Source organism: Caloenas nicobarica, chromosome 10, assembly GCF_036013445.1.
Source record: "Caloenas nicobarica isolate bCalNic1 chromosome 10, bCalNic1.hap1, whole genome shotgun sequence".
NCBI lineage: Eukaryota > Metazoa > Chordata > Aves > Columbiformes > Columbidae > Caloenas > Caloenas nicobarica.
This window is the reverse complement of record NC_088254.1, coordinates 15,585,278-15,654,613: the sequence shown is the minus strand read 5'-3', so window position 1 is coordinate 15,654,613 and position 69,336 is coordinate 15,585,278. Positions and strand designations below refer to the sequence as shown.

The window sequence follows — 69,336 nt, the reverse complement described above, 5'->3', positions numbered from 1 at the left end:
TTCATTGCCTTCCCATGCTGACTTACACCCAGCAGGGATGTGGGCTGGTGGAGGGTCAGCTGGTTCCATCTTATAAATCAGCAGGACCTTTCTTAGCTGCCTGAGACATCTTTTCCACAGCCACCCTCCTCTGTCTCCTCGCTTCCCCCTTTTCCTTGCCAGTGGTGAGACAGCTGCTCTACCACAAGACAGCCTTCCCCAAGCCACCCTCTTCTTCCTCCTCCTACTTCTCCTCCTTTTCTCGCCCCCCCCAAAACTCGCCACAACCTCCATGTGTGAAACAAGCCAGGCTGTGTGTGCCGCTCTCAGGCAGCTTCCCAGAAGCAGCAACAAAAGCCGTGTTCATAGCAAGTCTGGACCACATACGGAGCCAGCGCACAACGGCTGCCGAGCTGCCCAGAGCAGCCGGGGCTGTTTAAAGAGTGAAAGAGAGAGAGACGGCAAAGAGAGGGAGCTGTTATATATTTAAAAAAAAAAAAAATACTTGAGCTCAGTACAACAACGGAAACCTTACAGTTTACTTTTAAAAACTCAGTGCTTCCTTGTGAGAGGGCAGAACAGCTCGGCCTGTGTGCGCAGAGCGGGGCTGCGGGCTCTGCCTGTGTGCACAAGGGCGGGTGTGTGAGCGCTGCCTCCCCTCTCCTCTCAATGGACTCACAGTATAAATCTAAAGAAGCTTTTTGTTGGCCTGATGAATAGGCAGGGGGTTTTGTCGTGCTACCCGCTCAGCCTTTTTTGAGATGCTTCAGACTGAGATTTTTTTTTTCCTCCTCCGTGTGCTTTTCATTGGGCTCTTCCTTTTTAATAAAAATTTCCATTTCTCCCTTGCTTGATATTTGCTCTCCTCAGCGATTGCTCCATACAGATCAGAGAGCAGAGGGGTGGGGGAAATGATGAGAAGTACCAGAATCATTCGACTTGGGTTGAATGAGCCTCCATGTGCTTCAGCTGTTGAAATGCCTGGAGGTGTTAAGTAGCGGCCCTATGGACCACCTCGCTCCAATTTCCTTCCCCTGCTTTACAAGCCCAACCATGGTGCAATCGGCTTTAGTGATCTAACGCTCCTGACGGCTTCAGCCCATTGACTGAGGTGGCCCCACAACTGAGTGAGGATGAGGGAGATGATGTGACTAGGGCACGTTGGCCACATCCTGAAGCCCAAAAGCAACCAGGTCTCCATCCCTGCAGTGTAAGCCACGTGGAAGCAGCCTGGGAGTCAGCTTTGCCTGTGGGTTTCCATGGCTCTGCCTTTTCCTGGGGCTGGCTGAGGAGAAGACCTTGTTGGGCTTGGGAGCTAGAGGGGAGGATGGAGCAGAGGCACAGAAACGGCTCTGCTGAGAGAAGGGAGCAAGAGATGAAAGCAAGGGAATGGGATACCCCGACAAGCATAATCATCTAGGGTTCCACCTTTTGTAGTTGCTTCTTATGTCAAGCAAGGCATGACAATTCATGGCTTTTCTCCAAACCCCAGTGCAAGCCAGAGGACACCTGCATCAGTTGAAGTAGGGGGAACCTTGGGAGAGACCCAAAATTGAGTCAGGTGAGGACTTCTGCATCACTGCTCAGTTCCTCCCAGGTTGTCACCATGTCCTGAGAGTGTGGAGGCTTATGACAGAAAGAAGGAGCAGTGATTGCTGTGAAGAACTTGGGTGATGGGATGTCCTGGGAAAGGCAGGTCGGTGCTGTTTTACCTGGCAGCTGCACTCACCGTTACAGTTAGTGATGTACCACGTGAACCTTGAACATGGGGATAGTCCTGGTTGCCACCGTGTTACCAGGGGACTATATGGGAGCCAGGGATCTTCTGAAGGACCTCGGTGCTGCAGAGGGGTGGAAGGCGCTGAACCCAGCCTTGTTCTGTGCTCCAGAGCACATCCTGGAGGAAAGTCACTCACTTCAACAGGGACCACATCAGGCAACGTGAGACAAAAGGGTGTCTGTAAGAGCAACCACGTTGTATCGTAGGGACAAAGTGATCAGGACAGGAAACTTCTTCCAGCAGGATAGTGCTCACAGGTTAGGCCTGAGAGGAGTAAAACTGTCTATTAAGCCATGCCCAATAAACCTAGCTTACACTACCTGGAGAATATGGAATGTAAATTCTCATGCTTCAAGGCATAAGGTAACCACTAAATGCCTGGTGTAAAAAAGAAACTTCCTCCTCAGAAATTTATTCCTTATTTTTCAATGATGGGAACTTTGTTCTGAAGCTGTCATCTTGCCCAAGACAGGATACTGGCCTGGACACGCCATTGGTTTCATCTGGTCTGGCAATTTCCATGTGCCTTTGAATTCTCAAATGCCCTTGGTTAGCACTGGGCAGAGGACTTGGACACTTTATTAGCGCTAGTGTAGAAAAACACTGAAGGACAGAAGGAGTTGTCTATGATGGCTGTAGAAGATACAGATTTGACTTAATAGGTGAGGAATTTAAATAGGAATAATTTGTCAGGAAAAAAGATCGGTAGGGGAAACTATCAAGAAACAACCAAGGAAAGTCTCCTGGTGGAGGTCAGATCACAGGCTGGAGGGAAAAGGTGTGTAAAGAAAACACAGAGGCCAGCAGCTGATAAACAGGTGAAAATTATGATGCTGATCACTTCCAGCTGGAGCTCCCATCCCTCGTTCACACCTTCACCAGGAGAGCAGCCGCTGGGCTGGCAACTGAATAACCTGCAATCCACAGCAAAACCTGCTGCTCCTGCTGGGATCCTGCACAGGGTTGGGGATAAATACCCCACCACAAACCTGGAAATCCCCGGGCACCGCAGGCTTTGCACAGGGCAGGGGCAGATTCAGTAGTTTTGCTGCCACAAATCTGTTGACTTCAGAAGATTACTCCAGCTTAGCAGTTCTGCGGTACAGCAGCTGTAGATCTAAGTGTAATTAACATTACATCATCTGTACCACAGTTTCCAGGTTGAAATAATCACGTAGTCCACATATTGGAAATTACAGGATGACTTTCGTATAAATGATTAACTGTCACTATTACTTACCCCAGAAAAACAGTTTCTATGGTGTTCGGTGTATAAATAATACCCCATACCTCTATAGCACTGGGCTTCAAAGTGCTGTACCATAAAGAGTACCCTCCCATTCTGTAATAATCAGTCTGTAAATGATGTCTTTTCCTCTGTTGTAAATTATACCATGCAGTTACTGCCACTGCTGCTATTGCATTCAGTCTGGTTAGTAAATAATACTCTTTCCCTACCATTGTATCTGGGGTTTAAATAATACCCTGTCCTCATACAGTAGTTGGCATGTGAGTGTCACCCTAATCCTGCTTGGTGCTTTGGAGTGCACAGAGCAGACTGCTGCTGCAGAACAAATTGCAGCCTTCCTCTCTGTAGTATTTGCCCTCTAAATATTACCCTGCTGTTTATATAGCACTTATTGTATAAATAATACCCTGCTGCCTCGTAGTAATTGGTATGTATGTGATACTGTCAGACTGAAGGGTACTTAGTCTGCTAATACTGCCTGTTACACTGGCAATAGATGACACAGTAGGGCTGTGCAGGGGAGGATGCTGGGCTCCCACCTCAGCCCTTCGTCACTGTTACTTGGGCCTTCTCTCCAAAACCAGGGTGTTCAGCAGCGGCAGAACTGGAGCTATCCTGCAGCCATCACTGCGTGTCAGCAGAGAAAGGGGGTCACCCCTTGGCTTGGCCAGCTAGCCCATGCGATCTTCACCCTTCCTGCTGTCCTTCAAGATTACGAGATGCTTTGCCAGACACAGGTCAAAATCCTTGTCCCTTCACAATTCCCAGATCCCTGCAGTTTTCCTGCTGACAGCAGAGATCACCTTCCAAACTCAATGTATAGTTTGCTGCCTGTTATAGGACAAGCGTGAAATGACTCAGCGGCACCGACAATGTTGAGTTGTGTTTAGCAGAGGACAGAAGGGTCTTCATTGCTCTTATTTTTCAGCTATGAATTGCTCCAGACCAACCCTAGAGTGTCCCTCAGACTACAGAACTCTGTAGTGTTGTACCTATTTCATCTGTGTAATTATTCTCATATGAGTACAATGATGGGCACATGTACCTTTTTTTACACCTTTTTGAAGTATGTGGATACTGGTTTGGACCATTCTTTCACTTCTGCTCTGGTTTTGTCCAGTTTCATGCAATTGTGACTGGCCTTCTGCTTTGAATAAGTGCATCAGACAAACATAAACCCAGGTACTTTGTGAATATTATGCTCAGCCCTTTCTTTCCTAGGTGCTAAGGCCCCCTGCTCCCTCTGCATCTTCCATGGCAGCTCAGTTGTTCGTGTGTTGTTGGAGTGAGGGCATTTTGGCAGCTTCAGAATCAGTCTAGTGTCAAAGAAAATTTGGTTTGCTTAGGCTTAAAATACAAACATTTCTCTCATACTGCAGTATCAGAATTGTGCCTCCATTATACGTGTTGGTGAAAGTGAACACAATTAAATATGTTGATTGGCACCTTCTCTTCAATCCTGGAACAGTTTGCTTCCAATTTATTTTATTCTTAACTGGAATGCAGCTGAGTGGTTTTGTGTAGATCTGTGGTGCCTCATCCATCAGAGATGTCTCTCTCATCTGTGCTGTTCGTGTAATTAAACAATAATATTTCAAAACTGATTGGGTATCATCAGGGTCATTAGACGCTCAGATAGCTGATTGGATTTATCTCCCTTATAAAAATTATGTCCTTCTCCAGAAGATGCTTTAGGGACTGAAGACCATGTTTTGCAGAAGCAGCAGAGTGCCTGAAGACACAGATAAGCACTTCTGCAAATTCCATTAGGTGCGTTGCTCAGCCATTTGCATCTTTAAATTCCGAAACGCCATGGACAATTTGGCAGGTTATTAGAGTTTTACTAAACAATTTTGACACTCCCAGAAACCTCACAGTGTCCATGTGAGAGTGCACTACCTATTGCTGTTGTGCCAAAAGTTGTAATCGAGATCTTTCAGAGCTCAGTTTAGAAACCATCTGCTAATTTTGTTAAGGACCGGCAGCCCTTGTTTCTCTTGCTCTCCAAAACACTTGCTTATACTTCTTATTCTCCTGTATGACACCTATATGGTAGGAAGGAGATCACATTGAGCCTTTCAGAGAGGAAGCACAGAGCAGACAGCCCAAGGGGACAGGAGGTCCAACATGACTTTTGAACATCCTCGGTGTTGCACGGGGTGCTCAAGAGGCTGGACAAGCCTGGGGCTGGGGACCAGTCTTTGAGGGCCAGAATGAATATCAGCTGTAGCCCCTCAGCTCTCCAGTATACTTCCATTAAAAATCATGAACTTAGGAGTATGACTCAGTCAACTATGTTCGCAGGAATGCTCTCTAAATGTTAGATAATATTTTTGTTTTGAACACTTAGCTGTCAACTAGCTTTACTGAACATCGCTCCCATTGTGTGGTTTATTTAAATGGTGTGGATCAATGTGTGCTGATGGCTTTTCAGTTGCAGCTATGGAATTACCATGATCTGCAGACTGCTCTGCAACAAATATGATATATGATTAGATCCAGTTTTTATATTGTGTGTAAAAGCCAAACAGGATTTTTTTTGCTATATTGTCTTATGGAATTAATTCTTCTGTCTGAAAGCAGAATGCTCGGTACAAACTTGTGGAGATTTCGACTTCCTTTTCAGAGCTCTCCCTGCTGTTCGTTTGAGATTTGCAAGCAGTTACTTGTCTAGACTAGATTTTAATACCAGAACTCATGCTTAATGTTCCTAACCTCAGAGGTAAATTGCATCTTTTCTACTGATTCCAGTGGTATCTGGATCTGGCCACCAGATAATTTACCTGCCCATCTTATTGAAAGAATTACAAGACAGTTTGGTTAAAATAGATCATAATTATTAGTTGCCTTTGGATTGGTCTCTTATGCTGACAGTATAAAACAAATTTTACTTTTATACAGTTTCTCTTTGTGAGTTTCTCTTGTGTCTGAGTTGAAATACCAGTATAGCACGCTCCAGTATTCTTTTTAAAGCCCACATCTCCTCCATCAATGCTGGAGAGTATTTGCTGGTTTGAAACACTTTGCAAAGCAGTAATTTCACCTACAAGGGGATCTGTGTTGGTGCCTTTCTGTTCTCCAAAATGAGGGCTCTGTTGGTTTTAAGCTGTTCCACGTATCTCTGGAAAAACATGGAGGGCTTCTCCAAAGTCTGGGCAACGTTTTGGCTCTCTCCCTCAACCACGTCTCATACATAGGAATTTATTTGCCTCTCAGAAAACTCTGTATTCTCATCTAATTACTGTTTTGGTTTCCTCCATACCTCACTTTCTCTTTTGAAGATATGACAAATGCATTTTGCTTATCAAACTGTAGATTTGGGCTTAGCAGCTGTGGCTCTCCAAACGTCTGTTGTTTATGTTAAGGTTAAACTTCTTTCCCTTCACAGTCTACACCTCACAGAATGATTTTATATTTCATGTAGGAGCCTTGCCTTTATTTAGGGTTCCCGTGATCTCCTCAAATTCACATTTGTGCTCTCTAGGCTTGGTCAGCAGCATGCTTTTGAGATTGCAAGATCTTTAAGGCAGGAACTGTTGTCTGCCTGTGCTGGGGTAATTCAGTGGAGCCCTGAGATCTGAGCTGTAATGAAAAGGTTATTGATATGCATCCATTGGCCGTAGAATGAAACTAATTTTGGAAAGGCTAATTGTCTCCATCTTGCTCTTTCTTTCAATGTCACATCAGTACAGTTGCTTCCTAAGTAATATCGTACCTAACCCTGTTTATAAATTCATGCATATGTACATAGAAAGCTATATATACACATAACATATATAACAGGTCAAAGAGTTTGACTGTTTTTAAAGTGCAATGTTTCTGTTCTTCAGGCTGGTTTCACCATGTGTTTGAAGGGACCAGAGCTTTTGGTGTGGGCAGAGTTTTGTGAAGACACTGGGACATCCTTTAGAAAAAAGCAAAAGGCTGTGATTCAGTTTTGGGTTGAACAATAGTTCTCATGTGATTAAAAATTATTGGTTTGCATTTGTTGCTAGTTTCACAAAGTGTTTGTTTGAAAAGTTTTCTTGGCAAAGTTTTGGACTGACCCAAAATGGAAATCTCAGCCAGGGAACTGAAACTCTTCTACCAATTATTCCCTCTGCCATGCTGAGGGGTCCTGTTATCTTTTCTACTGGGTGGATGAATACAGCGCCCAGAGACAGACATCCATGTTCATGGAGGGGCCAGTGGCTATAAGAGGAAAATTCATTAGACATGTTTTCTATCACATTGCTCTTCTCCTTCCAACTCGCCACCAGTCTCATAAAATAGGGCTTAAAGCTGTTGAGGTCTCTGATGGATGGTCTTCTCTGTGGCAAACCCAAAACAAGCTTGTTTGACTGTGAACTATTTTGTCGTTATCTTATTTCTTGTCTTGTTTTGTCTTCTGCTATACAACTTGGCTTGGTTCAAAAACATCACTATAGTAGAAAAAAACAAGAGGAAGATTTATTTTGTTCCTGGAGTCCCTGTTGGTTTCTTCCCAAGAAGAAAAGAACAGGCTGAACCAAAGGCAGGAATTACTGTTTGGATAAAGTGACTTGACAAGTGAATAGAAGCAGTGGCTGATTATCCATGCCCAAAGAGTCTGCCCCAAGCAAGGAGAGTTGAGCATCTCTCAGTGTTCCCAACATGACGAAAACCCCACAGAACTGGTGCAGGACGGGGCAGATGGCTGCACTTTGAGGTACCTCCATCCCCCAAAAGGGATGGAGCAATATTAAAATAATCAGGGACCTTATTGATTGAGCCAATTAAATTGAGTTAAATACACAGTGTATGTCTTGGCTAAGAGGGAAGAGGGCACTGCATGCCAGAACAGTCTGCTGGTACATAAACGGTTTGAGCACACAGAAAAGGAAGGAATTGCACAGGGATGCAGGGCTACCAGGCGCCATGAGAGGGCATCGGTTGGGGGAGCGACTGAGGATGAATATAAAGGAAAAACCTGAAAAGAAGAGGTAGTCTGGTGAGATTTACAGGAAAGCCCCCAGTTTGTACAGCCAGATAGTAGCCACGGACACTGTCCTTGCTCAGCACCCAGCTGCTGTGACTCAGTCCCTGCAAGGGAGGTGAGGGGCAGCGGGTTGTCATGGTCCACACAATCTTCCACCACTGCTAAAACTGCCAAGGGGGGACAAAATGTGCTGGGAGAGATGGTCTAGGAGGAAATGAGAAGAGGCAGCAATCCATTTTCCTGCAGTCATGCATGAGTTGGTTCAGGGGGTGCAATGCCCAGCCATTGATTGAGCTTTCCTAGAACCAGAGATGAGAGTGAAAAGCTGTTTCTCTTTCTTAATCCTTCCTGTACCATTCAATCTTCAAGCTGGCATGGCTGTTTCATGCTCAGTCTCGTTGTCAGGGGTTTGTTGGCAGTGGAAACTGAGAAGTGTGAGAGTCTTCCTCCACACAGCCAAGGCAGCAAAACCCTCCTTATAGTCTGAATGTGGTCTGTGGTGTCTGTGCTGTAAACTGGAGGGGAAAGCCAGCCCAGCACCTCCAGAAATGGAGTTCATCATATCAGTCCCAGACAGCAGAAAACTTTGCTGAAAACCTGCTTCGACATCTTGGTAATGACCCTTTTTCAGGCTCAGAGATGTGTGAGAGCCTTCGTCAGAGGCAGCAAAACCAACACTTGCATTCTGTTTGGGAGTTCACTTTGCTGCCAGAAAAAAGAAAAAAGTCCTAGTAACTAAAGGCTTGTCAATCAAAAAGGAAAAGCTCTTTCACTCCTAGGAGAGTCTCTCTGTTTGCCTGCACAAGCAGGGCACATGAACGTTTGATATGCATATGCCTTTCTAAGGACTAACAAATAGTTTGAGCATCTGGAAACAAGAGAAAATAGTAATACATTGCTTCTCCGCTGAAAATGCCAGTGATTTGCTCAGTAGGAAAAACTGTTTCTCTATCTTGTGGGGTTATGGAGGAAAAAAAATGCCAAGAAATTGGTAGATTTCAAATCTTGCAGGTTATTTGTGGCAAGTAGTAACACTCGCTTGGACCACTGGCACTACATCCTCAATAGCACATCTACCCCCTTTCCAGCCAGTAACCAGAAAGCCCCAGGCCCTCTTCCATGCCATCTGCCCTTTTGTCTTCCAGGTCATCCCAAAAGAAGGATCAAGTCAAGATTCCACCTTCCCAGCAAAACTAAACTGTGCACGTCTTGAATTTATGAGACAGGAAATCTACTTGGGAGGAAAGCTGGGGCTGAAACAGCCTCGTTTAAGTAAATCTAAGCACAGTGTTTACACAATGTCTGGAATTAATGCAGAGAAAACTTTCAGGTGCCAACTTTGGAAAGAGAAAATGGGGAGCAAAAAGAGACAGATACTGAGACTGTGATGAAGCTGGAAGCTCTTCCTCCAGGTTGGATGGAAGGTTACTTTTACTGCTGTGAACCACCAGCAGCATGCTATACTCGGTAATGCAAAAGCCAGATAGAATGTGATTGCTCACCTATTTCTTTTGTGTCCAAGCTGTGACAGTGTGAGGATGTTTAGTATTACCAGCACTGCATCTTCCCAGCATGTGCAGCCTCACCAAATATCATGGTGCAGCACGATGCACGTAGTACATCAGTAGAAGGTATAATTAGCAAGCAGTTGTTGCAGCCTGTGTATCTTGAAGAGGTGCCAGTTCACATGAAGAGACACTAATGCAAGCTGGAGCTATGTACAATATTACACATGACTGCACCAATCAGAAACATGGTCACACTACATGTCATTAGCATGACCCAAATGTGCAGTTATTACAGAAGCCCTACAGCTGTGCGCATGGTCTTGTGGTTCTCACTTCGAATTTCCTGAGTTTGTTGACTTTCCAAGCCAGCATGATGTTTTCTCTCTATCTGGAGCATGGCAAGAAGAAAAATCTTTACCATTGTGAAGCTTACAGGGACCATTTGTGATGTTTCTTCCAGTCCTGCCAGTGGCCTTGTTAGGTGAACTTTTATATTGCATTTTTTAGGAGCATTTATGTTGCATCCAAGGCAATGTTGGGTAGCAAAGTATTAACAGATATCAGATTTGGGCAGTAGTTAACAAAGTAAAAGAAGACTTAGGTGTCCATGCCTATGAATTCTGTATTAAAACACTTCAAAGGTGTTACAAATTTCTCGAAAAACAACCTTCTGAAGGGTTGAGCTGGGTCAGAGCAGAAGCAAAACAAGGCAGAAGATGACCACAAAACTTCTCCCAGAGTAGAAGGGCTTCAGAGATTTGCTTCTCTGCAGTCACATTTGCATCTTGTTCTGTAGCCAGGGAGGGACATTTTCTCATTTTTAAGGCTGCTGCTTTGCACAAGTAAGGTTCGACCTGCTCATGAAACAAGTGAAAATTCAATTTCTGCACAAGTGAAAACCCCCAACGCAGCCTGAACATTATTCACATGCTCCAATAGAGTCACGGGCCATCCCCCAACTGGGACAAGCAGCTCCTGTCAGTCAGCTGAGCTTTACCTGTCCCACAACAGCTCTCTCGGCATCTGCAGGGGACCTACCTGCCTGTTGATATATTAGTTATGTGGTGATTTAGAGAGGCCTTACCAGGTTAATGGAAGGAGGGTTTTCCAGGTCCCTCAGTCTTCTCTGAGCTGGCAATGGCAAAGTTGAGAGCCTCTGGGGGACAACTACAGAGATACTGTTTGCCATTGTAGGGAGGAAATGCACGCTGCCAGAGCTCCATTAGAATTGAAGCTGGCCAGTACTGTGAAGGACAATAAAAAAGGCTTTTTAAAATCTAGTAACGGCAAAAGGCAAACTAGAAATAACGTTGTCCCATTGCTTGATGAGCATGGTCACCTTGTTAATAGGGACATAGACAAAGCCAAGATGTTTAATGCTTTCTTTGCCTCAGTCTTCAACATCGATGGTGGACTTAGGCTAGAAAACCATGGCTGCGAGAACGATAAATTCCCGATTAATCCAGAACTTGTATGGGATTTGCTACTCCAGCTAGATCCCTTCAAGTCAACGGGGCCTGATGGGATTCATCCAAGGGTGCTTAAAGAACTGGCTGATGTTGTAGCGAGACATCTTTCTATTATTTTTCAATGCTCTTGGGAATCTGGAGAGGTCCCAGAAGACTGAAACTGGCAAACATTGTCCCAATCTACAAGAAGGGCAACAGGGATGACCCTGGCAACTACAGGTCTGTCAGCCTCACTTCTGTGCCTGGCAAAATCATGGAGAAGATTGTTCTGGAAGTTATTGAAAAACATCTGAACGATAACGCAGTCATTGTTCCCAGCCAGCATGGGTTCATGAGGGGAAAGTCTTGTTTAACAAACTTAATTTCATTCTTTGACAAGGTTCTACATGTTCCTCACAAGGGGAGGAGGAAGGGTAGGTGCTGAACTCTTCTCTTTAGTGACTAATGACAGAACCCAAGGGAATGGCAGGAAGATGTGCCAGGGGAGGTTTAGGTTGGACATCAGGAAAAGGTTCTTCACCCAGAGGATGCTGGACACTGGAACAGTCTCCCCAGGGAGGTGTCACGGCCCCAAGCCTGACAGTGTTCAAGAAGAGACTGAACAATGCCCTCAGACACATGGTATGAACTGTGAGGTTGTCACATGCAGGAACAGGAGTTGGACTCAATGATCCTTGTGGGTCCCTTCCAACTCAGGACATTCCATGATTCTCTTTCTCCTGCTCTGTACTGGGCTTTGGTAGCTCAGGTCCATGGTCCACAGAAACAACAGCTTTCATATTTCTCCATGGATTTTGTAGTGAGAAAGTGCATCTGAATGGAAAAAGTTGTGTACTTGAAGGGCTTGTTCTTGATTTCCTTGAATCATGGCCCAAGCTGCCATCTTCACACCAGACATCCAGGGAGGATCTGTTTTCTCTTCTTTTGTGTTTTGGTGGGTTTCCTTCCTGTGTCTAGAGGAGCTTTGCTCAAGGCTGACAGCAGCTCCAGAAAACAAGTGTAGACTTTGTCTTTCTTTCCCTGGGATGTAATTGTTTAACTGCCTCTTGCTACAAAAGAAGAAGGGTGACGGGTGATTGTCATTCCCAGAGACAGCATTTCCAAGTTCCATTGCTTCTTTGTAGATTAAATTGTTCTTTTCAAGCAAAGGGATACATCCCAATTACATCCGACTGTTGTGCTTAAAAAATAGGGTATAAGGATGCTTTATGAAGTACACAATCACCCTCCCACCTCTAAAAGTGTAATGTCTGACAGTGCTGCACACTCCCTTACTGACCAACAGAGAAATGGCTGAACGACTCTTCAAAGGTTCTCAACTGAGAGACCTATTTCATAAGGAGATGCATAGCTCTTTAGAAGTTTCTTTTTCTTCCCTTGGAGTAGAGAGGACTTTGAGTGCGAGCTTCAGCTGGTCTCAAAGGCTCATTGTTCCCTTGAATTTAGAGGTTCCAGGGGCTGTTTGAATGTGGCTCTTGCTTTCCATATTGAGCAGACACTCACAGCCATGGCAGCTCAGGACTTGCTGTTGATCCCACACCTTGCATGAAAGGTTCCAGCTGTCATCTCCTTGCCATAATGGACATTTTGCAACTTCTATGTCCTTGAAGGATAGGAAAATTGCTGGTGTGTGTTGCTAGTGACAGCCAGTTCTGATTTTCCTGCAAAACAGCTAGTTTTGGGGTGACCAGTGGTATGGGTTTCTGCTGTTCTGGAGCCTGTGTGTTTATGTCACTTCTGATCAATCAGGGTCAAAAAAAAAAGCGGGGGGCGGGCAGCAGAGGCTGCTGGAAGGAGGTCTAATGTATAATCAGATAAATGCTTATAAAGCTTTTTGTGTTCAGTAGGACATTTGTTCCAGACCGTACATCTGAGTTTAGATCACTAACTGAACCTAACATATGACTGCCCAGGTTTTGCTAAAATTTCCTGTGGCTTCTTGCTTATTGAAAGCATGTCCATACATCTTTGGGTATTTTGGCTTTTCCTGTAGTGTATGTGCAATTTAATGAGATAAACAGACAAATGATAACAGACTGCAACTCTTTTATTGAAAGAAAAGTCATAGAGACACTGAAAATTGAATAGCATAAAACCAAAATCACAGGTCCAGGCAGGTTTCATTCTTTCTGGAGAGGGATGGAGAGGAGCTCTGGACTACACTTGATAGCTGATACTAGCTGATACTATCACCAGGGTGTATTTACAGAGCTGTGCCTGTGCTTATGCCTGCAGTAGCAAGGGGTGCTTGAGGACAGGAGCCAGCTGAGGCTCAAGGTGAAACCTGACATTATTCCTAGTCTTCAACAAACATTCTCTGTTTCGTGCCTTATGCACTAAGAACGACTCAGTGCCATCAGTTTGCCATCTCCTGTAGGAGTCCAAGTAGCCAACGCTGCAAGACTGTCAGTGTGTGGAGAACTGTATCGCTCAGTGACAAAATATCTGAGTAGTTACTGCTGTGTGGCTTTCTGATTGGGAAAAAAAAGGACTTTATTGTTCCAGGGATAGTTTCAGAAATGGAGCAGGCAGGAGCAGCATCCAAGCTGCTCTGTACATAAAGACCTTACTCTCAGAATGGTTTGGAAGCCAGACAGAATGGAATATTTCTCCTATTTTCTTTACAGCTGAAAAAACATGAAAAATCACAGGAGCGCATTTATTGCCATATTTCAGTTCCAAAGTTTGCCTTATTTAAAAAAAGAAGAAGAAATAAAACCGGTTTTGCCCACCCCCCTCACTTTTCTTCCCCCCCGCTTCCTTCCCTCCCATTTCCTGGACCAGGCTGAGGTTTTTAACAGAAAAGCGCTCAGTCCTGCGCAGAGGCTGGGAACATGAAGAGGGATAATAAAGTGTTTGTTCATAGAGATCGTAAAGAAACAGTCTGTAGTTTTACATGGTGGAGAAACCACCGTTTGACACTGAAGCCTACAAGAATGTGGGACATGACATCTAAATATACATGAGAACTCTCCCAGTGTCTTGCCAGGTGACAGTGTCTCCTCAGACCTCATCAAACCTTTAGTCCCCAGTGCTGGTGCCTAAAAATAATAGTGCAGAAATAAGGCTGGATGGAGGTGACCATGTGTCCTAATGAAACTAAGGTCTGTTCCCTGATGAGGAATAAACAGAAGATGGAAAAGCAGCTGAGGAGAGAGAATCCAAGGCTAAATGAGTAGTGGTGGTTTTGACTCTTGTTCAGGAGCCTCTTTATGTCCACAATTTTAAAGGAAATATTGTCTTTGGAAATACCTTTATGCTCAGGAATATCTTCTAGGTAATAAGTGGCATTTCATTAGCTGCCAGAAACAATACGTAAGTATATTAAAGGTCTTCCAAAATTAGAGAAACAAAGAAGCTTAAAATGACGCATCCACCTTGATCAAAAAAAAAAAAAAACCACAAACACAACAGCAGGATTAAGGGTGACAAAAATAAATGTAATTGCAACAAGGGTGATTAACATGGTGTGGAACAAGCAAATGCCACAAGAGAAACTGCAGATGGAACTCAGTTAAAATAGACTAGAACAGAAAATGCTTTCCAGCAAGCAAACAAGTTAGACTGTGCTGCAAATGGGCCATCTGGCTATTTTCCACTATACAGTCTTACTGTGTAGGCACTTTGTTGGACTTTCACTGTAGTGACTTTTCCTTTTCTTGCTCTCTCCAGATTCTTCAGTCCTTTGAAAACCTGGGGACAGGGTTGGAAGAGCAAGGGATTAAACCTGTCTGCACATATGTACACACTTCCCTCCACGCACACTTAGATTCTCAAATAAACACATTTATATGCAGCCAATTTAGGACAGTCTGCACACAACCTGATACAGAAGCACAGCCTTCAACATAAAATAAAGTGGCAATAAACTTCAGTGAAAGAGACAGTTGTTCTCTGCTGTGAAGTGCTCCTGAGCCTACCAGTATTTCCCGACTCTGTCTGTTTTGGAAAGGCAAGAGTTGAGTTGGAGAGTGCCTTGTTTCTGCCTTGGTCACTGGTTAGAGAAGGTAGGATGGTTGGGATTTTTGTGGCAGTTTTGTTGGATTCATCTTCCTCCAGACTGCTTGGTACTCTGCACATGGAGAGATACTCTAATGCAGAGGCACAGCCCTGACCTTGCGTAGCGTGTCCTCCCTCCTCCTCTCTTCTTGCCCCAAAAGCTGCCTGCTCCCACTGTTCTCCCGGCAAGCACAAATGGAGTTTTGCAAGAAAATAATCTGCAGGGCTGGAAGGTAGTTTTGTAGCATGGACCTTGCAGAAAGAACAGCGTTATCACTGCTGTTTTTGTGTAGGGCTCTGTGCTGCAAGAATTAGTCTGTTCCAGTGCTCCTTGTTAGAGATTTGACCATCCTCTCTTAGTTGTCACCCCAGGAAGAGCTCCACCGAAGTGTTGGCAGAACTCTTCAGGGTGACTTTTTCTACTAGAAGATAAGGGCTCTGCAACCAAATTGGGGCTTATCAGCAGTGACCTGGTACCTCCTATGGGTTCAGTAGCTCATGAAATAGCTCATCTTTTTCTAGTAGCCAGGCTAACTTGGTCATTTTCAAAACAGTAGTCAAATGAAGTTACTTCCAGAGGTGTGTGTTATTTATGACATATGTGGTGGAGGCATTGGCTGTATTTCCAACATGTTGCTCAGGTCCACCTCCCTCCTTAGCCATTCAGCTACAGTTGGGGGCCAACCAGTAAGATGCTGAGCAGGGAACGTTCTTGCCACTGCTTAGCTTGGTCCAGGCTTTACTCAGTCATACAGGTCAAGCACCTTCTTATCCCTGAAAATTTTTCCTCTGCACCAGATCCCTTCTCAGTGAGTACGCACCGGTCCAGATCGGTTCTCCCATGAAATGTACCTTCATGGTCCTTGGGCCCAGCTCATCTAATCTGAACTCACACCCCTGTAGAGACAATATCCACCCTTGAGCTAATCACTCTGCTCTGACAGTCAGTAGAGAGGGATCATCCATTTTGAGGTATGCACTATATAATCTGGTTTAGATGTTGCTTTAGAATGAGAGGAACAACTTCCTCAGTTCCCTTGGCTAGATAGACCAGGTGTCCATCATCTGTGCTATCCATGTCTGCTCAGAAAGACCTCTGTATTTACTTCCAGAACGGGTCCTTCAAGCAGCTGTTTGCTCCTTACTATGTGCTTAGACATCCCACTAGAGATGACATGGAGTAGAATATTGCAGCATGGAATGACTGCTGCAACACAGGACATTAATCAAAAGCATTCCCAGCATAGCAAATCCCAACCAGAGCAGTGGGTAGACTCAGGTCTGGATCTCTTTGGTGCACTTAAGTGAAATGAAAAATGGAGATCAACATTGCAAACAGCACCCTGAGGAGTAGGTTGGGTTTCTTACTGGCAGGGAGTCAACACTTTCACAGAATACACCCAAAACATTGTTACTGTGATTTGTTTAACCACTGCTCACAAGGAAAATCCATTGCCTCCGGGCTTCTGTGGGATAAGAGGAGGGTGGTTTTTTCTCCATAGCTAAACCAAACTGCAAAGATACTGCTGGTCCCAGCTGTTTTCACATGAGGCTATTTTTCCTTGTGAAAGATCAGCATAAAGATTAAATAAGACTAGGAGTACATGAGCTTGTCTTAGCTTTTGGGACAAAGTGAATTTCCTCTATTTAGGGCATTTTGTTCTGTGATGTCAGACTGATGCACACATGAACATGGAAATAACAACTGTGTGGGACTTGGAACAGTACCAATGTTTGCTGTAGGCACAGACCCTATACATCTTTTCAGCCAGCCAGCTCCCATTATATTTAAACACCTCTGTTTCCACGCTCCTGGATTTTTCTGTTCTTTAGTGGCTAATCTGAGTCTAAAGCTGCCTGCCTCTCTCGGCTGAGTTTATTGCACAACACTCAAGACTGTTCAGCTCACTTGGATTCTGGCAAAATGCAGAGCCTGCTGAAAGGTAACTGATTTAAGGAGCCTGGAGAAGTAAGAACTTTTATTTAACACCTGGACATGTATCATGACTAAAGGCTTAGTAATGGCTAGGAGACTGTCCTATACCTGCATCCCCTCCTAGTGTCTTCTGCCCTGGAGAGTCCACCCCTGCTCCCAGGACTCCCATGATCTTTGCTGTCCTATTTCTCCTTTTATCCAGAGGATGAGAATGCAGGTTATCCATTGGAATGGCAGGTTTGAGGTAGTACAAGTAGAAAAAATCTGAGCCTACCCCACAACCTCAGTTCATTCCAGGGAGACAGTCCTCAATCAATGTCGGGCTGATCCATAGTGAAAGCAGGGACCTACTCCAGGAGGGCTCTGGATGCACAGCTCCACAGTTATTTGTTCTTGTAGGGAGCATTCCTCTAATTAAACAAGAGTATGCTTCAGAGCGTGGACTTTCGTTTCCACTCCAAGGCTCAAAGATACACCAAAATGCAGAAACTGTGTCTGCCTTAAGTTTTCTGCAGTGCCTCATGTGTTAGCAGTGACTGGTCTGTAACCTGGAGATGTTCCCCAAAATACAGGTTAACCCCTTTTTTTCCTCCACTGGCAGCTCACCCCCAAATCCCTTTCTCGCTGCCTGACACAGAGCCGGGGGATGCCTCATCTCTGCAGAATTCTGGCATGGCTGGCTGAGACTGAGCAGGGAAGAGGAGTGATGTTACAGGTTGTCTTTTTTTGCCTTAGATTTTACAAGGCAGGTAAAAAATGTGTGTGATATTCATAAACATGATTCTTTGTACTGCCTAGAGCCAGGCAAGATGAATAATGCAAGAGCAGAGATTGAAACAGTGATATGTTTGTCTTCATGAATTTTAATGTCAGAAGGGACCATTCTGGGCTGATCTCCTGTGAACGTAGGTCCCTTAAACTTCACTCTGCTACCTTTGTATTGAGCCCACTAACTTGGGTTTGCCTAAGCCATGTGTTCCAAAGAAGATGTCAAGTCTGGATTCTAAGTTACCAAGGGATAGAAACTCTATAGCTCCCTTTGGTACCAGTTCCGATGACCCATCACCCTTGTTTAAACTGTGGGTTTGTTTTCCATTTGTGTTTGCTTAGCGTATGGCTCTCAGCTGTTGGTTCTGGTGATGACTTTCTGTTGCATCAAAGAGCCCTTTAGCATCAGCAGCTTCTGCTTGAAACTGTATTTGTGCACTGTTGTGAGCTTCTCAGTATTTTTTTTCTGTGGTGGTGTTACAATAATTAGATTCAGACTTCCCAGTCTCCCCCCACAAGACATTTCCTCCAGCCATCAGATCCTTGCCAGTGGATATATTCTGCACCATCTTTTTCTGATATCCTTATGCCAACCCAGACATGTGCAGAGTATTCCCGATGCTCACCACCAATGCACAGAGAGTTATTCCCATTTGTTTTTATGTCAGAAAATGGCAGTAGCTCTCCTGAGTGACCCTAGGACACAATATCCCATTGTCAGGCATGTTCTGCATCCCTTGTATAATTTTATATTTGGTTCTATTAAAATATAGTATATTTGAAAATATATTGGATCTCATACTGACCCCTGTAGAGGCCCATTAGAAATACATCCTGCAATATCAGTGTCTCTCAGATGGCTCTGTTTAGAGACCCGCTAGTGAGTCTTCTGTCAAGCCATCTTAACGTATGTACTACTGACATTACATACCCTCTTAACATGGAACCTTATGAAATCCAAGCCTTATCAAAATCTGATTACATTATATTGCAAGCATGCAGGCAGCTTTATCAGACAAACTCAGAATCAGGCCAACTAACAAAATCAAGTTTGGAAGCACCTGTTTTGTATACAAGTGCCTCAGCTAAGATTAATATTGCGTGTATTCTTCAGTGCTTAATTACTTGAAGTCTGTATCAGATTTTCCATTATTTTCCCTGGAATTTATGTTAATCAAACTAGCATGTATTTAAGAGGCTCAGCGTTGTATATCTTGTCTGACGATTGGCACAGTGCTTAGATATTTGAGACCTGCGCCAGTGCTCCAGCCCAGGTTATAAATGAACATCAGCAGGCCAGCAATATATTCAGCCAGCTCTTTGAAGACTCTTGGGTACGGCTGTTTAGCCAAGATGATTTCAGACTGTTTATCTGTAGCAGATGGTGTTTCCAATTCTCCTTGCTTCCCGGTGAGCTGAAGGCATTTCATTGCACCCCCACAGCCCACCCTATGGTCATGTCCCCTGCCATCATCCAGGTATGGACTGTCAAACCCTCTGGCGTCTTCTGCAGCATGGCAGTTGACTTGGTACTGGCCATCAGTGGAGGGAAATTGTGAAGTCATCTGTCATGCTGCAGAAGAGGTTCATCATAGCTTATTTATGCAGACATCATTCCTAACAGGAGAGATACCCAGAGATACCACTCCATGGTTTCTCCCTGAGGTTGGCACTTACCTGATATTACATTCCCAGGTGCAGCAGAAATTGAGGTATGTGCATTTGATCTTGTTCAGCCCCACAGCTGCAAACTCAAGCCTCCATGCTTCTCTGCAGATGTGTTCCAGCCCTGTTCTGTCCTATTTTCTACAGTGTAGTTGCCTTTATTAACTAAAGATTTCACAAAGATAAGATTTTGTAATGTGTCAGGTTGAAATGAATGAGTGCATGAAGGTCAATTTTTTCATAAGTGAAAGGCTAATCCTGGACTGTACAGGATGAGGTTTATTTTTTGGCCTTTTCTTGTGCCAATGAGGACATTTATTGGACTTTTCTGCAAGGCTGATAAGCATATACTTACAATGTTCCCTGTCAGCTGAGGTCAGCTGGGATCTTTCTAGATCACAGGAGTTAAACAGACAATATTTGGACGGGTGACCTCAAAGGAAACACCGGTGATTCAGTAGGTGTGGTCTTTCCTCTGAGTCAGTGCTGAAGTGTGATGCCAAATGATGCCCTGTTGCTGGAGGACATGGTTTTTATTTGAAATATTACAACCAACTTGAGCATTTGTGGCTATTTAAAATCCCGTGATATTATACTCGGGGATAATACAGTTAGGATTAATTTAGTTAGCCTCCCTATATTGCTTCTGCCATTCAATGTCAGAAGGATGCTCTTTTCCTTTCCTAAAGGTTTCAGAAGTAGCAGGTTGATCTGAATAATTGAGAGATCACAAAAGGATATTTTTAGGGTGCAGTTAAGATGCCCAGACTTGTATCCTGTGGATTTCTTTTATCAGTTCAGGATCCATTTGCAGTTAAGGCTGCACATGCTGTCAATGCAAGAGTATTGGACTAATACATTGTAACCTTTGGCTTTTCCATCACATAGAAGGCAGATTTGCCTTCAGAGCGTTTTAAGGTACACAAAATGCATCCAACCTTCTGGCTGGAGAACCAGCGCTGGCTTGGATGGAGGATGCTGGTGAGGGGCAGCTCCTGTTCTGAGGCGAAGGCTCAGTGGACATGGTGGTCCCTCTTGAGTAAATACACAACCAGCACGAAGATCTGTTGGAAAATTGTCTTTCTGCTCCACAGCGAAGATTGAATCACAAGAGAGAGAATGGAACAGCAATATAATAAGTGATCTATAATAACACTTCAGTCTGTTGTACATAGCAGAGCACCTTGTATTTGTCTCACGGACGCATTTCCTGAAGCAAGAGGCACTTGGAGGCAGCGTCCTTCCCCAAGGACCGGGTCTCACTGCCAGCCACATGTAGGAGGCTTAAGGGGCAGCTGAAAGCATCGCGCTGACCCGCAGCTGTACCCACAGCACTCAGCTCCCTGTGAACACACAGCTGTCATAAACCCTGTCTCCCTGTCTTGTTTCTTGCAGGTAAACTATGACCACTTTACTATTAGTGTTTGTGTGTTTGCGAGTCATCACAGCAGCCGTCACCACGGAGCTCTCAGGTACATGCCCTGGGGTGCGGGACATTGGGACTGAGCCGTGTGCTGCACTCTGGTCCCAGCCCTGAGCACAGGCAGCTGCCAGAAATAAGTGTCCCCAAGATCTGCCCTGTGTACGCACAGGGCTCCTCTATTTGGATGGCTGCTGTGCCTCTCGCTGATCTTGTGCTTGGGGAACCCGGGAGACAGCTCCAGACAAAGGCAGATTTATGGGGAAACCAAGGGAATTTCAGCATTCCCCTTTTTAGACCCTATCAGGTGTGATCTCATAGCAGCTACACGGCAGTAGACCCCTTCATTCCCTTCATTCCCTTCATTCCCTTCATTCCCACATCCAGCACTGGTCCAAATCCCAAAAGCAACAATGACACAAGGGTCATGTTTGTAACTTCCCTTTCTGCAAGTTCTTTTCAGCAGACTAGACCAAAAATAGTGTGTCTGAGCAAACATAGGCATTGGAGCATATGGAAGCACTAGAAATTTTGGATTAAATGCATTATTGATGTAACCATTTCTTTGTTTGGGAACTGGCAGACAGTAGTGATGGCCTGGAAGTGAAGATACCCGAGCAGTCTCCCCTACGTGTTGTCCTGGGAAGCTCATTGAACATCCCCTGTTACTTCAACATCCCAGAGGAAGAAGACACCAGTGCCCTGCTGACCCCACGGATCAAATGGAGCAAACTCTCAAATGGAACCGAAGTTGTCTTGCTAGTGGCCACTGGTGGGAAAATCCGGCTCAACAGCGAGTACAGGGAGGTGATTTCTTTGCCCAATTATCCCGCCATCCCCACCGATGCCACTTTAGAAATCAAGGCGCTGAGATCCAACCACACTGGGATTTATCGCTGTGAAGTGATGTACGGGATTGAGGACAGACAAGACACAATAGAGGTCCTAGTGAAAGGTGAGATCCTGCCCTTGATTTTTCCTTTCAAACTCTTTCTGCCTGGCCTGGGCAGAAGGGAGGAAGAAATCCATGGACAGAGGAGGTATTGTTCTCCCTATAGGCATAAACCCTTTTAGTTGGGTCACAAATAAGTCAATAGGTAGGTGAGCAGGAGCCATGGGCCAGGCATTTATTTTAGCAGGCTAGGAGCAGACTAAACAAACCAGTAAAATGACTCATGGCAGAATATATGGCAAGAAAATGACTCTTCTGGCAGAAGGTGAGTTACAAATTCAGCAAGACGACATCCTTGGCAGGAGGTGGTCCTGGATACGCTGGGCTATTGCTCAGAGGGGTGAAGCTGGAAGAGGGCTGTTATAAGAGCTTTTATTTCTCCCAAACATTTTGGGAGATGGGATGCCCTCAGCTGGATGATTGATATTTTCTTGAAAAAATTTCCCCATAGTCTTGTAAAGCCCATCCTAGTAACAGGTGGATAAAATAACAAAAGTTACATTTCCTACAATCCTTATACTTATCCTTTGCTTTTGGTGTAGGACAGGGACACAGCTTCCACTACAAGAGTTAACCAGCAGGTCTCTGCTGGTCACATACACTGGAATGCGTAACTAACAGTGGCAGCTGCGAGCCCCTTCATTGCCTCCTGGTGAATTTTCCACTTAACGTTCTGCTTACACCAGAGCAGAGTGTACAGACGGCCGCCCTTTGTAAAGATCCCTGTTCATCAAAAAGTACAACTTGGATATGCTTGTGGCAGACCTGAAGATTTCAAGCGGACTTGCCTCTTGTTCCCTGAGTGTTTGTACAGTGGTTGACACTCTGCACCCTTGGAACTGAGCAGGACCTTGAGGGGTTGCAGCTTCCAAACCTGCACAGCAGCACCGTCCCTGCTCTGCACCACTGCCTGATTGCTGATCTGTGCATTTAAAATGCTGCACAGATCCATACCAGGAAAGTATAGGGTCCTTCTGACAGTGATATAGCTCTGTTCTGTGTGATGTATATAATTCCACTGTTCCCACTACTCTTCAGGTACTGGATTTTATGCACCATGTGTTTGTTACAGCACCATGGGAGAGGAGTCACTGTCCTGGGTCACCAGTGTGCTCCACAAGGTCCTGTGAAAGAAGCCCACCAAGGCATCCTTGGTTTGAGATGCTCAAATACAGACAATCAGCATAAATATTTCATTGCTTCTACTTGCCATGTAGTATCTGTTCTTTGAATCCCTAACTTCTCTGGAAGGAAAGGGGCTGGTTCCTCTCTAGCAGATATGTGAGTGACGGCCATTGTGTTTTCCAGGCATCGTATTCCACTACAGAGCAATCTCCACCAGGTACACCTTGAACTTTGAGAAAGCAAAGCAGGCCTGTATCCAGAACAGCGCTGTCATTGCTACTCCCGAGCAGCTGCAAGCTGCCTACGAGGATGGGTATGAGCAGTGTGATGCTGGCTGGCTGGCTGACCAGACTGTCAGGTAAGGAATGGCAGCGGGGAAAGGAAAACCATAGCAGAGTTGTTAAGGAAGGACTTCTATAACGAAGCCACTGACTGAAAATGGTTGAGAAAAACTGGCTAAATAGCAACTGTGCAATTGCTGGTGTGCAGAGCGAGGTGGTGCATTGCAAGCCATTCTCTGCCAGGGGGAATGTATAGCAGGAAAGCAGAGTGAGCACTGTCCTCCTCAGCTCATGGTGGCAGATGAGTGGCCAAAGACTTCATCCTGATCTTTCATTCTCCCTGAACAAAGCAGATGCTACACCAAGATGCACAAGCATGGCTCAACCACACTGAGCCCACCACTGGGGAGGCACCTTGGCCTGATGTATTTGGCTGGTGTTCCCAGGGACCTGCTGCGCTCAGGACCACCAGAAAGAGGGCAGGACAGCAAATCGTCCTTTCCCTTCCCCATAACCCAAGAAAAGCCATAAAGCATCACACTGCGGCTGCCAGGGTCCTGCTCTGCCTCCTTAACCTCCTCTCTCCACCAGGTATCCCATCCACTGGCCCCGGGTGCAGTGCTATGGCGACAAGGATGAATTTCCAGGAGTGAGGACCTACGGTGTCCGTGAGCCAGATGAAACCTATGATGTTTACTGCTATGCAGAGCAAATGCAAGGTGATTTGGGGCTTTTATTGTCACTAGACGCAGAAGCAGCCAAAGTTCTGATCATGCCTAGACTGGACAACACTAAATACAGAGTCAGGACAGGTTAAAGATGGAATAGCACATACCCCAGAAAAAGCCAGATGTTCTCTGCAGTCTCTTCATTAGTCCTTGGACTATTTTAATGTCAATGACTAATGCGATACCAAGGGTGGAGTCTGCTTAACCTCTGCCACAGTCCTGTGTGTCTCTGGTCATCCATGTGAGGGTGTGACATTCAGAGGTGTCCATCTCCCATGCTTGTGATGAGGATTCATCGAAATATTCAGCACATCAGAACTGAAATTGTCCTTTGTCTTCCTCTTGCTCTGTGGCTTCAGCTAGCTGGGGATGTTTTGCTCCAGTCTGTATTCAGTCTGCAAGGCTCCCTTGCTTCTGGTGTTTATAGACAGTCACCTACATGAGGTTGTAGTTCAGCTGTAATGCACAGGACTTTTCATCTTACCCAGATTCTCAGGAATGGGAAGGGGAAAGAAAAAGAATTGGGATTAAATTCTACAGATAATTCCTGTGCTATTGGGTGGTGTGATTGCAGGTAAAGTCTTCTACGCCACTGCCCCCGAGAAGTTCACCTTCCAAGAAGCTTTTGACAAATGCCACAGTTTGGGAGCCCGTTTGGCCACCACAGGAGAGCTGTACTTGGCCTGGAAGGATGGCATGGACATGTGCAGCGCAGGCTGGCTGGCCGATCGCAGCGTTCGCTACCCCATTTCCAGAGCACGGCCCAACTGCGGAGGAAACCTGGTGGGCGTGCGGACGGTGTACCTGTACGTCAACCAGACAGGGTACCCGCACCCCGACTCTCGCTACGATGCCATCTGCTATAGCGGTGAGTGCATCAGGGCTGTGGGACTCAGCAATGTGTCTCTAGATGTCAGCAAGCAGGGGCTTCCTGGCCAGAGCTAACCCTTTTTTTTTATTTTTAAAAAAAAAAAGGCCTGGGAGGAAAGTAGGTCCTCAAAGGATTTAGTCCCCTGACCATGTTCAGGTACGAAACAGATCCAGAAAGTGCACAGGGGGTTCTGAGGAGGTGGCGTAACAGAGCCCTCTTCCCTTCGGTCCTCCCACACCTTCCAGCTTTGGTCGTTCTCCTGCAGACAGGGAACAGAGCCCAGGTGAATGCTGGAGGTGACAGAGAAGGAAAAGGAGAACGGGCCTGACCATGAAGATGTGTATAGTGCTGTGATGTGGTACAGACACATGCCTGAGTTTCCACGCTGGGATAAATCAAGGACTGCAGCAGTCTCCGATGATCAGAAATGGGGCAAAATTGCACCTGGGAAGTTGAGAGCATCCCAGCTACTCCCTCTTTCTTGTAATTGCACTCTTCTCCCTGCAGCAAGAAGGGGACAAAACACAGTGGTATATGATCTGTTCAGAGCAACCATAGGCTAACATTCAAATAGATCGCCATCTTTAAAAAAAAAGTGTTCTGAAACCCCTTTGATACAGACCTATTGTGCCCAGATGCATGCTCAATCAGTGTGTCAGGAGGCCCTGTAGAACCTCCTAGACCCCTTGGAGAAATCCACTGACGTGGCCAAGCTAAAGACTGGTGCAACAAGCTGCAGCCTTCTGGTTATCTTGGGGTGTGCGTCTGAAGTTACTGAGCACAGCAGTCCTTCCCTGAGTATCTCTGTCTGCTTCTCTGAATGTCTGGTGGTCAGAGAGATAGGGGCTAACTGAACTAGAAGGAAAATGGAATTGGAAATAAACAGAGCAGGGAAAGCAGTATTAGGGGAAAAGCCTGACCATGTTGCACTATGTCTCCCTCCCTAGCTGAGACCTGCCTCACTGCATATCCAAGATGTCCCATTCCTCCCTCACCTGCCAAGTTCTGCTGCCCTTTAAACCACCATCCTTGCTGTAGGCTGACCTGCTCAGTGGCATGCTAAGCATGTTCTCCAACACCTGAGGGATGTGACTTGAGCAGAAAAGTGATTAGAGAGGGGAAAGGTGGGAGCTGTTTGACTGTATTTGGAACAGCAAGTGGCCTAGGCTGTCCTGGTGATGGGGTTGGCACGATTGTATGTGATGAGCTCTTAAGCTCTCACCTGGGTAGAGCAGAAGGAGATTATGATCCTGGTGACACTTGATGCATTGAGTGAGAGGATCCAGTTGTCTTTCTCCCACGGCTCAGACCTGCTGTGGAGGTTACCCAAGCTCCTCTACTTCTCTCCGACCACCTTAAATTCCTGCGGCAGGCACTAGAGGTCAGTGCAGACTTGGATATGGGCAAGGTGTTTCCGGGAAGGAGAGCTGGGAAAGTCCTCGCTGATTTACCAGCTGTGGACCATGCGGTGGCTCATTGCCTCCAACTCATGAATGTGACCTCCTTGCGGGGGTGTTGTACAGAGCCATAGTAGAGGAAGGAAAACCTTTTTTTACAAAAGCGTCATGATTTTCCTGCTCCTCTCAGAGTTGGCAAACACCCAGCTTCTTCTCAGAGGTAGCGCCAGCACACAACACCTTGCTAGACTGATCATGTCCCCTCTGACTGCTGCTTTGTCTCCTGATGTAGGGGATGACGTTGAGACTCTGGTCCCAGGGCAGTTCATCGATGAGAGGGGAAGCGAGCTGGGCAGCGCTTTCACCATCCAGACAGTCACCCAGACCGAGGTGGAGCTACCTCTGCCACGCAACGCCACGGAGGAGGAGGCCCGTGGCAGCATCGCCACCCTGGAACCCATTGAGATCACCCCCACCGCCACCGAGCTGTACGAGGGCTTCACTGTCCTGCCAGATCTCTTTGCCACTGGTGTCACAGTAGAGACAGCTGCCCCAGAGGAGGAGAACGTGACCAGGGGGGATGTCACAGAGGTGTGGGCTGTACCTGAAGAGGTCACCACCGTAACCTTAGGCACTCTCATCACCACCCAAACAGCAGAGATGAGTTCAGTGGAGGAGACAATGGGGGCGACTGCCACACCAGGACTAGAGTCTGCCTCGGTGTTCACAGTGGAAGATCAGCTCGTGCGAGTGACAGCAGCCCCTGGTGTTGGTCTCCTACCTGAGCAGCCCATCTCCCCCACGGGTAAGTCACCAGGACTCCGAGAAGTCTGAAGATCAGTTTCTCCTAGAGGTAACCATTCAACTGAAAACTGCCTGAGCTTCTGCCATCTCAGAGGGCATCTGGGTCCCTGGAGATGTGCAGGCCTGGTTGGGGTAAGGGATAGGCTGAGTACCTCCATTATGGTAGGACAGGAAGGGTGAGGAGGAGGCTGTGGTTCACCCCATCATGTGCTGAAAAGAGTTCTGCTGGGTGATGCTTGGGGCTGCAATGGGCACACTCTGCACTCCCATATGCATCTGGCTCCAGGGAAGGGGAGAAGTCAAGGTGGGAAGATCCTAGAGGAGGGCTAAAGAGATCCCTAAACATCACCCCTGATGGCAGCGGGGCTCGATGAATGAGGCATCTCCATCAAAATGGGTTTGACATGCACTGTTGTTGGGGAGACCCTTTCTGGTCACACATCTTGGTAAAGGAGGTGTCCAATATCTGCTGTCTCATCACGGCTTCTCTTCCCCCAGGTGTGGTGTTTCACTACCGCTCCGCCACCAGCAGATACGCTTTCTCCTTCGTCCAAGCCCAGCAGGCCTGCCTGGAGAACAACGCAGTTATTGCAACTCCCGAACAGCTCCAGGCTGCCTACGAGGCTGGCTTTGACCAGTGCGATGCCGGCTGGCTGCGGGACCAGACGGTCAGGTAAACCTATATTGACTTGGGGAAGACAAATCTCAAAATGACTACCCAGCCATGAAATTGAGGCTTTACTCTCATCTGTCCGGCTGCTCAACTCTTCAGCATCTAAAGCTTTCCTGACTTAAGGCTGTCTCCAGCTTGTGATATCTATTGGCCAATAGACCCATTTTTCTCCACCTGTCCTACCCATTTCCTAACCTGTGTATACCTCCTGCAGCAGTGAGCTCCCCTGATGTGTAGGAAAAGTGAAGTTTGTATTCATTGCCCCAAGCTGGAAGTGGACTTGTTTCCAAGTCACACTGGGGGCTACAAGCACCTCTAACAGTGAACTGTTTGTGTCCTGCTCCCAAATACACTGAGGTTCTTCCGTCCAAGGCTGACCTTGGGTTACCTCCCCTCTTCTTCTTTCGGTAGGTATCCCATCGTGAATCCCCGAAGTAACTGTGTAGGGGACAAAGAGAACTCCCCAGGTGTGCGGTCATACGGCATGCGCCCAGCCTCAGAGACCTATGACGTCTACTGCTACATCGACAGGCTCAAGGGTACGTTCTCCCTTCTCCTCTGGGCACAGCTGTGGAGCAAAAATGTGCTTCACACCTCCACGCCTTCATGTACATGAGTAGGATGCAGACACTTACACCCGTTTTCCCTCCTATCCCTCAGGTGAGGTGTTCTTTGCAACCCAGCCAGAGCAGTTCACCTTCCCAGAAGCTCAACAGTACTGTGAGAGCCAAAATGCCACGCTGGCCTCTGTTGGCCAACTCCATGCTGCCTGGAAGCAGGGCCTGGACAGATGCTACGCTGGCTGGTTAGCCGACGGCAGCCTCCGCTACCCTATCGTGAGCCCCCGTCCCGCTTGCGGAGGGGATGCGCCTGGTGTGAGAACCGTCTACCAGCACTACAACCAGACAGGATTTCCCGACCCGCTGTCCCGGCATCACGCCTTCTGCTTCAGAGGTACCTTCCCACCCCTTGTAGACCTGTCTCCTCAGGAAAAGGGATTTCACAAGGGAGGTTGGGCACGTTGGGGTGTCAGTTTGGCTGAACAACTTCACTGGAATCTTGGACTGTGAATTTTCGGAAACTCCCTCAAAAACCTTTTTGTTCCAGCTCTGCCACCTGTGGAGGAGGATGGAGTCACCTCGTTCTTTGAAGAAGACGCACTGGCAACCCAAGTGATCCCTGGAGTGGAGGGGGTACCCTCCGGAGAGGAGGTAACCGTGGAGACCGAGTTTGCCACTCAACCTGAGAATCAAACAGCTTGGGGGACAGAGGTCTTACCAACCGATGTGTCGCTGTTCCCAGGTGGGTCAGAGCTTCCTCATCTCCTGGGTTGCACTTGGCTGGTGGTGTAGAGTTGGGACACTCCCAAAATAAATGATCTGTGTCCTTTCTGAAAGGGACTCCCTCTGAATCTATATGATTATCACCATATTAGCAAAGTCTGAGGCTGTGCACACAGGAGGACCTACATGTGTATATTATTGAACTTTTATGTAGGTGTGAACTAAACGACCAACCATCCTGCAGACCAACACACACAGCATTGACAGGGCACCTCACAAAATATGTTGTCATGTGTCTGGGGTGGGGAAGGCAGGCTAGAAACAGATCTCAGACCATGCCTTCCAGGGAGCACAGAGCTGCAGTGTGGTCAAAGCAGCACCAAACTTCTTCTCTTCTACATTTTCTCTCTGGGGAAGAAATAGCTTGATTTTGGCACCTGGGAATTCATGTCACTGTTGCCTTTATCCCATGTCAGAAGATTATATATTCTGTCAGTTTCCCAGATATATTTAATTTAAAGTTGTTTAAGATATAATGTTCACTAAAAAAATTGAAGGGACCACATTATTTCTGCAAGCACATAGGATTTTGTGCCTTTATCCCAAAGGTACCAGTTTGGAGGAAAACATCAATTGAGAAATTGTTAATAGCTTCTTTAAAACAATTTCATAAAGAATTTTCCTATCTCCCTCTCTTTGTCCTCTCTTTCTTTTCCAGTGAGCCCATCTGCTTTTCCTCCGGCCACCATAATACCAGAGGAAACAAGTACCAATGCTACCATCAGCGAAGTGTCAGGGGAGGTGACTGAATCTGGAGAATATCAAGTCAGTGGTGAAACTTCGGCATCTGGGTTGGTACATGAAGTCCCAGATGCAAGTGGAGAACCGACTTCTGGAGTTTTTGAACTTAGTGGAGAACACTCAGGGATCGGAGAAAGTGGATTACCATCTGTAGACCTGCATGCTAGTGGCTTTCTACCTGGAGAAAGTGGGCTACCCTCAGTGGACCTGAGCGGTGTGCCTTCTGGCATTGTTGACATCAGTGGCTTAACTTCTGGAGAGGAAGATGTATCAGTGTCTACTTCGAGGACACCAGAAATTAGTGGGCTGCCATCTGGAGTGGAAAGCAGTGGGCTGCCTTCTGGCTTTAGCGGAGAAATTTCTGGCACTGAGCTGGTCAGTGGTGTGTCTTCTGGAGAGGAAAGTGGACTTGCCTCTGGTTTTCCTACCATCTCTCTTGTGGATACCACATTGGTGGAAGTTGTCACAACAGTACCAGAACGACAAGAGGAAGGAAAAGGATCCGTTGGAGTAAGCGGTGATGGAGATCTGTCAGGGTTCCCATCTGCTGAGTGGGACACCCGTGGAGGAACCTATGGGTTACCCTCAGGAGCTGAGCTCAGTGGGGAACCCTCTGGAGAGCCTGAGCTCAGCGGGGAACCTTCTGGGGTGCCTGAGCTCAGTGGGTTGCCCTCAGGACTGGATGTCAGTGGAGAACCATCTGGAACGCATGAGGTCAGTGGCCTGGTGGACCTAAGTGGCCTTACTTCTGGTGTCGATGGAAGCGGTGAGGCTTTGGGTGTTACCTTTGTAGACGCTCGTTTGGAGGAAGTGACAACAACCCTCTCAATTACAAGAGCAGAAGCAAAAGAGATTTTGGAATTCAGTGGATTACCTTCAGGAGGTGGAGACACATCAGGCATGGTATCTGGAAGTTTAGACATCCGTGGTGAGCCTTCTGGGCATGTAGAGTTTGGTGGGAGCATTTCTGGAGTGCTCGAGATGAGTGGACATCCGAGTGGAGTGATTGACAGCAGTGGAGAAGTCTCTGGTGTTGATGTCACCAGTGGCCTACTGTCTGGAGAGGAAAGTGGACTCACCTCTGGCTTTCCCACAGTCTCTCTTGTGGATACCACTTTGGTGGAAGTTGTAACACAGACATCAGTTGCTCAAGAGGTGGGAGAAGGACCATCCGGGATGATAGAAATCAGTGGATTTCCTTCTGGAGACAGAGGACTATCTGGAGAAGGGTCTGGAGCTATTTTGACCAGTGGGTTTGCTTCAGGGACAGGAGACTTCAGTGGAGAGCCATCTGGGATCCCGTACATCAGTGGAGACATTTCTGGAACCACAGATCTAAGTGGACAATCTTCAGCAGTGACGGATGCTAGTGGGGAGGCCTCAGGGCTTCCAGAAGTCACTTTAGTCACTTCTGATTTAGTAGAAGTTGTGACAAGACCAACAGTATCACAGGAACTGGGTGGGGAAACAGCTGTTACATTTCCCTACAGTTTTGAGCCAAGTGGTGAGGCCTCTGCATCTGGTGAATTAAGTGGGGAAACATCTGCATGGCCAGAAAGTGGTATAGAAACATCAACAGCTTATGAAATCAGTGGTGAAACATCTGCATTTCCTGAAACTAGTATAGAAACATCCACAATTCAAGAAATCAGTGGGGAAACCTCTGCGTTTCCTGAAACTAGTGTAGAAACTTCCACAATTCATGAAATCAGTGGGGAAACATCTGCATTTCCTGAATTTAGTATAGAAACATCAACAATTCAAGAAATCAGTGGGGAAACATCTGCATTCCCTGAGATTATCATAGAAACATCCACGAGTCAAGAAGCCAGGGGTGAAACATCTGGTTATCCTGAAATTATCATAGAAACATCCACAATACAAGAAATCAGTGGGGAAACCTCTGGATTTCCTGAAAGTAGCACAGAAACATCCACAATGCAAGAAATCAGTGGGGAAACATCTTCTTTTCCTGAAATTAGAATAGAAACATCAACAGTTCAAGAAATCAGTGGGGAAACATCTGCATTTCCTGAAATTAGAATAGAAACATTCACAAGTCAAGAGGCCAGGGGTGAAACATCTGGCTATCCTGAAATAAGCATAGAAACATCCACAGTCCATGAAACTAGTGGAGAAACATCTGCCTTTCCTGAAATTATAATAGAAACTTCCACAGTCCATGAAATTAGTGGAGAAAGTTCTGCATTTCCTGAAATTAGCATAGAAACTTCCACGGTCCGTGAAATTAGTGGAGAAAGTTCTGCATTTCCTGAAATTAGAATAGAAACATCCACAAATCAAGAAGCCAGGGGTGAAACATCTGCCTATCCCGAAATTAGCATAGAAACATCCACAGTCCATGAAACCAGTGGGGAAACATCTGCATTTCCCAAAATCAGCATAGAAACTTCGATGGTCCACGAAATCAGTGGTGAAACATCTGCATTTCCTGAGATTAGCATAGAAACATCCACAAGTCAAGAAGCCCAAGGTGAAACATCTGCATTTCCTGAGATTAACATAGAAACTTCCACAGTTCATGAAATCAGTGGGGAAACATCTGCATTCCCTGAGATTAGCATAGAAACACAAACAAGCCAAGAAGCCAGGGGTGAAACGTCTGTCTACCCCGAAACTAACATAGAAACATCCACAGTTCAAGAAGTAAGTGGAGAAACCTCTGCATTTCCTGAAATTAGAATAGAAACATCCACAAGTCAAGAAGTGCAGGGTGAAACACCTGCATTTTCTGAGACTAACAGAGAAACATCCACAGTCCACAAAACCAGTGGAGAAGCATCCTCATTGCCTGCTGCTAACATCAAAACAGCTGCCACATCTTTGGCTCATGGTGAGCCCTCTGGTGCTCCCGAGGAGAAGGAAATTCCTGATACAACATCTGGAGCTGTGACACACTCAATCACAGGTGTTTCAGGGGAAACCTCTGTCCCAGACTTTGTAATTAGTACCAGTACTCCAGATGTTGAACCAACACGAGGACACAGGAACCCTGAAGAGGCTCAGCTTGAAATAGAGCCATCCCCTCCCACGGTGTCAGAACAACAGACAGAGACAGATGTTGTTCTAGATAACCCTGATCTGCTGGCCACCGCTACAGCTGTCCTGCCTCAAGTGTCACAAGAAGCAATAGATGCATTAGGACCCACCACAGAAGGTACTGTGTCTTCTTCTCATATGGAAGGGAATGTGCTATAAAAGGGAAGGGAGGGGGCATAGCTGTCACGTTTTTTGCTTCTTCTACAGCAGAGAACATTAACACGGAAGCAGACTTGAGCAGAACATTGTTGTGGTGGGAAGCCATCAATGTGGGGTTTTTCACAGGTCATGTTCAATAGCTTCTGTCTTAACAAATGACAGTCTGTGTTTGGGCAGGTGATGCAATTATCCAGCCACCATAACTGCATCCTCAGAAGCCTCCAGAACCTCCCTCCTGCCTGCCCATGGCGATTACGTGCCCCTGGGGTGAGCAGCAGAGGACCAGTTCAAGGGAAGCACCAGGAGATGCTCAGCTGGCCTTCACCCATTGCACCACAGCAGGAGGCACCATTCACTCCTCTGAATTGCAGGTCCTGGTGGCACCTGCCAGGAACATGGTGGAGGCATCATCTGCTTGTGCCTCCCAGGGTACCCAGGTCATGGCTGGGACATAGGTGAGCTCTCCCCGATGTGCTGTCAGAGCAGGGGCTTGAAAAAGAACATTCTTTGAATTGAGAGCTGCTGTGACCAGTCCCTGGGTGTGATATAGCTTGAGAAGGCACTGAGGCATTCGCACCCCCTCTGAAATTGCTGTGAGATGTAGAATCTAGAGAAAACAACAATTTTTTCTTCTCATGGGGAAACGAGAGCAAAGACGGCTCCACCCGCCAGAGATTTCCACCGTGGCCAGTGGATGCAGCTGAAAAATTGGATGAGACAGGCTGCAAGTGTCTGCCCTGTTTTATTTCTCTTTCCGTGATGTGTTGACTCGCTGCCTGTATCCCTGAGTGTTTCATAGCGCTTGCTGTGGGAGCCTGGCCATCAGCAGTTTTGCAGTGCCGAGGGGTAAGAGGCAAAGCAAGGCAGCTGGGGGCAAAAAATCTCTACTCTCAACATCATCTGTGTTCAGTGCAATGTTTGCATTGGGCAAACTGCTCCAGTGCCTTTGGCACAGAGCGGGGCTGTCCTCTGGTCTGTGTCGTATGCTGCGTTCTGCAGATAGAACAGGCTAAATGGGTGAGATGATGCTCAGAGCATCGTTACCTTTTGTCAGCTCTGCTGATAAATGCTCTTCCTTTCACCCTTCCCCTCTTGGTATTTTAATTCCCTGTCTTTGGTGGGATTCTTCGGTGCCAAGCGTAAGCAGACACAATATTTAAATCTGAGTGACCTTTTATGGTGAAAATACTCTGCTAGTTTTCTGATGAGCATCCCCTGAGCAGTGTTCACATGCCATGGAGGCATTTGGATACTGCAATGAGACAAAAATGAGATGGGACGCTGTTGTGCTTGCTGGTGGCTGCTTCTTGGCCAAGGGAGGAGCCCAGTCCTGGTAACACAGGATGTCCCGTGACACCCCTGGCAACAGTTAGGTTTCGGTTTGCTGCAATCAGGCGCAGGCTCCTGGGGACAGGCCCCATTTGAAAACCATCAGTGCTCGTGCTGTTGTATGAAGGCCCGACATATGCTCAGTTCTCAATGGGCCACATGTTCATGTAGGACGTGCTAAGTCTGGTATAAAATGTATGTGCAAAGAGATTTTCTGAGTTCCTTCTAGCAAAAGTAATATTCATTCCACCCCCTTCCCATATCACCTCCGGAACTGCTTCTTTTTGGTTAATTTACACCACTCAGCATAGGTAGCTCTGGACTCGGTAAGGGTCTGTAAGTGCAGGGCTTTGTGAAGCTCAGCCTGGTTTCTAACTTCATTTCCATCCCGAAAGTGTTTTGAATGAGTCACTGCATTTCCCTCTGCGTCACTTCTCTCCCTCTGAGAAAACAGGTAATCACAAACCTTTGTTCAGTCCTGCTCAGAACACATTTCAGGTCCTGTCTGTCTCTGCTGAGTGGCTGCACAGCGGATGCTGCAGGAGTGGGCGAGGACAAGTCAGCGGGGTTGTTCCTGCAGCACTGGTCCAGCCTGGCACGGGGCCCAGGGCTCGGCAGGGTGTTGCAGGAGTTACACGTCCAAAATGCCTCCTTGTGCACCAAATGGGCTGTGCTTTTGGGCCATGCCTGCTGCCACGTCCAGGCTTGGAGACAAAAACAATACAGTGAAGGCAGAGTTGAGGGCAAGGAAAGAAACTAGCCAGTGAGGCTCGGGAGGAAAAAAAAAATTGGCCCCAAAGTATTATTCTATTTCACTGCTTTCTCTTTTTAGAAATTACCCACAAGGCAATTGCCAGATTCTTCAGAGCGTTTGTTAGCCAACATTCTTGTGAAGTATTTTGAAAGAAAATCATGTGTTCAGCAGCTCATGCATAAAGAAGCTTGAAAAAATCTTCTGAAATTGGAACATGTGTGTTTGCGAGTCACAGAGATGACGGTGTAGCAGCTGGGGCTTCTAAGCAGGTGACAGGGAGAGGTAAATGATAGCTGCATGAAGCTTAATTGCAGACACTTATAGACTAGAGAAGGCTTCAGTACCCATGCGTGGCTGGTGCTCCCACTGGGGAAGATATTCCAGGATAAAACTTCTCTTTTATTGATAAGGTTCTTTGTTGCAGTGTTCCTACAGGGTTAAATGCAGTCCTGGTCAGGGTCTGAAGGAAGCTCATCCAGGCTGCAAGACAGTGTATTGACCATGAACATGTAACACCCCTGCAAGAAGGTGAACTTCTTCTAGAGAGTTAGAGCAAAGTGATGACAAACGAAGGGGGGAAAATAATCACAGATTTCCTTTTTCGGGTCATTAGTCTTTACAGTGCTCTGGGGATTGTGTACATGGAAAGCCTACAAGGAAGAGCCATGGGCTGGAACGCAAAATGATATTTCCCATTTTGTAGCTGCCTTTTTACCTGAAGCTTCACAGTCTTGAGCTTTAGCTCTTGCAAAAAGATCAGGTTTAGTATCTGTGCCTTGTGCTATGCCCAGAGTTTGTAGGATGTAATGGATGCCCATCAAGTGCAGTTAATTTTGGCTAGCATTAAAGCACAGGAGAAGCTGGTTCAGACTACAAGAGGAGCTAAGAGTGAGGAGCAGGGACACGTGGCTGTTGCCCTCTTGTCTTGTCAGCAAAGGGTTCCAGTTAGATCCAGCAGTCTTTTTAGTGAGATGATTTAAGAAGAATGGTATTTTTCTGCTCTGCTGTAGACTCTACTTCTCCTTGAAAGCCAGAGCCAGAAGCAAAAGAAGACCAAAGATTAACACTTGGAGTGCCAGTATTTTTTAGTATTTAACCAAATGGAAGGCTATGCATGCACATGTCTTTAGTCAGCACTTTGATGCCTCCACGAGGACAGGAACCCCACAAGCCTGAAGAATTGTCCATAGGTTTGGCTTCTTCATCCAGAGTTTTGCCAACTCAGCAGGTCTTTTTGCTTCTGGTAACATCAGAAGACAAATAATTATTAGCTGAAAAAAGCATGCTGGCGCTTCAGTGAAAGGCTGTGGTTTGGAGCACTCTGACCAGTCAACAAGTTAAAAGCTTTGCTCAGGTCAGGGGAAAAGAAATGTGCTGAAACAGCAGCTATTTATGTGAAGTTTTGCTTGTCTCTGGTGAAATAAGCTCATGGACTCCACTGCCTATGGCACCAGCACAGCTGAAGGTTATAATCCAAATGAGGAAAGGTCTTGATGGGGTTTCATCTTCCTTCATGCCCTGGAAGTCCAAGCAATAGAGTCTTGTTGGTCCAGAGAAGATCAACCCAAGAAGAAAAAAAAGTCTAGAAAACATTCACCTGATTCATAATGTTTCACCTATATGGAATGGAGAGTATGCTTTCAAGAAGGAGATGGAGGTACCAGTCCTGGCTGAATGACGGGCAAAAGCAGACCCCATTTGTGACTGACCAGATGATTTGATGTCTCCTGAATATACTGTCCATTTTGCACCAGAACTTTATTAGCTTAATTAAAACCTTTCTCTGAAGAAGAAACCTGCAGTCCTGGACTAGTGTTTTATACACATCGGTTTACTTCTAGATATAATATTTTGGAGGCAGAGACGTCTGAATTGCTTGAGCTCTCCTTCCATGGGAATGTTACACAAATCAAAGGTCCCAGCATGTCAGCAGGTTCTCCTGGAAACTTGCTATTCTCTAGATTAATGTAACTATTTAAGGCTGTAGCAATATCTGCCCATTCTGCTTCACGGAGGCTTTGGTTTAATTATTGTAGTTAATTATTATAATGACTTAATTGCTTATCATAAGCCACTAGCTGGCTATGTGATTTTTGATGCCAGCACTTCACTTAAAATGTGAGAGAACTGTTTTCCCAACTCCTCCTGTTCTTTTCTTGTAGGAGTCACCCTACAATTGCTCCAATGTTTTTCTTCACTGTTTGAGCTACCAGATTGGCAGTTCAGACTTCCCAAGAGTCTCTGAAAAGCAAATTTAATTTGTACCTGGATTTGTTTTTCCTCAGTCTCTAGAAGATAATTATCTAGCTGGTCTCTGAGTCCCTGTTTGGATAATTGCACTTACAAGAAGGCCTATGAAGAAAGAGTGAGGGGCACAACAGGGACTGCTGGACATCCTGAAAATACCTTGCCTTTCAGTCTTGATTTTTCCTCTCTGCAGAACAAAAACAGGAGTTTAAATCCTAGGGTATATTTCTAAACCAGTTACTCACAGCTTCAGTAAAACTATAGTTGGTTAAAGGTTTGGGTGATTGCATCTTCCCTGTTGTTAAGCTGCCTCTCCTTAGTTGAGCACAGAGCTGACCGGTTTTGATGGATATTCTTGCTCATCTTTCATACAGGCTGCCATTGAGAGAAATGCACAGACTGTATTGTTTTAAAAAGTGTTAGTATTGTGTCTAATATTGTCTTCTTATCTTGGGATGAGGATTTTTAAAGCATTTCCTTCTCACCACTGACACTGTGTGTTCACTTTTGTGTGTCATTTGCCTTCTGAGTGAAACCAGGACCAATCTATTTCTCTTTCATTTCTAAAGGATTTCTCTTTCTGATTTCCATGACCTAGTACATCGAGTTGTTTTCAAAAGCATTGCGACAATAATTTGGTTGTGCTTAGTTACACACAAAAAAAATAGTTGTGACTAAATACAGTGTGTATCTGGCAATATCAGAGAACGCTTAGGAAGAAAATGGTGAAACAAATGTAAAGTTTGCATTGTAGTTGTGTAACTCCCGTTGCTTTCTCCAGCCGGCAGTTTACATCTTCCAGATGCAAGACCTTGTTTACCTTGGATTTTTATTCTTTTTTAATTTCTTTTTAATCTAGAAGTTAGACCTTGGGTCCTGTTAGTAGCAAAAAATAGAAACTGTTCTGACAATAGATTTGAATAATCTTTGGCAACTTCTGAGCGATATTAACTGCAGTATGAATCGTCTTCTAAAGAGCTGCTAATTTTGCATTATCCTCAATAAGTGAGTTAGTAATATGTTCTAAAAGGGCTTCCTACTCTTGGCACCGCAAAGCATTTTCTTCCCTGTCTTTGTTTTCGAGCCAAAGCTCTTGAAAATGAGGGCTGCCTCCGCTCTGCATCCCCTCCCACATCGCTTGTCCTTTGTTATCACTGGGTAATAATAGCAGAAGTCTTGTCTTCTTGTTGGTTGATCAGCACTTGAGCTGCATCTCAAAGCAGAGCTGACTTTTTGAAGGACTGCTCACCCAAGCAAATAAATAGCTGGCGTCTGCGTAAGATCCTTGGGTGTCAAGAGCTCTGGCAGCCGGAGCCGTGGCAGTGGGGGCTCGCTCCGTGCTGAGCAGCGCTTGCACACCTCGTGTGCTGAAGAGGTGTCCAGTGATTTACTGACCTCGTCTAGCTCTGAACTCTGTGCAAGTGGATATATTTACGGTATATAAAAGGCTATGAGAAAAAAGCCAAGCATTGAGTGATTTTTTTTTTTTTTTTTTTTTTTTTACTGGAGTTCTCACCTCCCATAAATCCTGTGACTTTGATGCAATATCCTAAAAACACCCACAAACTGGCTTGCCAGGGTTTCCAGGGACAACATTGCTGCCAATTTTACCATTTAAAACTTCCTTTTCTTAAAGACCTCCAAGATGCAAATTTCGGGGAGGACCAGAATCAGCAATGCTTCCTCCAACCCAGATGAAATGTTTGAGTTTCTTGATATCAGCTTGATAAGATGATTCTACAACCAGATGGAGATAGGGTCACTGGCCCAGTGGCCCAATGGGCTGAAGGAGGAGCTTGGTATTTATGATCATCATGTGTTTAAAATCTCTTCTCTCCAGCCATTTGCACCACACTTCTGGGGAAAAAGTTGTCTGTGTCTCACTTGTGTTTGTTGTCTGTTTTTCCAACACTACCTACAAGTACACGCGCTTTCTTTATATGTGATATAAAAAAATACATATGTATATGTATGGAGAGATATAGAACATATATATTATACACAGATATTTGTTTTTACAGCATATATAATATGTGCAGTCATATTATATAGAATACCTGTAAAAGGAAATTCTGTCCCAGTGTTATTTCCCAGCTGGAAATTTGTGGCAATGACTTTGCACTTGTGTGCCTCCTTCCTCCTACTCCAAGACCAGGGATGGCAACTCACAGCGGGTCACCTCCTGCATCTCAGAACAGATCTCGGACATGCCAAGTTGTAGTCCATGCTGCCGAAGACAGCTGAAGACTCATCATTGCCTGCTAAACATTCTGCTTTAGCTCTTGGATGTGCTTCGTTCCCGTTTCTGCAGCGTGCTTTCCACTCCATGGAGCCCAACGGACAAAGGAGAGACTTTCCTTACTGGTTCAGCTGGAGCCCACCGGAATCAAAATGAACTTCTGCTGCCACTGCTGTTGGGAAGCCCAAAGGGCCTCTAGACTTGTAATCATCCCTCAGGATACCTCATTTACCCTTCTGCTCTCTATCTTCTAAGAACTCCAAGCGTGACTAATAAGCAATAGCCAGCCAAGTTCAGCTCCTCCCTTCTACTAGGCCTGTGACCCCCATTTTGCTCTGGAAAGTATTTGTTGTTGTCACAGAAACAGGATCTCCAATTCTCTTCATGTTGTAGTGAACGAAGAAATCCAGAAAGCATTCATGAGTATTTAGAAAGGCAATCTAGAGGAAAAAAAATCCTTCTCTTAGTGAAGAACTAACTGCAAAAGTGGTATAAGAGGTTCATCAGCCATCTGAGGAATAATTGCATTGCTCACAGTGATACAGTCTAGAATAAAGATGACAACCTTCATGCTCCAAAGCATGAGCTGATTTACCACCCAAGGTCAGGAAGAAATTTTTCCATCACTTAGGCATGTTACAGAACATGTCAGCTTTTAGTTGACATATCAGACATTGGCCACTGAGCAACTAGACAGCCACACCGAGTAAAGCATGCGTCTGCTCTCGTATGTCTGGGGACACGGTTCTGCAGAGAGACAATATCACATCAAATATACGCCAACAAAAGAAGAACACAGACCTTGAGAAGTTGCTGCTCAACTCTGCTCTGGTGTTTCCATAGCCAACATGTTCATAATCTTTGAATGATTCTTCACCAAGGAAGAGACACCCATAGCTAGGCCTAAGATCCTCAAAGGGAAAAAGTTGAGGGTCTCTGAACCATCTTTGAACCCACTTATTTTCTTCTCTGCACTTCCTTCATCTTCACTGAGAAGAGATTTCTTGCCCTAGAACTTCATCTAAACTATGGTTAGGAAGAAATTAGTAGTGAACACTGGCCCCAGGAAGGCTTGTTAGGAGACAGAGATCTATTTCAAGGTGTTTCCATCCCTTAGGAGAATTCCACGTTCTTCCTTGTAGACTCATAGCTGGTGGAGACACAGGCACAAGTTTGCATGTTTGATCCATCAGGCAGAGAACATGAACAAGAAACAGCTGTTGAAGACACTGAGTGCTGTGTATTGGATACATCTTGCTGAGCTTGTCCTGATGTCTTCAGAGTGGTGGTCAACCATCAAGTGACAGAAAACCAATATCTTCCTTGTAGTGTGGGTTGGGTTTCTTGTCTTCATTCTTACGGCAGCAGCAGTGGCAGTATGTTTTAAAATAAGATCTTAGCAACTCCCAGGTTCCCCCAAAACAACTGATATTCCCTCCTAAACAAGCAAGGAAACAAGTTGTCCCTGTTGCTGGAGTTGTCTGCCCAGAGCCCTAATGGAAGCCCTTGATTTCTTGCAGACACTGATGAGTGCCACTCAAGCCCCTGTCTGAATGGAGCTACCTGCGCTGATGGCATCGACTCTTTCAAATGCTTATGCCTTCCCAGCTACGGAGGGGACCTGTGTGAGATCGGTACGGTCTACCTGGCTTCAGCTAATCTTACTAACTGCTGCACTACCTCGTTCACACCCTACCCCCCAAAAAAAAAGCTGATCCCAAGTGCACCCATCAGTCCAGCCCTCATCTCAGTAAGCTAACCTCTAACAGCAGCTTAAAATACACTAGGGAAAAGCTTTGAGACTTTTGCATATGTGTTTTGATTACTCTGTTCATCACAGCACTTCTAAGATTCCTAAGCAGGAGCTTCTGGTGTCTTCTTCAGCTTTCTCTTTTTTGTTAAGTTTCTCTAGTGAAGTTCAATACAGATTGTAATGGTGTTCATCACGGAAGTCGCTGTCTCTTTGGGTCAAGGGTCTTTCTGTTCATCTGTAACAGTAGGGAAACATCTGTGTATATCTTCACCCCAGGCAAACTTTCTCTGCTAGACCAGAATTTCATGGAAGGATGCTTCAACTGAGCCATGCAAAATGATTGTGTTTGTCTCTGTGAAGATGCATCTGAGAGAAGACTCGTTCGCTCCAGGAATCCCCACCAATTTGACACAGCATGACATTTTGTCATCCCATCAACATAGCTTCCTGTGGCAAAATCAGCAGGGAATGTATATCTCTGAGAAAATGTGAAGTGACCTATTTTTCCATCAAAGTTAGGTACTCTGACCAGCACTAATACTTCTTTTTGCTTCTACAAGGAAAGAAAAGAAGGGTTTGGTGTTTTTTTTAAAGGTGACACAAGTCTAAACTTTTATCAGCTTAGCTGAGGGGAGGCTCTCCTGCCTTGCTCAAACAAAAGATTAATAAGGTTCCAGTGTCGTCTTCACCTTGGCATGAATAGTGATAATATATACAGGATTTTCTCCTCCCCTTTATTTGCATCTCTCCTTCTGCTTCCAATATGAACATATGGAGTAGGTTGCAAGAAGGTGGCTCAGGATCATTGGACTGTCTGGGCAGGAATTGTGCTGTCTTAACATCACTTTCCTAATGCAACCTAATCAGCCCCTGATTTACCTATCCCTGCTACCTGTTGTTGAAGATCCCTGTAGTCCAACAAGAGACTTCTTACCCTGTGGCTGTTTAGAGTCTTGTTTGGTCCAAGTCAGGTTTGATTTCCTCTCTTCTCTGATTTATGGGCTCATGGGAGTCATAGCCTGGGAGATGCAAGAGGAAGCCAGTGCCCCAAATTCAGTGGAGAGCGTAAATCTTCATTATTTCCATGAGGCTGACCATCCTTTCTGTCGGTCTCCAAGAACTGCAGGACACTGCAGGTGAGTTCTACAGTCTGTGCACACTGCCAGTCCTTCTTGTCACCACAATAGTGTCCCTACCAGGGAACAAGATTTTCATCACTCTTTTCCGACATGATTGTTGTCATATTTCCCCGTAAGTAACAGCTGTGTAGGAAAGAGTGGCCTTTCTCCTAGGAAATGTCCTGCTGAAGTTCTGTGCCATGTGCTGTCCCATCCTCAGGCTGTGATGACAACAGGTGGTATTCAAGCTGCTGAAAAAAAGTCTTAAATCTCAAAAGACAGAGTGTGTTCTCTGCTCATCTGCCTGCGAAGACCACAAATCCTTAGAGCTTCAGCTACTTCCAGATAATCAATTTGATCTGTTGAAGAAGGCAGAAAATGTTTTGAATGCCTCAACTACCAACCTTTCCAACATCTCTGAAGCATCTGCAGTCTCCAGTTGGAAGAACATCAGAAGGATGGATTAGGAGAAATTATTATGATTGAAGGTGACAAGTGCTTTGACCTACCAAGCTTAACAACAGAAGAAAGAAACTGAATACAGAAAACCTTACTGGAAAGGGAGAGGGGCATGAGGACTCATGAAACCACATCACTCCAAGAAAAGCAAATGGCTGAGAAACAATGGTAGATTGGGCATCTGAAAGGCTGAGATTAAAGACATTTCGTTTCCTGTTTTCTTTGATCATGGTGCAGATGTTTCATGTTGCATTGCATGGGAGCTGCTGAAGGTCTTTTCAGGTGGTTTCTCCAGTCACATCTGCTCTTCCCCATCTGCAGATTTTGTTTTTTTAATTAATGGGATCTTCAGTGTTTCTTAAATAGTAAAAGATGTTCTGAAAAGTTGAGAAATTTTTGTACTTCTCTCAAAGCTTTCAAGCTTTTTGCTTGAGATTTCATTTTGTCTCTCCACCGTGGTAAGTTCCTGCCTCTATCTCTTTTCTCCCATCTCAGTAGGCTTGCTTATCCTCCAGAGCCCTATAACCATACCAAGCGATGCATCCACCCAAATCTGGGCTCTCCTCCCCTTTTTCATTTTCAACATATACGTGTTGATTCTGAGCATCTGGATTCAGATTTTTGAGTTTCCAAAGTAATAAAACTCTTCAGGCCAGCACAAGTGAGGATAGAGGGGTTCTTGCTTGGTCAGTTCCTCAAAAACAGAGTCCAGGAACATGACATGGGTATTGAATTGCTTAGGAATAAGTTTGTATCATTCATGTTTTCTAGTACCATTGGTCACATCACTGGAAACACCGGCTTTTCAACACAGTCTCCTCTCTCTGTTCATGTCTTGGATGGCTTCTGATGATTTTCCCTAGGATTTCCCACAGGCAACAGTGTCAGGATTTCCTTTTTAGTGGAAGTGACCACGTGCTGTCCCATATCACAAGAGCATGAGATGCTAAGAGGTGAGTTGGAAGGCTTCCAGATCCATGCACCAACTCCTTTTCATCCCTCCTTTGTGTGTTTCAGACCTGCAAAACTGTGAGGAAGGCTGGACCAAGTTCCAGGGCCACTGCTACAGGCACTTTGAAGACAGGGAGACTTGGATGGATGCAGAGAACAGGTGCCGACAATATCAAGCCCACCTGAGCAGTATCATCACCCCAGAGGAACAAGAGTTCGTGAACAGTGAGTTCTGAGGGCAGCCTGAGACCAGGCAGGGGTCCACCTGATGGACTCTGAGTCTATGGCCAGATTTATCCAAAATGACGTAAAAAATGTAATTTCCCCCACTGGTGCTCAGATATTTCTTAATGAGGCCTCACCATTGTGTGGGAGAGAAAGAACTGTCCACCCATGAGACAGAAGCCTTTCTCAGCTAGGACAGATCTTCACTTCTACCACATAGCTGATGGGGCTTGTTCACAAGATGTTCACTTGATGCAACAAACGTGGCGACCCATGCCAATGTGGGTGGACCCATGCCCATGGCATGCTGAGTGGGGAGGGAGATGGACAAGCATGATGTGGGGGAAAAAGGACATCATGGGCTGGGAAGGAGCCAAATGACCCAGAGGCTGCAGGTCCAGAGTCTGCTGAGATGGCAAAGAAATGCTTCCAACAAGGTGTAGGAGAAGCATGACCCACTCTTCTCTCTGCCTCTGGCTCTTCCAGGCCACGCACAGGACTACCAGTGGATCGGCCTCAGTGACAGAGCCGTGGAGAATGACTTTCGCTGGTCCGACGGGCACTCTCTGGTGAGCCTGCAGCCCATGGCGTGGGAAACCATTAGCCTTCGGTGGGAGGGAAGAAGTTCCTCTTGGGTGGGAAAAGTCCCATGAGTTATGTGCTTGAGTGCTTGGGTTGGGAGATGAGTGTAGGCAACCCTAAGCTTTGTAGGGCTCATGATTTTTCTAAGCCTCTGATGAAGCTGGTCGGCTAAGCTCCTGGGCACTATCGTGACAGAAATAACCAACTGCTGTAGTAGCAGTGGTGGCAACTTGTGGTCTCTGCTGGTGAGATGCGTGGAAGAGGAAGCAGCAGCAGGGACGAAGGAAGGAGTAGTAAAGGGAAGGGCTCAGACTTAGGCAAAGAGCTTTTCTCTTTTGGCAGCAATTTGAGAACTGGCGGCCCAACCAACCTGATAACTTCTTCTCGGCGGGTGAGGACTGCGTTGTGATGATCTGGCACGAGCAAGGCGAATGGAACGACGTCCCCTGCAACTATCACCTCCCTTTCACCTGCAAGAAAGGAACAGGTCAGCACCCTGTGCCCTGCCAGCAAGGATGGGGGGCTTGGACAGTGGCTGTGGGGCTGGAGCCGGGGCCAGGGTTTCACGTCCCCAGGCAGAGCTGCCACTGCCACATACCCGCTCCATGCCCTCCCACAGATGTAAGCGGCTGTGGCAATGCCCGGCTCTCGCTGTCTCCCTGGGAGGCAGGAACAGACCCCTTGTGCAGATCACTGCTTAATTTTAAAGCCCATCACAGAATTTCCATATCTCCCCCCACTAAATTTTGTGGGCAGAGGCAATCTCGAAGGGATTTAAGGTTTTATGAACTTTTAAATCAACTATCCCTTTTTTATATTGTCTTAATTTTTTTACCCCAAACAAAGGATATAAGCCTTCTGTGCATGTAGCAAAAAAGTCTGGCAAGCTCAGGTGATGGAACCTGCTCAAATGGCATCCAGACACCTTCTAGATCAGAGATGTCATTTCAATGGGAGAATAACAGAGGACGGCACCGCCCTCTTGGCATCTCAGGGCTAGGCAAGGATGGCTGCCTCTTTCTACCCCAGAAGTGGCCTTTCAAGCCCATCAGTCTCTCCCTCCAGCACTTAGAGACCCCACAGGACAGGGTGTGGGAGACGTGATGAGGCTGTGAGTGCTCAGGCTGCACCGGGCAGGCAGGAGCTGCCCGGGTGTGAGCTGCCTGCTCAGCCAGGCACGACTCCTCATCTCTCTATGTCTCTGCTCATCTGCTGCAGTGGCCTGTGGGGACCCTCCTGTCGTGGAGAATGCCAGGACCTTCGGTCGGAAGAAGGACCGCTACGAAATAAACTCCCTGGTGCGGTACCAGTGCAACCAAGGCTACATCCAGCGCCACGTGCCCACGATCCGGTGCCAGCCCAACGGGCAGTGGGAGGATCCGCGGATATCCTGCATAAACCGTACGTCTCGTCCCCTTTGGGACAGGGCTGATGCATCCCTGCAGCTGGAAGAAGGAGCAGGGAACAAGGGGGGCATCACCTTAGGGTGCAGGTTAGATCTGAGCCAGGTAGAAGGGGACATCTTGGTCCCCTTGACTTGTCGAAAGCTCCTCTGTCATGGGGCCATGGGAGCTGGCATCTTCTGGGCAGGTGTGGACAACAGTCTGGCTGGAGGGACAGCCTGGTGGATTCCTGCCGTGGATGCTCCTCCACCTAGGGAGTGTAGGGGCAGCTCCAGAGCCAGGAAAGGGCAACAAGGAGCTTACCAAGGGCCCAGGCTACTTAAAGAAAGAAAAAGAAATAAGTTCTGAAAGGGTGAGTGTTGGCACAACCTGCATTGGCAGAAAGAATAGGAGGGGGGAGCTGTGGTTCCCCCCAAGCCTGCCCCAGCATCCTCCTGTCCTGGGAGCGGACACAAGCCCCAAGGCAGAGCTGAGCCAAGGGACAGGGCTGGGCTCCTGACCCTTCTCCTGTCAAACCTCCAGCTGATGGCAGCCAGCCCTCTCCCACTGATGTCCCAGCCCGCTCCCAGGCCTGCCTACACCCCTGTCCCATCCCTGCTCGCCCAATAATTTAATCAACCTCAGCCAAATCACATCTGTCCAGTGGCCTCCTTGCCAGGTTCTGGTCCAGCTGGGCAATTCCAGCTAAAGCAACAATCCCACAGCCAGGGAAAATTGATACGGGCTTAAGGGACAAACCTCCACCCCGGGGAGGAGATGGAAGGAGGAGGGATGGAGGAAGTGTCTGTATGGTGCGGATTAAGCTGCTGACTCCCTTGGCTCTGCTGCAGACCCGGAGAGCTGCAGTGCTCCCAGCACAGACCATCAGTGATTAGAACAAGACACTTAGGCTGTTCCCAAACAGCTTTTGCATCTTCCATCAAAACCCTCTTTCAATTATCACACCGGAGCAGTGCCAGCTTCGAGGGAGACCAGCAGCAAAGATCAGGCAGAAACTTTGTCCCTGCCAGCCAGATGGGGCTGTTTCCCCTCCTGTGCCCTTGACATGTCCCACTAATGAAGGATATTTTCATCCCTGTCCCAGGGCTTGAGGAGGGACTGTCAGGGCAGCAGGGGAGGCAGGGACACAGTCCCCATGCCCACCCCAATAGTGGAGCCAGGCACAGGGAAGGGAAGGGATGGGATGAGCATCTGCAGTGAGGATGTGCCTGCCCAGGTTCCCAGGAGGCACCTTCACCCCTGGGTGAAGCAAACCCCAGTTGCAGGGGCGAGAGAAGGGCCGATTGTGTGTGAGCAAACAGGCTGGCGCCATGGCACACACAGCTGCCCGCCGGGCAGTGCTGCCTGCAGCTGCCCGTGTTTTTCCATGGAGCCAAAAGCTGGGGCGGCCAGCACAGGACAAGCAGCGTCTCTGTCCCAGCTCCTGCTAACAAGGTGCCTTTTCTTCTCCTCCTTCTTCTGCAGCCTCCAACTACCAGCGCAGGCTATACAAGAGGAGCCCCAGGAGCCAGTCAAGACTCAGCAGCAGAGCCGTGCACAGACCCACCCATTAGAGCGGGGCGAGAGACCGAGGGAGAAAGCGAGAGAGAAAGAGAGATTTTTAACAGAACAGTTATATTAACAGAGTCGATTTCTTCTTCTTCTTGTTGCTTTTTTGTCATATAAGGAAAAAAAAATATATTAAAGACAAACCCACCTTTGTGTATATATATAAAAAAAAATTAATGTTTTTTTCCAAGCACCAAAGCAAAGCAAATTAGATCTCAGCATTTTTACTAACCGTCCGGTTCCAATTATCTTCGTGCCTTTGGGGACAGGGAGGGGGGTGGGTTTGCAGAGGGCAGGGGGTTAAGTTAAATAATAAAGATGATTATTTTTTCCTGATTTTATTCACGAACAATGTAATTATTTCTGTTATTTAATCTCCCGGGTGAACAGCACCTTTTCGGGTTTTATTTTATTTTTTCCAGAATCCTCCTACTGCTGCAGCGTGTCGGGGCGGGTGGGGAGGGCCGGGGGGCTGCGGTGGAAGGAGCTGTGGGAGGAGGGAGGTGAGGGGATGCTGAGACCCGGGACCCAGGCCCTGGGGCTGCAGCCCCTCTCTGCTTCCCCACCGCCCCCTCCCGCGGCGCAGCACCCGTCCCGGGACAACATGCTCTTTCCAGGGGACCGTGCGGGGCACCAGCGTTCCCTGCACCTATTTATATTTTTGAACATATCCTATTTTGAAAGAATGATAAATAATAAAGAGAGTGAAATCGGAATGGGCACTTTCTCGGTGTTGTTTTTTTGGGAGGGAAAGGGGGTGTCTGTATGGGACGGGGTGGGGCAAGGCAAGGGAAAGGGGAAAGGAGCCCAAAGAGGGTCCACCAGCTACATGGGAATGGCTCAGCCCCGGCCAGCACCCAAGGGTGCAGCATTGGGGACAACGGAGGTGTGGGGATGAGAAGACCTTTAAAGGTCTCTTCCAACTCAAACTATTCTACGATTCTCTGATTCCCAAGCCCCAGCTGAAGCTGGACTCTGGGGTAGGACATTTCCCCCCTGTTCACCTCTTGCTCCAGGGTGAACATCCCAACCCACATGCCTAAAACCCATCGCCAGCAGGAAATGCTTCACCATCTAGCTTCCAGTCCTGACATCTGGAGGCTTAATTAACACTCATTAATGACCTCTCTTGAGAAGCTCACGGTTGACACAGGGCTGAGCCAGGAGCAACGAGATGATGCTCAGCCAAGGGTGAGACAGTCCCAGGTATCCAGCCAGGAATCCCCAAATCCTCTCTCTGTAGCAGCCTCCTCTCTTGTGCTGGGACAGAGATGGGGACACAGCCACATCACTCCAGGGCTTTCTCCACTGATTTATTAGAAGAGGTCCAGGAAAATACATCTTTTCAAAACCAAACACTCAAAGAAGAAGGCACCAGAGTTCAAGTGGCGTCCGGGTGAGGAGCGCATGGAGATAAGGCACTGGCGCTCCTGTGGGGACAGGCACAACGGCATCCTTCAGCGGGATGGGGATGGGGCCGGAAGAGGAGCCAGGACACAACAGAAGCCCCTTTTCTCTGCCTCTAGTCAAATCCAGCCTCATCTCACTCCCACTCCACAAGCTCAGGGGCAGGACCAGCCTGGAAGGGCAGGCGGGTGTCAGTGACATGCTGCCACCGTGGGAAAGGGCCACCACCCATGGGGTGGCAGGGGCCAAGCAGGGTGGCAGCAGCCCATGGGGATCGTCCTCATGCACACCCCATGACAGGGACAGTCCCACACTGCCCCAGATGTGTAAAATATAAAGGAAGAAAACAAAATAAAAGAAAAAGAAGCCTCCCCCCTGCCCCACCTCCCCCCAGTCACCCCCAAAACAGCCCTGGTAAACACCCGACGTCGGGCACCGTCAGGCTGGAAACATCCTCCGGCCAAGAAGAAGCTCCCATGGCTCCTTATCTCTCCTTGTAGCAGAAGACCCCAAACCTGCCCTTGCTGGGGAAGCCGAAGCTGCGGACGCCAGGCTCTGCAGGGCCGCAGTTGGCCCGGGGTTTGGCGATGGGGTAGCGGACGCTGCCGTCCGCCAGCCAGCCAGCATCGCAGCGGTCCAGCCCCAGGAACTTCCAGGCAGAGTAGAGGTGTCCCACCCGCGCAATCTCAGCCCCCGCATCCTGGCAGCTCTGCTTGGCCTCCTCCAGCGTCATCCCAGCTGGGTGGTTCAGGTAGAACACTTCTCCTAGGAGGGAGGAGTATGAGAGGGGAGCATCAGTGCTGAGCATCATCCAGAGCATCCCTGCCTGGAGCATCCCTGCCTAGAGCATCCTCATCCAAGCGGGAGGGAGGACATAGGATGCCACCAATCGGGCACAGCATCTTCCCCAGGATCCCACCACCCAGCCCCTGGCCCAGCACCCACCTCGTAGCCCGGAGGAGAAGCAGAAGGCATCAAAGCGGTGCAGGTGCCGGTGGCGCGGGCCATAGCTGCGGATGCCCGGGGCCAGGTGCAGCCCACCGCAGGGCTTGCGGGGCAGGCGGATGGGATACTGCACAGTTCCGTCAGACAACCAGCCTGCATTGCACCAGTCCAGCCCCTCATTCCAGGCCTGGAAGAGCTGGTTGAAGCTGGCGAGGATGGCACCTTGCTCCTGGCACACTTGCTCGGCTTCGTGGAAGTTGAGCCTGTACTGGCCGCGGGGAGGCTGGTAGGGGAACACGATGCCTGGGGGCAGACGGGGCACTCAGCTGGGCAGCCCACCCACTCCGTCCGGCCCGGCAGGAGCCGCAGGGTTCCCCAACCCATCCCAAATCCAAGCTCTGCAACAGGGACCACCCCAGGGTGGCACAGCCCCAGGCTCAGGTGTGCGGGGATAGGGCTGCTCCGGGCATGCAGTCACCAGCAGTGAGTTGCCAGCGACATCTGGTGGCACAGGGACACAGCGGCTCAGTTCTGGGGACACACGGGCCACCCTCGTGGTGACAGCACCAGCACATGCAGGGATGCACAGACTATGATAATGGGGATGCAGGGACTGCCACCGCGGGGTGGTATGGACCACAGTCCTGGGGACACACAGACAGTGGTCCCAGTGAGACACAGACCATCCCTGTGGGATGGAAGGACCATTGTCATGGAGATGCACAGGCTACAGGAACATAAGGACCAGCATCACACAGGCATATGGGCCACGACCCCAAAGACACACAGACCACCAACATGAGGATGGGTGGACCACGTTCACGGGGATGGATGTACCACAGGAACATGTGCACCACCACCGTGGACCATGGTCACAGAGACTGGTGGGGACAAGTTACCACCAGAGGGAGGGCCTAGGGGCTCAGAGGGTGGGCAAGGACACAGCAAAGGAGACATTTCCCCAGCTCTGAGCTTGGCAGTAGAGCCAGGGCTGAGTCAGGTCCCTCGTGGCAAGTGAGCAAGAGGGGTTGCACCAGTCTCCAAGGTTCATCACAAGATGCATGGGGACTCCCAGAGCTGGGAGACAAGGGGGCGGCTGCACATGATGCAGCACTGTAGGAAGGCCACTGTAGGTGGGTAGAGGCAGGAAGCACTGTGGCCACAGGGTCACTCGCAGCTCTGACCCCCACAGTAGCATCTCCAGCATCCCGTCTGGGCAGAGCACTCTGGGCTCACTCGGTGCCGAGACCCCACAGTCAGACAGCCCCAAGCCACCATCCCACTGCACTGAACATCCCAGTCCCCTTCTACCCACGACCAGGCTCCCCAATCCCCCTGCCTAGATACCTCCCCAAAGAGGAGGTGCCCCAGGAAGGTCAGACTCACTGACTTGGCACAGGGGGTGATAAAGTCCCCGCCATGCCCCCACCTTGCAGCCGGAGGTCCACCACGTCACTCTCATCCTCCAGCCCATCGATGACCTCACAGCGGTATTTGCCATCATCCTGCAAGCGCACGTCACTGATGACCAGTGAGGCTTCACGACGGCCAGCCTGATGTAGTTGAGCGCGGCCACGGAAATCCCCGAAGGCTACCGAGGTCTTGCCAATGGCCACCAGCACATCCTTCTCCTTGGTGTAGTCATCCCGCAGCTTGGACCATTTGATGCGGATCTTGCGCTTGGCCTCCATGTCGGGCTCGAAATGGTAATGGCAGGGCAGGGTGACATTGGCACCATTGGTGCTGTAGACGGGGTCTTTGGGGGTCTCCACCCACAGCCTGGCCCCATTGAAGTAAACCGCTGGGGACAGGGAGGTAAAGTGTTACATGTGGGTCAGGGTCCCCATCCTGCAGCTGCTCTCCTCTCTCCTTCCAGCCACCCGTTCCTCTGCCTGAGCATCCCCCAAGCATCCCTGGAGCACCCCCACCTGCTCCTCCGGGCCTCACATCCCCCTCAAGAGATAGGTCCCAGCCCTAGAGGCAGAGGGGGATAACTTCAACCCCTTGCACCAACCTGCCAGCCCCCGCTTTCTGCCAGCCCTGCTAATCTCCCATATACCTTTCTCCTGCCCGTTGCCCTTGTCATTCATGATGTGGTTGTAGTAGAAGCCATTGTAGAAGGGGTGGTGAGAGCCGGTGGCCAGTGGCAGCAGGGTGGCCTCCAGGAGCAGCGGGAGCAGCAGCATGGCTGGGGAGTGAGGCTGAACCCTGAGCCTGGGCTGCCAAAGGGAAAAGGGCTGCGGTAACTACCCAAAATAACCAGGAGGGCCACAGCACTGCCTGGCACAGGGCAGCAGGCAAACCCTATCGCAGGGATGCAAGGAGAGGGGCGGGAATAGCCAGCAGAGCAGCTCGCCTGCCTGCAGAGGAGAGCGCAGGCAGCCTGAGCTGTGTCCCTATACCTGCCCCCCAACCCAGGCTCTCAGTCCCCTCCATCCATGTCCTCCCACCTGGGTCATGCTGCACACCATTGCATTCGGCCCTGCTGCGCCTTGGGGCTTGCAGAGCGCCCAGCCCGGAGCGGGGAGCTCAGACCAAGTCAGGGATGGGACAGTCAGGAGAAACAGGATCTCAGGGCATCCTGTGGACGGGGAGTACTGGGAAAACATCACGTAGGGGATGCAAGGGGGAGAGAAGTGGCCGAGCCCTGCTGTAAGCTGCAAGCTCAGTTTACAGAAGCAGCCAAGCGTGTAGCCCAGGCAAGGAGGGGAGGAGAGAGCTCGGGTCTGCCTCCACTGTTACAGCACTGGACAAAGCCTGGTGGCACCCATCCTGGTGGCCTGGCCAGGCATCCCCAGCTCCGACCTGGAGCTGACACTTTGCACCACAGACATAGCCAGCATTAACTCCATGCAACACGTACCGCTCCCAAACCAGGTCCCCTGCACAAGGGGAAGCCTGGCTCCTCCACAGCACTGGAGACCTGTGCTGCTCTCAGCTCTGCGTGCCCTGGGCACACAAGGTGCTCTGCATGGGGCTCACCCAGGCAACTCGAAGCAGCATTTGCCGGCTTGCGAGCTTTCCCAGAGCCGGCAGAGGGGGCCCGGCACCTGGCCAGCCTCCAGCCCTGCCAAGCCTGGGACGGATTGACATCTGTGCCCCCTGCCTAGACAAGGTTTACAAGTGCCTGTAAAGGTGCCCTGGGCCAAGGAGCTACGGAAGAGAGGGTGCTCGCCCCAAGCAGGGACCGGCATGGAAGACAGCGGTGGTCTCCAGGGACCAGGACATGCAATTGGCTGCTCTCATGGTGGGTGGCTCGCTCCTGGGCGCTCCTCCATGCCACCCATACCTTCACGCCGCCAGTGCCAGCTCTCACCTCCCCACGGGGTGCAGCCCACGCTCGCCACCATGCCGAGGTGTGCAGAGCTGGTGCCAGAGGCGCGGGGTGCACCCGTTTGGGCAGCACAGCCCCGGGAGCCCGGCAGCAGCGGCGCCGCAGGCAGGGAGCCCGGCAGGCAGGCTGCCACGTGCTGCCCACGCGCAGGCAGGGCGGGCTCCACGCACCGGCAGCTTCGCACCTCGGTGCGGGGACACCAGCCTTGCCCCGCTGTGTCCCCAGTCCTCTCCACCCCCCAGGGCGCGGCGTTCTGGTGACACGCCGCGGGGCCGGGCACCCTCGGCTGCAACGCCCGCGGGCATCGTGCTGCAGCACCCACCGCAGCGATGCCCAGCACCTTCCCCGGCGCCCTCCACGGCGATGCCATCCCTCCCCGCTCGCCACGGCGAGCAGGGTGCCCACCCCACCGGGGTGCCAGCCCTCCCCAACCCCGGCTCCGGGGCCAAGTCCTACTCACGCTGGTTGCAGGCAGGCTGCGGGCAGGCTGCAGGCAGATGCACTGTGTTTAGGGCTCTTGCACCGCTGAGAGGAAGCAGCTCCAGGGCCTGCCTCTTAAAGGGAAACACACGCCTTTCCCAACCCCCTGCTCGCAGCCCGGAGCTGGGGTGGGTGCCCCTGGCCCCCCCGCCTGCCCACCGTGCCCAGGCGACAGCCTCGCTGGGCTCCCGCATGCTGCCTGCACGCTGCCCGCCTCATCTGCGATGTGCCAGCTGCCAGCATTGCCTCCTGCTTGGAGGGAGAGTGGCAGGGAGTGGGGTGCCCGATCAGGGTTGGGAGGACCCCATGATGCCATCGTGCCGGGGAGAAGAGCCCTTGTCCCACATCCCAGCACGGGGGGCCTGGCCGTGGTCCCCAGGAGATCGTAGTGCTGAGCATGCACATGGCAGGAGCACCGTGGGCATAAGCAGCTTGGGATGGGTGGGCTGTGGCAGGGGGTGGTCCATGCCTGTGATGTGCAGGCAGCACCTGCTCTGGGGTCTGGGAGAGGCAGCTGAGCCACGGGGTTCAAGCCTCTTCGGGATCCGCTTGTCAATGGGGGCAAAGCAGAACCACAAAAACTGGTGCAAAAGCTTTGGGTTGCCTTGTTGCACCCATCTGCTAGGGCACCATCCCTAGTGTGGGGCGACACCCTTCATGCCAGCTCCTGTTGGCACACGGACATGCAGCCCCAGCTCCAAGAGCCCCAGATCTGGCCCTCGGGAAGGGCAGCGTGGTGGCAGCACAGCCAGGAATGCCGGTCCAGGGGTGGCCAAAGTGGCCAAGCACACGGAGGAACTGCGGAGCGGCGTGTGCCCTGACCCGGCGACCCACTGCCCCGGCCCAACGTGCCACTTCACCCCCCACTTTGTTGTTTTATTGCAAGGAAATGAGGCACGGGGGCCCCGGTCCTGGTCTCGCCACCGTGCAGAACGGTGTCAAGCCGGAAAGAAAACAACTCATGCAAAAATAAACTGCCCCGGGGTTGGGTGCGGGGTGAAGGGGGCTGGGACCCCTTCCTCACAGCCCCCTGGCATGGCGCGTTTGGGGTCCGATCATGTCTGCCTGCCGCCACCACACTGATAGGGAGCAGCCAGCACGGAAACGGCGTTATCTGCAGGCAGCGCCAGCCCAGCAGCTCCCATCCCCTGCGGTAAGCCCCGACTGAGATGGCTGCGGGATCCAGGATCTGGAGGCACTGCTCTTCCTTGCTGTCCTTCTCCCTGCACAGCCACCCATCAGGGCCTGCCAGACTTCCCCAAGAAGGGACACAGCAGGGCTGAGCTGCCCAGGGACACAGGAGCGTGACGGCCAGGCACGCTGCCTGCTTGCCTTCCCAGAGCAGGCTGTTCCACAGCCCACAATGGAGGGGCGATTATATGTCCCAGCACAGTGGCGCGGGGCTGCTGTACTGCCTGCGTCCTGCCCAAGGGTCCCTGGTGGCCCCAGCCCTGACCCATGGCCAGAGGAGGTGGTGGGATGGTGTCCTGGCTACATCCCGGCTGCATCCCAGCCAGCAGTGCTCCCCTGCATTTGCTTGCCCAGGTTGTCCATGTCTCAGTCAGCCGGCAATCAGGATGGTCCCCTCCACCCCCTCAGCTGAGCAGATAGACAGACAGCCCCATCGGGACACACTGCTCCTTGGCATGGCCACCCCATTGTTTCAGAGCTGAGGAACGAGCCACATGCTGCCTCATGCTGCCTGTGCTGCCTGCACCGCAGTGCTGCCAGGAACCATCCTCTGCCCGCCTGAGGAGAGGAGTGGTGGCAGGGAGGGGGAGAGGGATGATTTTGTGCATCTCTTTTCAGCAACAGCTTATGGCTCATGTTCGGCCACAGCTCTTGTCTGGATGTGGCAGACAATGTCCTCGACCTCCTCCTGGGGAGCAGGCAGCATGGGGAAGGATCCGGCCACCAGCAGTCCCCTGACAAAGGAGGACACCCCTTCTCTCCCACCTCTCACCCTATTTTTGGAGCTTCAGGCATGATCCCAGATTTGTTTTCTGCTCCCCGAGGGGGACCCTGGGTGGGACCACAGGTTTCAGGGTGAGCAAGGCTGCACAGGGTCAGGGTAGCTCTGACCCAGGAGCATGTGTTTAGGGCACATGTTTAGAGCTGGCTCAGCTTTTTGGTTGAAGGGGAGCCATAAAAAATGTCATCCCTGTCTTCCCTACCTCAAACCCAGCAGCTGACAGCTCTGCCGTGGCCCCACCAGAGAGATTTCTCACTGAAATGCTGCTTGCACAGGACAATTCCAGCAAGAACCTGTTGCCCAAGACTCAAAGTGAGGAGGAAAACCCCTGTTCCTGGTGGGATGAAGGAGGTTGTGATCTGTGCCGAGCTTTCCGGGTGGAGGTAAGAGGATGCTCTCCCCGACGGCTGCTTCCTGAGGAACCAGCTCACGGGCAGCACCGGCAGCAGAGTCAGCAGGCAGCGGGGTGCCGCAGCGTGCCGGCCCTCCCAGCCTTCCTGCTGGCCCAGCAACACAGCCGTGTCCAGGAAGAGCATCCGAGGGACAGGGACAAGCCATGAGGAGCTGTGCATAGGGTGAAGGGTGCCCTGGCTCTCACCAAACCCCACGTCCTGGGGCTTGGAAAGAGGAAGGAAATGCCGCAGAACTGGGAAGGGGCTCAGCATCCGTCGGTGGGGGCTCGCCTGGGGGTGGCAACGGGCACTGAGGATGTGTCCCCTGCTCTGACATGCAGCGTCTGCTCCTGTCACCCTCCCCACGGAGCCTCTGCTGTGGCCCCAGCTCAGAGCTGTCTTGGCTGGACTTGGAGCAAGTTGCTCTTATCTCTGCTCCAGCTTCCCAGCGATAAGGGTGGCACATCTGGAGGTGAATGTCCCCCCTGTCCCCAGCTCTAGCTGTGGCTGCTATTTGTCACCAAGCAGCCACAGCCACAATGAATTCAGCCTGGTCTTTGCAAGCAGCACCCCCATCCTCTTTGGTGCCCAGGGCTGGCACCCATAGGGCCAGGCAGGACCCCACATCCCACAGGCAGGTCCTGCTGCCCCAGGAGTGTGCTGGGGTGTGAGAACTGTTCTCAGTCCGAGCTGGGGGATTTGCTTCAGATCAAAGCCAAAGGAGGACATGTAGGGTGTGGGTTACCGACAGCAGCTTCCCCTCCCCAAGTCCCATCCTGCTGTGCTTGGCCAGCTGCAAGCACAGGCTCTGGCAGCTGCAATGGGGCGCAAAGCCTTGGTACCCTGTATTTTGGGCAGGGAAAGGACATAGGAGGGTCTGTGAACAGGAGGTGCAGGGTCAGCATGGCAGCTGGGGGTCTCAGAGCAGATCCTGGGGGCTCGCTGGACCTGCTGGGCTTTGGGAAGTGGCTCCTGGGGAGGAACAGAGCAGCCAAGCAGAGAGCCCCAAAATTTCAGCTGGTTTTAATACTGTCAGAGACACCCCGGAGCGGGGCCACCGCTGCCCCCACTGTCCCGCCCAGGCTCCCTCGGCGCTTACCAAAGCGAACCTGCCATCAGCCTGGCCCCACGGCCACTTCACATCCCAGCACACAGGGAAGCATTGGACACCCTGCCCGCACTCCCGTTTGCTGGTGCTGGGTCTCGCTCACCTCCTACTGCTAAACCCGAGGGCTTGAGCGTTGCAAGAGGCTCCCCTCCACCCCATGGAAAGGGAAAAAATCAGGTTACAAAAAGGGTCATGGCACAGCTTGTTGCCCACTGCATGTGTGTGGTTTAACCACCACCTTTCCCAGCTTTTCTCTGCATTCTTGTGGATACAAACCATCTCTCCCCACCTACCAGATTGCAGCTCCTTCGGTGACCGCTTGGGTCTGGGGACAAGGGACCTCCAGGCACCCCAAATTGCAGGAAGGTGGGGAAGGCAACAAGGCTGAGACTTGGAGGATGCTGGAGCCGGTACCCTGAGAAAGGGAATGGGCAGCACCAGCCAAAACACCAGCCGGGGCACCCAGCGGACAGAGCTGCCAGCAATGAGGACCCGGTGCCTCTTGACAGGAGCCGTCTCATCACTCCCCTCACACTATGCAGTGCTGACACCACAGGCAAGGAGACCCAGGGACTGGCAAAATGGGCAGGGGACAACAGCCAAATACGTTTTTTTCAGCCTCTGCTTGCAGCCATGCAGGGAGCAGGAGGAACAGCAGAGGCTGCGAGCCCAGGGTATCTGCCTAAAGCCCCCCAAAACTGCTGAGCCCCGAGCCCTGGTGCAGGCAGAGGACTGCTGCTGGCTGCAGCCTCTCTGCTGGAAGCAGAAGCAAAAAGAGGGAGAAAATTTTTCTCCAGGCTTAGCTAGGAGGATGCATTCAAGCCCTGTTTGCAAGACGTGATCCCCCAGCAAAGCCTCATTTGCAGGATGAGGTCCCCCAAGAAAGCCCCAGTTGCAGAAGAGGGTCCCCTAGCCAAGCCCCGGTTGCAGGAGGGGGGTCTCACCCCTGGCTAGTGGGGCAAAAGGGCAGGAGCTGTCCCCACGTCCCACCTGCAAGGGCCCCGTAAAGTGCAGTGCTGCGGCCCCAGTGCCAACGTGGGGCAGGGGAGCCCTCCCAGCCCCCCTCCCGAGTTTGGGGACATGGAGAGGAGGGTGTGAGGTGGGAGCAGGAACAGGCAGGGACAGGCAGGGGCACAGGCTGGGCGGTGAGGAAGAGCAGCCCCGTCCTTCCTCCCTGGGCGCCTACTCGTCACAGCCCAGCAGCTCCACGCGTAGGGTGATGCGGTTGTGCCAGGCCACGGGCAGGATGCGGACGAAGCGGGCATAGAAGGGCACGTCGAACACATTCTTCTTGTGTGAGTAGTTGTCGCTGTTACCGTGGAAGATCTGAGGGGGAAAGATGGGCATCAGCACCGCTGGGACCCCCCCATCCCATCCCATCCCATCCCATCCCATCCCATCCCTCCTCATGGCGGCATCCTCGACCCCTGGGCAGTCACTGCCCACCTCACTCTGCCCCACACGCACCCTGGTGCTGTTTGTCTGGCCATCCCGGTAGAGGGTCCAGGACGTGCCGTTGTCACTGTAGGCCACTTTGTAGGCTGCCACATACTGGATGTGCCCAAAGTCACGGGCTCCTTGCGTGATGATGCCCGTCACCTTCTTCTGGTCCCGGAGGTCAATCTGGCACAGAGACAAGGCTCATTGAGGCTCCTCCCAGAGGCAACCAGGACATGCGGGGGTCAAGAGTGGAAAAAATACCACTTGACTCCTGTCCCAAAGCCAGAGCAACTAATAAAACACTACTGCGAAATATTCAACCGTTTAATACTTGCAACATCCCTCAAAGCAACTCAAAGCAGGATGCAAACCCCACCATCTCAGCTCCCTTCCCCATCGCTGCCACCACAACATTTTTTGCTGAAAAGGTCAATGTGGGAATGATGGCAAAAAAACCTCAATTCAAAAAAAAATTAAAGGATTCCCAGAGGAAATGCATCTGGCTGAGGAAATATGCAGTTCAGCACGGTCTGACATTTGGGTTGTAAGTGAGACGGTTTCTATTCTCTTTGCCACACTGCGCTACTGCTGCTGGCACGCTACAGGGTCATTCAGCAAATGAGCTGAAATTCTCCTTCATTTAGTTCCTATTTTATGCTCATCAAGGGCAGTACTAGCTATATGTATATATGTGATATACATGTAAATCTATACACCGGTACACAAACGGGCAGCCTGCAGTGCGACAGCCCAACTGAGTGTGTCATCCCGACCCCATCAACAGACGTTTTGATAAGCTGGTTTATTTAGGGCTGTGAAGCAGCTGCTTTTAATCATTTCCCAAATAAAAAGCGGGACAAATATCTGAACTGCTTTGTCCTATTACGTCATGAAATCATGTGAGAAGTATAAAAACAGGGGAGGAAAGGAGACTGAAAGGAAATTTCAAAACTATTTGTTCCCATTCCAGGCTGAGAAGAGAAAAGCAAACCTGATTTTTTCCTACAAAACAGAAACGCGATGTTCTGGGCAGCCAGAGGGTCATGGGATGGTCACCCCAGGCTGCGATGGCGCTTCGGGTGAATCAAAACTGGGATGCTGCAGGCTCGGTGCGCCCCACAAGAAAGTCTGTGGAGACGGCACCACCCTGTCCCAAAGGACACTGATGTTTCTGACCCAGAGCTCCAGTATCACTGATAAAACCAGTGGCTGTGGCCCCATTCTGACCTGTCCCGGTGATCCCAGTTCAGGGAGACAGCCGCTGGGCTGTGTGTCCCATGGCAAAGCTCCAGCCGCACAGTCCCAGCGGCTCTGCCCAGCGTCTCCCACTGGGTCCACTCTGCTTCCAGCCAGCGCAGCACAGGAGGCGGCCCCGGGCATGGCTGGAGGAACTGGGGAGGAGAAATGAGGTTCCGGGGGGAGGGCACCGAGACTCACCTGCAGCCACTCCGACTGGCCGTTGTGGAGCGCCGTCCAGGCGTTGGTTTTGCCCGTCTTGTCTAGGCGAGCGTAATGGGGGTGCCAGGTAAAGGCGTCAATGCCCCAGGTCTTGAAGACGCTGGAGGCTGTGATCTGCTGGTCGGAGATCAGGTGGGATTTCATGCCCAGAGGCTCCGAGCAACCTGCCGTGTTGAAATACACTGTAACACAACGGTTTATACAGGCGGTGAAAAGGAAAGAGTCCACGGCACAGTCGCAAGCAAAACCCCGCAGCCCCGGCAGGCACCATCCCAATGTCCCCACTGCCTGGAGCAGCAGGCAGGGCCGGGCAGGGAAAGGCTTGGCAGAAGCACAGAACTGCAGCTTTTCCCGGGATTTTAATCTCCCAGCCATTCCCCGGCTCACAGTGCCTCCTGCGGCAGGGACGAATGGACATCCCCACAGCACAGCCCCGGCAGGAGGCAGAGGAGGATTCTTTCACGGGTGAAGAGAGCAACGCAAACAGCTCCCCAGCCAAAAGCACAGCTGGCAGCGTACCCACGCAGCAGCAGGACACGACCCAAGCCCCCACGGTGCCCCACGCCCACCCCGGCATGGGGGTCACGCTCGGCTTCCAGGGATGTGCCGCAGGGCAGGAATGTGGGCGGCGCAGGGAAAGGACTCAGGCTAATCATCCCTCACGTTTCCCAGAGGACTTTGATCCTCTGGTGCTTTTCAAGCTCTCCAGCAGGAAAAGCAGCCGGTTCACAGCTCAGACAGGGAGGAGGCACAATAAAAAATCCCCACCTTGGGGAGGTGTTTGCAGCATGAGAATGCAGCTTGGGCTCGGATGAGCTGGTGGAATTAACAGCTGGTGCTCCCCAAAAGCACCTGTGTGTATTTCCAGGCATCACATAGCCCGCGTAGGAAAAACAAGCACTGACAAATTCCCTGCCCTGTCCCATGTCACCCCCTGCCCTGCAGTCCCTGGGGAGGGGAGAGCCACTGACATTTACCATTCATCTCACAGCCGATAAGTTCAAAGCGCAGCGTGCAGGCGCGGCGGCACATCACGGGGTAGATGCGGATGAACTGGGCAGTGATGGAAGGGTTGAACATGTTGGTCTGCATGGTGCCATAGTCCACATTCCCCTGGAAAACCTGCAACGGCGAGCAGGGCTGAGTGCCCCAGCCCTCCCACAGCCTCCTGCATAAAATCCCACCTGCTACAGCAGTGCTCCCCAGATTGTGACAGAAAGGTGGTTTGCTTCTTTAACACAGTAAATAAAACCAGGTTGTATTTTCATGCATTTTTTCCACCACCGCTGAAACAAGAGAAACTTTTTTTTAAAGCAAGGCAGATATTCCCAGCCATTCCCTGGATGCCCAAAAACCAAGCAGGAGATGCCATAAAAAACTGAGAGCAGAGAGTGCTGCATCCAGGAACTAGTGCTGCTTTGAGACAGACACACTGTGGCCTCATGCTCGGTGCCCACAGCACTGAGCTGTGTAAGCCATTCACTAGCGCTTCCAGATCATGCCTGGTCCCCACAGCGTGTCAGCGATAAAAACGTTATCTGAATGACCTAAATAAGTCAGCCAGTGCTGCTGCTTTGGTAATGCTTGTTAGGGTCAATTAAACAGAGCCAGAGAGTACAGCCTGGCGCTGGAACCATCTGTGCTGTCTCACTGCTAGGACGGTTCCCAATGTGGCTTTGACCCAGGTCAAAAACACTTTCCCAAACTTGGGGACGGTTTGGGACACAACTCACGGTCACCACAGCTGAGTATTGCAGCCCACCTTGTCTGCATCCTGCTTCTCGTCCTTGTAGAAGGTGAACTCCCGCCCGTCCAGGCTGTAGGCGACTTTGTAGGCGCGGACGTACTCAGACTGGCCCACCCGGCGAGCGCCTTGTGTGATGATCCCGCTCAGCCGCATCTTCCGCAGCAGGTTGGCCTGGGTGGGGAGAGCGTGAGAGATGGGGTGCATAGCTCCTGCACCCACCAGCACTGCCCAGCCTGGCTGGGAGCGTGGGCATCACGAGGAGGAAAGGGGTTGCTCAGCGTGCTGTGACTTCCTTGGGATGAAAGTCCTCCATCCCTCCAGCCTCACATCCAAGGATGGGCAGAGAAGGGCAGATTGCCACCCCAGGTTGCCATCTCCCTCATCAGGGACCTTGCCTCCTCTAGGCACATCACAAGATGCACCTGGTTGGCACCTTACTGCAGCAATTTAGCCCTGCCCTTGCCACCAGAGGCAGAGAAATCTCACAAGAACAGCCCGGCAAGACCAGCTGTGGCTACTGGGGCTGCCCACTACACCAGTGCTCCCAGTCCTGCCACAGATACCTGGATCCAGGGGCTCTTGTCATAGTTGCTGGAAGTCCAGGCATTGACGATGCCGTGGTTGTTGAGGCGGGCAAGCTCTGGCCCCCAGCGCTGGAGGCCAAGGAAGCCGTAGTAGACAGAGGATGCAGAGAGCTGGGCATCGGAGATGGCTCCTCCTTCCATGCCCAGGAGAACGGCACAGCCTGGGGAGGTGGGCAAGAGAGGACAGAGTGGAGACGTTAGCACCAAAGAGAGACAATGACCAGGGACCAAAAGGAGGGGGTCATTTTCCTCTTGTCTGGGGGACAGGGCAGGAGATGGAGGCCAGTGCTAGGACCTGCTTGTCCCTCATGTGTCCCCCTTCCCTCAGCCTTCAGCCAAAATCACACTGTCCATCAGTCCCTCTCACAGCATGGAAGTCTGGGGGGGAAAAGGCTGCTCTGGGGCACTCCTAGAGAGGAGACGGCATCTTCCCAGGGATGCTCCCTCCATCAGGACCAGGCTTGCTGGCATCCAGGGCAGCTGGCACGCAGTCACTCATGGCTGCCCTCCAGATCCCCTAAACCAGCTGTGGGACCTCTCCTGGGCACGCTGGTGATGTGGGACAGGGCAGTGGGGAACAGGGAGGAACAGGATTGCTGCACAGTTGGTGTCAGGGACTTACGGACATGGCAGGTCTTCCCCAGGAATGGAGAAGGACACTTGCAGGCGTAGTCACCGTCCAGGTCCAGGCAGGTGCCTCCGTTTTTGCAGGGCTGGGAGGAGCACTCGTTCTTGTCTAGGAGACACAGTGGGGGTGCTCAGGAGGTGACCCCAGAGTCAGTTCCAGGGATGAGACACCTCATTCAGTGCAGCGGGAAGAAGGGAGAAGCATTCCCTGAGCAAGGACCATGGCAGCATCCCTGCACAGGTGGAAGCTCTAACCCAAGGAGCCACCTAAGCCATGTCCCTGCTGACTGCAGCCACGCGGGTGCATCGGGACACGCAGCCACGGCAGGGCTGTGAGCCTGCACAGAGCAGGCTGAGCCTCGAGGCACCCCTTGTCCCTTGAGGCACCATGGAGGCACTATGGAGATGCAGAGCAAGGCTCAGAGACCACCATGACCCTGCACCACTGTCCTTCCCTCTGCCCTGCAAGGTCCAAACCAGCCCACAGCCCCCAACAGAGTCCTGTGTCCAATGCAGCCACAGCTGCAAACATCCTCCAGTTGTCTCCCCAGTGCTGCCCAGGGGGTCCTCAAGCCCTTAGCAGCACAGCGACCTCCCGTGGCCCCCCACCTCGCTGTACTCACTGTTCTGGCAGTGCACCCCATCATACCCCGCAGGGCACTTGCAGATATAGTCGGTGAAGACATCCCCCCGGTTTGGAACCAGCTGGCACTCGCCGTTGTTGTGGCAAGGATTGGGGTGGCAGGGGCCTGGGGAATGGCAAAGTGGGGGGAAAGGCTTTAATATGGACACAGGTGAAGAAAAAGAGCATCCCGTGTGCTGTTGCACCCTGGAGATATCACATCCCCCCCAGGCTACTTCCCTGCTTGTATCCCTGCTCTACATGCTTATCAGCAGGGCCGGACCCCAGGACCAGACCCCAGGGCCACTGGTACAGGGCCACAACAAGAGCACGCTGCCATGCTGCAAGGCTCCTGGATTTCATGGAGCCCCCATGATGGGGTCAACCCCCACCTTTCTCAGTCTCATTGCAGTCAATCCCAACGTAGCCCTCAGGGCAGATGCAGAAGAAGGGGGTCTCATTAATCCCGGTCAAGCAGGTGCCCCCATTCTGACAGTGGTTCACATCGCAGAAGTCACCTGGAAGCAAAGTCACGTGTCACTCCAAGCCATCCCTAAGGCGGACATCGACCAGAGCCCCATGGATGCACAGGGAGCCATCCCGTCAGGAACCGCTCCCCTGTGGATGCTGCAGGGAGAGGAGCGAGCACCTGGCAGGGGCTGGTGGGACCCGCTGCCAGATCCTGCACACGACTGTCGGCATTCCACAGTAATGGTTGAGATCAGGAGCATGAGATCTGCTCTGCCCTGGCACATTAAAAAAGGAGTTTAACAGAGCCTGCACATCAAACCGAAGCCAGGGAAAAACCAGGTCTTTGGTGCACCAAATATTTCTGCTGCTCAGCTGGGAATCATAGAATCGTTTTGGTTGGAAGACAACCTCAAGATCATCAAGTCCAACCATAACCTAGCTCTAGCCCTAAACCATCTCCCTGAGAACCTCGTCTAAATGCCTTTTAAACCCCTCCAGGGATAGTGACTCCATCACTGCCCTGGGCAGCCTGTTCCAATGCCTGACAACCCTTTCTGTGAATAATTTTTTCCTAATATCCAATCTAAGCCTCCCCTGGTGCAACTTGAGGCCATTTCCTCTTGTTCTATCACTTGCGGTGCTGGCCAGCCTGGGCCTTGCTCAGGCATGAGCAGGACAGGGTTATTCAAGATAATGGGGCTGGTCCCACAGCTGGATTTTGCTAACAAAAGTTAGTATCCATAAAATAAATTAAAAATATATATATACTGTAAGGAGAGCCTGCATGCCTCGGCTCCCAGATGCTGGAGACACGTGAGGAGGGAGCACAGTGATCATCCCTGCACAATACCTGCTGGAACTCCATTCACTCCGAGCGCTCCTTGACCAGCTCCCACCAGGCAGGTCCCCAGGCAGCTGGTAGGGCTGCACTGTCCTCCCTGTCTGTCCACCCACCTCCAACATCTCCCATGGTATTGGGATGGGGGGCTGCAGCGGTGACTTCTGCTAGAAGACACCAGGAGTTGCCCCCAAGCTGGGGACAGCCAGTCCCAGATGACTCCAAAAGACACCCACTGCTGCCCAGAGCTGAGCCCATCACCGACACTGGTGCTGCCTCTGTGATAATATACATAAGGCAAAAACCACTGCACAGCAGCTGTGGGAGAGGAGAGAGAAAAATGTGAGAAACACAGCCCTGCAGACACCTCAGGCTGAGGATAGTGGGGAGAAGGAGATGCTCAAGATACCAGAGCACGGATTCCCCTGCAGCCCATGAAGAAGACCACGGTGAAGCAGGTTGTCTCCCTACAGACCATGGAGGACTCCATGCCGGAGCAGTCTGTTCCTGACAGACTGCACCCCATGGAAAGGAGCCACACTGGAGCAGTTCATGAAGAACTGCAGCCCATGGGAAGGACCCATGCTGGAGCTTTTTTATCTTCTCCTCCCTGTCCTGCTGAGGAAGGCGAGTGAGGGGGCAGCTGGCTGGGTATGTGGCAGCCAAACAAGGTCAACTGTGCTGAATCAGACTGCAAGAGCCAGGCTAAAATTCCTCCCACCCCTAATTTATTCTGCTCCCAGAGCTGCAGGATGGCAACACTGTCCATAAACCAAGACCAGATTCCCACAGATCTGGCTGAAAGTCTCAGTAACTCCTCGCCAAGCACTGGGACAGCACATCCCTTGATGCCAGGCTCTCCTTTGCCACGCTGCAGGAGTCAGAGCAAGGGCTGAACTCAGGTGGAGACCCAGGAAACCTCCCCACTACCTGCATGCCCTGTAGAACGTGGAAGTTAATGAGCTGCAGGCTCGCTGCCTGGACCCACACCAAACAGCACAGCTCTCATTAGCCTAAGCTACTACTCAGTGAGCTCCTACTCATTAGTCTTTTAATAGCAGGGTTCCTCTAAGTTAATCCTACTCTTCCTGACACTCCACATCTGTAGGGTACACACTGGTGGCAGACAGGCCAAGGTTTCTGAAAAGATGCTGTAGCTCCCTTAGCCCAGCCTCAGGAGGCAGAAAAACTTGGGCAGCGGTTCAAGTGGCTGCCTGCGCTGCCCAGCCTGTTTTGCATGACCTCATGCTCCATCAATGTGCTGCCATGAGCTACGGCATGGGAGGAGAGAGCTCGTGCTGATACGTAGGGATGCCTTTGCCCCACGCCCCTCCGCAGGTCTCGGGCACATCCAGCCGTCCCATCCCAAGGATCTCTCCCGGCAGCTGGCCAAGGACCCACCAACAGAGCTGCTTCTGTTCAGCAACGGGAGCTGGCTGCTCCCCCGGGCACGGAGCGCCAAGGAACGTGTGCTCCCCAGCATCCGCGCTGCCTCTGATGCAGGAGTCCTTGGGGTAGGACACAGCAGCAAAGGAGCAAGGGCTCTTCCCAGGGTCAGGACAGGAGGGGTCCCAGTTTTATACTTTAATTATCCCAAGTAACTAGACTCCCTCCCAGGAATAATCCCTTACATGGAGGGTCTCACTAGCCAGCCCTCTGCCTAGCAGCGAGGCAGATGGGTCATTTTTTCCACTGTGGCAAGTAGTTTTGGATGCTCCTGTTTCTTGGCTGTTTCAGGCCTGGGTTTGGGGTAGTTCAGCATCTCCATCCTCCCCATGTGCATTTTTCTCCGGTCAGGGACAGAGCTGTCACAGACTGGACAGTCAGGAATGAAGGCAACAAAGATCAGCCACTGCTTTTGGAAATGTTTGCTTATATGAACCCACAGGCTGGCTGGAAGGCAAAAATAACATCCTTCGAAAACTGGGACGGCTCATCCCAGCGGGGCTGGTGGAGGTCAGGTCAAGCCTATCTCGGGAGGGCAAAACGAGCACCTCTATACAGGGAGAGTGAGCGCAAATTTGGCTTTTTGCACAGCACACCTGCCTGCTGCCCTTTGTCCTCTGGCCCAGAGCCTGTGCTTGGGCTTTGCTCCCCATTACTCTGCTCTCACCCATCCCTTTTGGGGTCACCCACCCCAGGCATAACCCACAGGGTGACTATGGAGCTGCTTCTCCCCAGGGTTTCCCCAGTCAGGCCAGCCAGGCACGCTGTGCCAGGCAGTCCCAAGGAAGCTGTTTACATCGCAGGCATGGTTATCTAAGCCTGAAAGCACGGGACAGCCCAGCTGAGCTATTCCCAGCTCGGGAGCAAGGACGGGGCTGTGGACCTGAGCTCCTCTGCCCCGTCCTGCTCAGCCCCTCTGCTCCTGCACAGGGAGCCCTAGGGGCTGTGCACCCTCTCACCACCCCTGCACCCTGCATATGGCAGGTTGGACCCTCGACACTGCACCCCAGATCCTCTCGCCCTGCAGGTTGGATCCCCTGCATGCCACATCCCCTGCAACTTGGGCTTCCCAGTGCCTTGGCTCCCCAGCACCACGGATCCCCTGCACCCCGAGCTGCCCTGCACCCTGAGCTCCCCTGCACCCCTGATCCCCTGCACCCCGGATTCTTTGCACCCCGGATCCCCAGCACCCCAGATCCCCAGCACCACGAGCTCCCCTACACCCCAGATCCCCTGCACGCCAGGTCCCCAGCACCCCGGGCTTCCTGGCACCCAGGATCTCTTGCACCCCGCATCCCCTGCACCCCGCATCCCCAGCACCCCCGCTCCCCGGGCTCCCCGGCACTCACCGGCCACGACCAAGAGCAGCGAGAGCCCCACTCCCAGGGCGAGCACCACCCGCCACAGCCTCGCCACCTTCATGCTGCGTCCCCAGCCGCGCCGCGGAGCCGCACCGAGCCGCTCCGCTCCGCTCCGCCGCGGGGCTCGGGGCGGGGAGTGACTCGGCCCGGCCCGGCGCGGCCCCACGTGCTCCGCCGCCCGCCCCCGGGGCGGGGACCGGCCGCGCAGGGGGTGACCCGCGGGTCTCCCCCCCGGAGAACCCCCGCTGGGGAGCGGGGGGGGGCTGCGGGCTGGGGGGTTGGATGCAGGCAGCAGGGGGGGTCTGTCGGCAGCAGCGGCGTGAAGGCAGGAACGGGGGTGCCCCAGCCACCCCGGGGTGCAGGCAGGTAGGGGGGTGCTCCAGCCACCCCGGGGTGCAGGCAGGTAGGGGGGTGCCCTAGCCTCCCTGGGGTGCAGGCAGGTAGGGGGTGCCTCAGCCATCCTGGGGTGCAGGCAGGTAGGGGGTGCCTCAGCCATCCTGGGGTGCAGGCAGTCGGCAGGAGGACGAGCAGGCAGGGTTGGGAGACTGGCCTGATAGCCAAAAGTGCATAATTAGCGGCCCAGAAGCCAGAGCCACCCTGGCACACTGGTGATGGGTTTGGGGGCTCCACTGGCTCAACCCACGACAGACCTCGGCCCTTGGGTGACCACTGCGGGGGCTCCCTGAGCTTGGCAGTGCCCCCCAGCCCCCAGCCCTGGCTGGCAAGCAGAGGAGTGCAGAGCTGGACTGGGATGCACTGAGTGCTGCCAGAACTTGGCAGAGGGAAGAGCTGTTTCGCAGCACAAACCTCCTTTTCTCTCCCTGGGTGGGGTGAAAACCGGAGAGGGCTCCCACTCTGCCAGGACAGGGCACGCGTGAGCACCCCACACCACCCTTGGCATCCAGCGGGCAAGCGGCACGGGGTTTTCCCAAGCTCCTCCTAACCAGCATCAAGGAAAACAGCTTGCAGCCAGGTTGGGTGTGCACAGGAAAGGGATTGAGGGGGGCAACAGCTCTGCCCAAAGCACCACACCACAGGTCTGTTGGTTCAGCCACAAACAAGCTCTTCTTTGAGCTGTGCCCAGCCCCCAAGGGCTGGAAAAGCCCAGCCGTGCTCTCAAGAGGAGCTGGTGCCACGCGAGGAGCTCTGCCCTGGAAGGCAGAAAGCATAAAGCGTGTTTGGGCTAAATTCACATTCAGCAGCAAAAGCTTTGCAAGAGGGTATAGGGAACTGCACAGTATAGGAATGCTGAATCATTTGCCTCCACAATGGAAATCCACTCCAAGACCTTCTCCTAAGCATGGAGCTGGTTTTATCTCTTCTTGCAAAACCCTCCATTTCAGCATTAACTAACCCACCTCAAACATTCCTGCTGCTCCTATTTACAGGCTGACTCTGCCCAAGTATTGCTACATTTCTGGCTTTGGCAATGTGGCCACCTCAGCCAGCAGCGAGCCCGACAGCCAAGCCGCGCCATGCACTTTGACCAGTCTTTCCACCTCCAGCATCCAGCTACTGCGGTCAACCAGTGCCCGTGAGAGCACCCAGACTGGAAGCAATGCCTCAGGGATGGACATGCCGGCAGGTCCAGCTGTCCCAGCGTGCCGGCAATTTGCTCGGCTGTTGGTGGCT

At 50.4% G+C, this 69,336-nt stretch overlaps 3 protein-coding genes across 6 annotated transcripts; 1 reads left to right on the top strand and 2 right to left on the bottom strand.

Moving 5' to 3' along the window:
- The first annotated feature begins 20,712 nt into the window (after nt 1-20,712).
- ACAN (aggrecan) lies at nt 20,713-47,622 on the top strand. Of its 2 annotated transcripts, XM_065641598.1 has the most exons (18): nt 20,713-20,782; nt 21,314-21,685; nt 22,991-23,165; nt 23,680-23,807; nt 24,391-24,684; nt 26,377-26,889; nt 27,387-27,561; nt 27,973-28,100; nt 28,222-28,515; nt 28,669-28,863; nt 29,563-31,464; nt 31,573-32,823; nt 40,954-41,067; nt 43,781-43,939; nt 44,426-44,508; nt 44,864-45,008; nt 45,740-45,922; nt 47,389-47,622. In XM_065641598.1, exons 1-18 carry the CDS (start codon nt 20,713-20,715, stop codon nt 47,475-47,477), a joined length of 6,270 nt encoding a protein of 2,089 aa, XP_065497670.1. In that variant the 3' UTR covers nt 47,478-47,622. The 2 variants fall into 2 exon arrangements, with proteins under 2 accessions (XP_065497670.1, XP_065497671.1); XM_065641599.1 differs by lacking the exon at nt 40,954-41,067.
- Nucleotides 47,623-49,284: 1,662 nt separating this feature from the next.
- HAPLN3 (hyaluronan and proteoglycan link protein 3) lies at nt 49,285-56,908 on the bottom strand. 2 transcript variants are annotated; one of them, XM_065641403.1, is made up of 5 exons: nt 53,619-56,908; nt 51,884-52,043; nt 51,254-51,625; nt 49,825-50,127; nt 49,285-49,644 (listed from the first exon to the last, which is right to left on the bottom strand). In XM_065641403.1, the coding sequence occupies exons 2-5, from the start codon at nt 52,008-52,010 to the stop codon at nt 49,364-49,366; spliced, it is 1,083 nt and encodes a 360-aa protein (XP_065497475.1). In that variant the 5' UTR covers nt 52,011-52,043; nt 53,619-56,908; the 3' UTR covers nt 49,285-49,363. The 2 variants fall into 2 exon arrangements, with proteins under 2 accessions (XP_065497475.1, XP_065497476.1); XM_065641404.1 differs by having other exon boundaries at nt 51,884-52,038.
- Nucleotides 56,909-57,009: 101 nt separating this feature from the next.
- Nucleotides 57,010-67,869, bottom strand: MFGE8 (milk fat globule EGF and factor V/VIII domain containing). Of its 2 annotated transcripts, none has more exons than XM_065641401.1 (10): nt 67,693-67,869; nt 63,981-64,106; nt 63,590-63,715; nt 62,962-63,075; nt 62,319-62,500; nt 61,771-61,926; nt 60,986-61,130; nt 59,988-60,190; nt 58,578-58,733; nt 57,010-58,436 (listed from the first exon to the last, which is right to left on the bottom strand). In XM_065641401.1, exons 1-10 carry the CDS (start codon nt 67,763-67,765, stop codon nt 58,293-58,295), a joined length of 1,425 nt encoding a protein of 474 aa, XP_065497473.1. In that variant the 5' UTR covers nt 67,766-67,869; the 3' UTR covers nt 57,010-58,292. The 2 variants fall into 2 exon arrangements, with proteins under 2 accessions (XP_065497473.1, XP_065497474.1); XM_065641402.1 differs by having other exon boundaries at nt 59,988-60,172.
- Between the last annotated feature and the right edge of the window lie 1,467 nt (nt 67,870-69,336).

Excerpts from the sequence above, each read along its gene's own strand:
- MFGE8 (XM_065641401.1), bottom strand. The coding sequence starts at position 67,765 with ATGAAGGTGGCGAGGCTGTGGCGGGTGGTGCTCGCCCTGGGAGTGGGG. Across the intron at positions 62,501-62,961 it reads GGGGAAGACCTGCCATGTCC|GCTGTGCCGTTCTCCTGGGC; the intron begins GTAAGTCCCTGA and ends CCACCTCCCCAG. Across the intron at positions 61,131-61,770 it reads AGAAGCAGGATGCAGACAAG|GTTTTCCAGGGGAATGTGGA; the intron begins GTGGGCTGCAAT and ends TCGCCGTTGCAG.
- HAPLN3 (XM_065641403.1), bottom strand. The coding sequence starts at position 52,010 with ATGCTGCTGCTCCCGCTGCTCCTGGAGGCCACCCTGCTGCCACTGGCC. Across the intron at positions 51,626-51,883 it reads GGGCAACGGGCAGGAGAAAG|CGGTTTACTTCAATGGGGCC; the intron begins GTATATGGGAGA and ends CCCTGTCCCCAG. Across the intron at positions 49,645-49,824 it reads CTTCTCCTCCGGGCTACGAG|GAGAAGTGTTCTACCTGAAC; the intron begins GTGGGTGCTGGG and ends CCTCCCTCCTAG.
- ACAN (XM_065641598.1), top strand. The coding sequence starts at position 20,713 with ATGACCACTTTACTATTAGTGTTTGTGTGTTTGCGAGTCATCACAGCA. Across the intron at positions 20,783-21,313 it reads CGTCACCACGGAGCTCTCAG|ACAGTAGTGATGGCCTGGAA; the intron begins GTACATGCCCTG and ends GGGAACTGGCAG. Across the intron at positions 32,824-40,953 it reads ATTAGGACCCACCACAGAAG|ACACTGATGAGTGCCACTCA; the intron begins GTACTGTGTCTT and ends GATTTCTTGCAG.